At 33.9% G+C, this 72,089-nt stretch overlaps 4 protein-coding genes and 1 long non-coding RNA gene across 5 annotated transcripts; all 5 read left to right on the forward strand.

Annotated features, from left to right (window-relative positions):
• Positions 1–6,142: 6,142 nt before the first annotated feature.
• LOC122578899 (chaperone protein dnaJ 11, chloroplastic-like) lies at positions 6,143–6,942 on the forward strand. Its single transcript, XM_043750948.1, has one exon. The coding sequence runs from the start codon at positions 6,205–6,207 to the stop codon at positions 6,694–6,696; it is 492 nt and encodes a 163-aa protein (XP_043606883.1). The 5' UTR covers positions 6,143–6,204; the 3' UTR covers positions 6,697–6,942.
• A 9,971-nt stretch (positions 6,943–16,913) lies between these two features.
• On the forward strand, positions 16,914–19,319 carry LOC122579007. Its single transcript, XM_043751086.1, has one exon. It carries the CDS (start codon positions 17,096–17,098, stop codon positions 19,115–19,117), a length of 2,022 nt encoding a protein of 673 aa, XP_043607021.1. The 5' UTR covers positions 16,914–17,095; the 3' UTR covers positions 19,118–19,319.
• Positions 19,320–31,575: 12,256 nt separating this feature from the next.
• LOC122580586 (ferredoxin--NADP reductase, leaf-type isozyme, chloroplastic) lies at positions 31,576–34,900 on the forward strand. The gene is made up of 10 exons (XM_043752854.1): positions 31,576–31,727; positions 32,183–32,426; positions 32,813–32,949; positions 33,121–33,199; positions 33,310–33,401; positions 33,563–33,640; positions 33,722–33,784; positions 33,877–34,111; positions 34,211–34,326; positions 34,663–34,900. The coding sequence occupies exons 1-9, from the start codon at positions 31,617–31,619 to the stop codon at positions 34,276–34,278; spliced, it is 1,107 nt and encodes a 368-aa protein (XP_043608789.1). The 5' UTR covers positions 31,576–31,616; the 3' UTR covers positions 34,279–34,326; positions 34,663–34,900.
• Positions 34,901–41,225: 6,325 nt separating this feature from the next.
• On the forward strand, positions 41,226–42,435 carry LOC122578580 (cold shock domain-containing protein 3-like). The gene has a single exon (XM_043750564.1). The coding sequence runs from the start codon at positions 41,367–41,369 to the stop codon at positions 42,102–42,104; it is 738 nt and encodes a 245-aa protein (XP_043606499.1). The 5' UTR covers positions 41,226–41,366; the 3' UTR covers positions 42,105–42,435.
• A 606-nt stretch (positions 42,436–43,041) lies between these two features.
• On the forward strand, positions 43,042–45,049 carry LOC122580580. Its single transcript, XR_006320825.1, has 2 exons — positions 43,042–43,088; positions 44,185–45,049. It is a non-coding gene; the product is annotated as an uncharacterized LOC122580580 (long non-coding RNA).
• Positions 45,050–72,089: the final 27,040 nt, after the last annotated feature.

A 72,089-nucleotide genomic window follows, 5' to 3' on the forward strand; every position in this document is an offset into this window, starting at 1 on the left:
AACTTTTTATAGAATGACAATACCTAAGATTAGGTATGAATCATTTTCCCATAATCATATATGCAATTCATTGATACTACTTTTGTGGCATTTCGCATTTCACTTTACAAAATTGTAGACATGCAACATCTTTTGTGTGGATCCAACATGGTAAAATACATCTCATATAAAGCAATACATAAAAACTAACGTCATTTTTGTATTTTGCATTATGTGTATATAACAAGTCGTCTTCTTCTGATCACATACAAGAGTTATGTATTGACATTGATGTTACATTATCTAGGCTTAATTATATTCTATAACGACGTCATACTCCAATATAGTACAAGGTTATATTATATATATAGTCGCAACTCGTAAATGATCACTAAAGAATTAAATTTAATTAACAGTATTCAGATAACTTCAAAATAATATAATTGGCGCGCTCATTTGGTAGCAGTAAACATGTTATAAATATTTATAGAACTCGAATCATAAAAAAAGTTGGAACTAACATATATCACCTCCCTTATAGATATTCATTCTCTTAAAAATTTGCATCTTCGTCAATAGGGTTCGTGGCAAATTGGTAAGGTCTTTAACCTTAAGAGGATCCATCTGGATTTGAGTCTCATTTCCCATATTGTGGGGGTGGATTAATAGGGGATTTTGCGAGAGTCATGGGTTTAATCCCAAACATACGTATAATTAGGAGTAAATTTAGATTTATAAAAAAAAGTCGTTAAAAAAAATTGTACCCTTAGATTTTTTCATTAATAAACCTTACTTTATAATCATTTTATATTATAGTTAATACTTAATCAATTTACTGCTTCACTTTTTTGTAATAATAAATAAATAGGTTTTGCTAAACAAAGCCCTAAGGGCTTTTGTTAAGGTGCATTAATTAGTTGTACATTTACCATAAAAATCAGGAGGTGAACTTGTAATATAGAATTGTACAATATTTTTATGCACGTTAAGTGAAGCCCCAAAAGCTTTGTTTAACATTTTTCTAAATATATTACAATGAAAAATAGTTTTAAATCATAATCAGTGATCCTGCTGTTAAAGCATAAAGTTTATTTCCTATTAAAGGAAAAAAATTTCTATATATAAAAGACCTATAAGCAATGATGTCCTTTGTATGTAGTTGTCAGTTTGTGTTTGCAAATTGGTTTGTCATTATCTAGTTTATTGTTTTTATCACTGCAAGTTGTCTATTATAACTCTCAAGAATTTGTAGCTATTTTCCTAATAAAAAAAAACTTTTTATCAGCTTTTGAATATGAAAGATGTCGACCGGCCACTGTAAAATATCAAACATTTTCCTTTACTTTTGTCTTTTTCATTTACTTTTTTTTTAAAAAAAATTATTCTTTTTGAATGGCAAATTTCATCATTTCATTTTCTTTTTAATTATGTGTTAACTATTTGATCATTCATCACGGAATACGAACGCTTTTAAATAGCTTTACTGATAGTTGTTTAAAATTTTTTGCTTTTGAGTTAGCATGTCCGTGTTTAAACACAAATATCTTAAAACCATATTTTATACAAAAAGTTTTATAATAAAGTAAAAATTATAAGTTGTAATCTAATATACAAAAAAATTAAAATAAAATGTTTTATTTATGATTATTTGATATCTAAGAGAAATATTTTGTTAGTAATGGAATATAATTTTTCATTGATTTAATTGTTTTATCTTGTATATATTAAATATAAAACGGTTGACAGATAGGTATAACGGGTCAGTTCAAAACGTTTTTTTAAATATCCTTAATTTGTCTATATATATTTTTTAGTTAATAATAACGGATGAAATAAATATTACTCGTATTATGTTGAGTAATATTTAATATCATATTTTATTTTACATCTGATGATTTTCAATTTTTCCTAAATTTTTTCCATATTTGAAGAAAAGATTGTAACAATATTTTCATGGGATCTTTTAAATCCGCATTTTATGCAGGGTTTATTGAGAACATAAATAAAAAACAGAATATAATCTATGGACAATATAAAAAATTGTGAAATTACGATTAATGTAAGCAATAAAATAATAGTTTATAAATATATGATATACGTTAAATATGTTAAAGTATGACTAGTGAAACATAAATATTTATAAGTAAAATCTTTTCTTACGATATATATTTATTAAATATAATAATAAATATTTTTTAAAAAATAAACATAGAATAATGAACAATCTTATTTGAAAAAAAAAATCATCATTAAATTGATAAAAAAAAATAAAAATAAAAATAATAGTATAATGTATATAAACATCTTTGTACTCATATACAAAATAGAAAAATAAATATTAATCATTAGAATTATGATTGATGATTAAGATTAGAACTGATGATTATGATTATACATGGCAACATAAATATAGCAATTTAATGGAAAAAATGACAACTCATTAAAAACCTAATGTCGCAAAAAACTAAAAATGTCACGTAGGAAAAAACAGATACTCTCTTAGTTATATAGAGATAAGTTACAACTATTTAAAAACCAACATTTCCATATTTTTTTTTTGAACAACAAATGTTATATGTTAATGATTCAAACCCGAACAGTGACATTCAAAGTGAGCAGTATGATGTAAAATTGAAACCTATGCATTCTTCCTGCAAAACAGGAGTGGTGCCCACACGCTCAAATAGTAAATGCTCAAAACAATGAAGAATCAAGATTTAATCTCAAATTTCCAAACCAACTTTCCTTCCATCAAGCCCTTAAATAGGCCGCATCTAGCCACTTGATCTAAGAAGTGGTTGCCAACATTTCCATATTAATCTATGGTTTCCATTATAATGGTGGATATTCAGTATTGCATGTAATTATGGTAACTATGATGTTCATTATATAATTATAATTATATTTCTTATATAATTAGTTAGTCATGATGTTCATTATATAATTATACTTATATTTCATATATAATTAACTTAGTCATTGGGAATTCTTAAGAAAATTTCTAATAAGCCTTAAACAATGACTAAGCTAATTATATATATATATAAAAAAAATATCATTTAATGAACACTTTAGTTACCATTTTTACATAAAAATCATATATTATTAAATGGAAACCATTGATTCATGTGGAAACCTAGTAGTTTTCTTATGGATGGGCAAGATATAAATACCGTACTTGTTTGATCGACAAAAGATAAAAAATCACGGTATCGATCTCTGTCTGGTACTAGTATATGAAAGGTATGATACCGCCATTTTCTGGTGTTTTTTTCCTAGTACAGACAATTAAAAACAACAAAAAAGTGCGACCTTTACCTGAAATTCAACAACTTTATACTATGCATACCGAGATAGGGTCATGAAAATTATACTCATCCCTAGCCTCAATAAACTAAGAATAACAATCACAGTTTCTAATTTACCAAGAGGTTTGTACGTAGGGGTGAGCAAACACCGAAGACCGAATAAACCTAAAAAAAAAACAAAAATTGAACGGATTGGTTCGAAATTATGTTTTGTATGCAAAAACGAACCGAAAATACCAAACCAAATTGAAACCATATATAACTTAAATTAATATATATATATATATATATATATATATATATTGGGGATGGGAATATAAGGCTGTCGAGTAATTAAGCTTAGGTGTGGAACACTCACATATTGTTTTTTTTAATCCATAAAAATCATGAGGCTCATGCATTTATTCATTAAACAAAAAATAATAAAATATTAGTATGAGTGGGGTTCCACACCTAAGCTTAGGTGTCGGACAACCTTATATTCCCTTTTCCCATATCATATTATATTTATAATTATAATATTATATTTTCTATATATATATATATATATATTACTAGTTGTTGACCCCGCGCGTTGCCGCGAGGTATGTTTTTGGCGAGCGTCTGAGTGAGTTGAGTGAGAAAGTGCGGGCCCTGAGAAAACGGAGGGTATACAATAAAGTTTTAGCAAATTTATGTCAAATATTCGAACCCAAACTTTAAAAGTTACAAGTAACCATCTAGCAATAACATTAAAAATATTGTAAAGGAATAATAAGTCGTATAAGAACACAAATAATAACTATATTAATGATTTAAATGTTTCATAACAGTAAGACGTAAGCATGATGGAAATTATTATATATTAAAAACGTTATATATATGTATAAAAACGGAAGAAAATAATCAAAAACTAAATTTTTACAAGTAAAACCATAACAGTGTACAAATTGTATGATGAAAACCTGAGAACCCAAAAGTTTAGTGTCAATAAAATTAAAAACGAAAATTTTGATGTGGGATACAAGTTAAAAGATGAAAACTTTCATTAAAACAACAATTAAACATGTATCAATACAATAAAAATAGTGTAAAGAATATTAAGATGTATAAAAACATGAACAATAACTATATTAATGTTTTAAATGTCACATGAACGTAAGACGTAAATGCTGATAAAAGTTATTATATAATGAAAACGCTATATGTATAAAAAGACAAGTGAAAATTATCAAAAACCAAATGTTTAAAAGTAAAATCGTAACTCTGTGAGAGTTGTTTGATGAAAACATGAAAATTTAAAAGTTTAGTGTCAGGAAAATGAAAGCGAAACTTTAATATGGGGTAAAAGTTAAAAAATAAAAATTTTAGGGGGTTAAAACGAAATTTGGTTTAAATTTAAGGGGTTAGAACGAAATTTGGTTAAAATTAGTATGTGCTTTAAATGCTTGTACATTCTACGCATAAAGTACTTGTACATGTACATAGGTTTTTAGTATATATATAATATATAGAGGGATGTGAAGGTGGTGCTGTTAGGTACCTAAATTGGGTGAAATCCTCTCACATGCTAATTTTTTAATCCATAAAAAACATGGGGACCCATTATTTATTCATTATATATTTATGGATTAAAAAATTAACATGTGAGAGAGATTTCACCCAACTTAGGTGCCTAACAAGACCACCTTAACTTTTCCCATATATGTGTGTGTTTTTTTTTATAAAAGTTGGTTTGTTGTACGTAATGTGACAATGTAATCAATTTGATTGTAAATTTAACATGTATATCTTCCCCCCCCCCTCTCTCTCTCTCTCTCTATATATATATATATATATATATATATATATATATCAGAATATAAGGTTGTTAGGTATGTAAATTTAGGTGTGAAATACTCACATATTATTTTTTTAGTCCATAAAATTCATGGTGGCCATGTGATTTAATTAAAATTCAACAGTATGTGAGGGGTTCCACACTTAAGCTTAGGTGTCAGACAACCTTATATATATATATATGGTATAGATCCAGATACAAGGTTATTAAAGGAAAAAAGGCGCATAGGTTCGTTTTTGATTTTTTTAGTTTGTTTTTTTTATTTACTTTTGTTTTTTTTTTATACTTTTTTTTCATTCTAATTTTTTTTTAATTCAATCCATAAAAAAGTTTTAAAAAAAGAAATTCTTAATCCGAGTTAGTGAGTTATACATATAAGAGTACGGTACGGGCATCACCCTTAAAGATATTAACAAGGGGTAGCTGGTGGGAGTGATAGGTCATAGAGGGTGATAAGTTATAAGAGGTAATTGGTAATGACATCGTGGCTCCGCCATAGACTGAGAGGTCTTGTCTAGTTTACGGGCTATGTTCTTTGAAAAAATAATATTTATGAAAATACTTTGAATTTTTTTTATTGAATTAGTTAGTAAAAAAAAAAATCTAAAAAATAAGCTAAAAAAAATCAAAAACAAATCTTTTCTTCCATCTTTACTTAAGTTACATTCTCATTTGATGGTTTTATACAAGTTTTAAAATTTATTTTTGAAATTACTATAATGAAAATTTAAAACGAAACCAAACCCACAACCCCCCTTCCCCCAAAAAAAAAAAAAAACTAAATTAATCGGATTTCTGGTTTTTAAAAAATCAAAAAGTAGAGTTTGTTTGTTGGTTTTAGCCAAACTCAAACCGAACGGTGTTTACCCATTTGTTCGTATTTCGACATAACAAAATCCAAATAAAATAAAACAAACCAAAAATATCTCCACTGTATAAAACCCATAAAGTAATTTAAAATATCGAAGTACAGTATTCTTAATTCTAAAATATAATAATCAAAACACCATGGGCTTATATATATATCCATCTATGTTACATTTCATCTACAAACACACAACAAGCAAACCACTAATACAAAACACAAAAATTTCCAACATGTTTTCCTCCACCGTATCTCCTCCCAATTCCCTCCGTCTCCGCCCACCCCCACCGCCGCCGTTCCACTCTTCCCCCACCACTCTATCTCCGACATCACCAAATCTCCGATCACCACCAATCTCCGCCACCGTTTACGCCACTGCCGACACAATTTCACCACCATCGTTCATGTCCATCATTAATTCGCCACCTTCTTTATATGAAATTCTTGGCATATCTAACAGAGCAACAGAAACCGAAATAAAAAGTGCTTATCGCCGGATGGCAAGAATTTCACACCCAGATGTCAAAAATTGTTCTGGGGAAGAATTCATTAAGATCCATTCGGCTTATTCCACGTTATCCGATCCGGATAAACGTGTGGCTTATGATCGTAGGTTGACACTAATGAATAGATCGAAATCGTTTTCGAGTAATAGACCCTCAAATTCGAACAATGGATTCAAGGGTTACACTGGTCGGAATTGGGAAACCGACCAGTGTTGGTAGTAAATGGGAGATGATTCCTACACCCAGCTAAAAAAAAAGTTAGATTCATATAGATATAAGGTTATTCTAATTTTTAAAGATATTATATTTTGGCTTATGAATCAAATTTTGAAGTGTGTACTTTGTATATGGGAAGTGTATTCTTACCAAAAAAATTGATGTATTTCCTATATTATTGACTTGTACAGTATGCTATAAACGTTGCACAGTGTGGTATATTAATCACTATTTGTGGTATTAATATCACTTCCCTTGTATATTAACTATATCATTAGAGTGTATTAGTGCTATCAAATTTATATCATTAGAGTGTATTAGTGCTATCAAATTTTGATGTATGATATAAGGCTATTGAGGGAATCCCTTTTCATCTTGTTATTGTATAAAATCTTGACATATTGAACTTTCTAATTTTACTATTATATTTATGTCTCAGCTATTTTAATTTTTAAAGTTTTTTTTTCCACAATTTTGATTATAAATTTTTTTTTCCTTTGTATTTATACAATACACGATTAAATTATATAGATAGATTGAGTTATAAAAATATTTTTTATCGATATAACTTTTTATAAATATTATATTATATAAATAAAAATACTAACGGTCAAAATTAGAAATGAAAAATACCACAAGTCAAATTTAGACAAATTGGTATGAGAGAGGATACTCTTATGATTATTAAATTGCTTAGGTGACGCGATTTCGACAATTTGAAGTTCGCATACCAACAAAACACAGTTGAAAAGGTAAATGGATAAAAGTTTAAGTATTGAAATTGATAGGTTGATAAAATAAATCTTTTACATTTTTTTCGGTTTAATTATATTTATTTATTTTGAATAATAATTAATTATCAGATTTTAGTTTTTCTCAATTAATAATTAAATGTTAATGTTTATTTTAATCTGGAAACTCTATAGAGAACCTCTCATCTCACTTTTGAATCACTATACATCTATACCGATAACACATTGGTTTATCATTATTTTTTATCTATTTGTCCAAAATATATTTTAGAAGCATTATATTTATGCATTAAAAATTTATATTTTAGATAAATATGTAATTATGTCTCTTAAATAAGATATATAAATAAATTTTCTTAAATTGGATACCGATACAAATCTAAGAATACAAAAAAAAGAAAGAAGTCAATTGGTTCATGTACTTTGACTCGTGTAATCTTTAGCGAGTCAGGGAAAATAAGGTGGTGGCTTGATTCTCGGTCTCACAATCTCACATGTTCAAGTGGTTTTAGTCCATGGCTATAGTATGTTTTTGGAGAGGTTGGCATAGCTTATTCTCTAAGTTAATAACCAAAAGATGGTCAAATCAATAACTGAAAGAGGGTATTTCGATAGGTTTTATCTCGAGGGGTATGTATAAAAAAATAGTAACAAAATATTACTTGCCATCGGTTTCATCAAATATAATTTATAATTTAGACACCATCGATGTGACTTTGCCACAAAGCTTTTTTATTTTATTTTTGTTCTTTACTGTTTACATTATCTCTCATATGAGAAAATGTAAGTAAATACATTTAAAAAAACCCCCTTAAAATAAGATTATAATAAGAACATTTAGAACTTCATTTGAATACCCTAAAAGTTCATACAACTAACATAAATATAACTAGTGAAAAGTTTTATTAGTAACCTCATAAATTGTAAAAACCTTTACAAACTTTTTAAATTAAGCTTAATCATTGATTATTTTTTACATGGTGATTCTTTACAATTATTTAGAGACATGAATTATCATCTACTATAATTTTTGAAGACATAAATTTTATGATCACAAGTGCACGAATAGTGCTATGAGCAAATGTATGCATGTCGATCATATGTATGCAAGTATTTTGTAAATTAATGTTTTCATGGAATTGGTGATAATCAAATGTATATAGATAGTTATATGAACATTTATAAATAATTATATAGTCATATGAACATGTGTAAGCAATCATATAGTAATAATTTTAATTTAGAGAAGGTTCCTCTAATTTTTGGGTTTCCTAAAATAACATTCTCTATATAACAAATTATAATTATTTAACTGTTTAACAATACATTAATCCGTCAAAATCAAGAAAAATCATGCTTTTTGTTTTGTACATTTATCTTGGATGCATATTTATCAAAATGGATACACAAAACAAAAATAATGATTTTTTTAAATTTTGACAGATATATATGTTGTTAAACATTTAAATAATGATAATTAGTTATACACTATCTAAGTTTTATGGACTTTTTAAGGCATCAAAATGATGATTTCAAGTGTTCTCACCGTGTTCTCATTTTAAGGGTGTTCTCACTGAAAAACCACCCTATAATCCTATATATATATATATATTAAATATATATCTATCTATACTATATTATAAAACAAAACTCATTTTGAGTTTCAACCTTGAACTTAAATTTCAATATTGATTACATTACATCAATAACCTTGACTACTCGTTACTGCTGTCACCACAACCCGTTCTCACGACCGCCGCCGCCATTACATCGCCGCCACCTCCGCGCGTCACCAAAACTCTTCATCGTCATTAGCGCATCCATTACACCGTTGCATCGCGCATGCATAACTCTAGTGTATATATATTTATATGTGTGAGTGTTTAAAATGCATATAAAATCGTAAAGAACTATTCTTAAACGTATCCTAATGATTTTATATATATAAAAAAAATGAATATTATTTGAGAAGAACATATATAGTGAGACATAATAAAGGCTGAACATAATGCATGTGCTAAAAAAAACATCAAGAGCAGGACAAATGGTTGATCCATAATTGTCTTAATTAGTTACAGTACTTAGTACTGTACTGCATTTTGAAGTATATCTGTATGTGGATTGTGGGCCGGACGATTTTATTCAAATAGCAATTATGGTCCACTAGATCAAATTAAAATATTGGTCAAGATGAGTCGAACGGTATTGCAGACAACATCTATAGTCAAATTAAGCCTAATGGTTTGATTATGATATTTCCGGTATAGAATTGTCTGAATTCTGCCTTTGGATGCATGTGGTGATGCAAACAAGTCGAGGCAAATTAGAGGCTCAATTACATGAGATAATGACTCGACTTAATAGCACTAAAGTAATAATCATTGTAATGAATGTTTGAGGAAGGGTCGTGGGTGGATCCAAGACTTTCAATTGCTAGAAAGCATCTTTTATGAATTCTTTAAAGGTAAAATAGCTAGTAATGTAATATATACGAGACGAGTATATCAGTTCTGATCGAGTTTTGGGTATACAGACCGGAAATTCCAGTTTTACAACCCTGTTTTCATAAAAATTGTCTCCCAACCCGAACTTGAAAAAAAAGTTTAAAACAAAATACTTGGCCATAAACCCGCATATTCGGACACGAACCCCGCCTAAGAATACCGGGTTTCAATTTCCCATTCGGATGCAAGTTTTTTTTTTTTTCCCCATCTCTGTATAGAACAACTATGAGTATTTAATTTCCTCCACATTGATTCCCCAGCTTCCAAACTAGACTATAATGAATGTGTAAAGAATTCATTGATATATAACTAATATGTAAGATAAGAAGAAAATGACATACTCACCACTCACTATCTAGCATCCATATATAGCATAATTTTCTGACCATTTCAGATAGAAACAAGAAATTTATGACACAATTTTTTCTGTCACAAATAGAAGCGAGAAGTTAATGCTCGTTTAGTTGTAAACTTGTAATAGAGAAGGGTCGTAGAAGAAAAAGACCCAACTTCGAGCCTTTTGCTGTTAAGTTAAACATGGATGTAAAAAAAGTAACGGAAATATGAAAAAAATATATATATAAATAAATTCACATATAAAAGATTAATCCATTATGTATCAAAATAATAGCGACATGATTGGTCTGTTCATTTGAAACTTAATGGAAAATATTTAATCCATTAAGTTAATAACTACAAAGTGTTTGTTTTGTAACTTAATAAACAAAGAAACTTTATTGACTTAATTAATATAGACTTTTAAAAAGTAATTCAGTCATTTAATCGATGCATCCATCCATACTCAAAAACCTACGACCATCCAACCTTTTAATTAGACCATTTACAACTCAACCAAAATTTTATTTTTAATAAAACAAATAAAAATAAAAACCTATTAGGTTAGTGGTTCATTGGTTAAGAATGTGTTCCCAAATTGGTGAAACTCTATGGAGGTCACATGTTTTATTCTTGATTCTTTAAAAAAAGGCAATGTAGTGGCTACATAGGCTCACCTGCTTTGACTCTGGACTTGCAAAATAAGTGAGTTCTTGAAATTAATGTGCTTGCAAAGCGAGTAGGACTTTCTGCGAGCATCTAACGCATCGTATGTTCTTCCCTTCCAAACTTTATATACACCGTCAAATTTGAAACACTTTTTGAAAGGTTTTTTATAAGTTTCTTTGTTAGAATATCCACATTACACAAAATGAATTTTTTTTTTTTATTGAACATTACACATAGTAAACTAGTTGTGTAATAGTACAGTATTATATGTCCGAAAAAGAAAAAAAAACTCTGTATATGATACAAAATGAATCTTTTTGAAAAGTATATTACACAAACTGAACTAATATGTACTTACAATGATGTGTTTGTTATTATAAAACTAAATTGATGGACATATTAAACGTTTTCAATAAGTACGGAAACGTTCACTCTTTCTTTCTAATTTTTCTTAATTATGAAAAGAATATAAAGAGTTGATGATTTCCTACAGCATTCTTAACAATTGCTTAAACAAATCATTCAAAACCATATATACATATAATCGAAAATAAAAAAAAAAACCTTAAAATAACTATTTAATTTCGATGCATTATTGCGGGGAGGGTTTGCGCATTATCATATGATGGCTTTTGAAAAGTCTTACTTAACCAGTTAATGGTCAACAAAACCTATTATCTTTATTTTTACTTTCTTATAAAAAAAATGATCTCTTTTTATTTTAGGTAATTCTACCTTTGATTTATCGAAATTACCCTTGACTTTTTATGTTTTGCCCTTAATGAATTATAATGTACGCTTTAAACCTTTATTTTAATAATTAACACTTTAAACTCTTATCTTTTAAAAATTTTCACTATCACAATTACATCAACCTACACCACTACTAATAGTACAATCACCGACACCACTAAAACTGCCTTCTCCACCACTGTCGCCGCATTGCGCGGGTACCATGCTCTTATATAATGTCTTTAAACGACTAGTTTAAGGTCTAGTATGTATGGACCACTTGACGTAGGCTATAACATCTGAACCACATATAGAAATAATATACATACTTCCAAATATATATATATATTTGAGTTAGAACAATCAAAAATGAAATTTGATAACAACATTAGCAATGGATAAAAGATGGCACGATAGTGGAACATTTATTTTTGTATTATCACTATATACCTATTATATTACGATTGACAGCAATGACGATTTCAATTTTTTGACCCTAAATTCTGAGCTCAGTTAATTTAACAGAAAAAAAGGCGTTGGAATGAAATTAGTAAGAATACCTTTGTTTTTGGTATGCTTTTAGTTTGGTTTCGGCAACCTATGTGCCTGACATGTTATTGGTCGAGTCCTAACCAATTCATTACCAATTGGTAAAGAACACCCTTCGCCCTTGTAAACATAAAAGATTTATATACTTGGAACGGTTAAGACCTCTTGTCTTCATTCACTCAGATTTGTCAAGGCTGTCAAACGCACAAAAATAGTGATAGATAAACGAAAAAATATATAACTATATAACCCATATGCTATAGAAATAATAACTTTTGTTAAGACAACCAAAAATTAAATCAATATGTGATATACAAACTAATGACACATCAAAATATATAGGTATTCATTTACTTTAATGTTTCGATATAACTGTTTCGAAACGAGAAGTTTAATGTCATTCGTTTATCACTGTGACTGACTTCATTTGATTAAAAAAAAAGGATTTATTGTGCCGAACCAGCCGGTTGCATAAAACATTTGGTATAAAATCTAATAGACTTTGGGCTACAGTTGGCCCGATAATTCAATCTCTTTTGACGGCTATCATAGGCCCAAGTGCCCAACAAATCAATATCCAATGGTTATGGTTATTGGACCGATTTACCAAGTAGTTTGGCAAACGTTAAAGTGGCCTGTTCAACCAATAGTACGTCTGGGAAAAAAATTTAGAATATGCCCGAGCAAATTTTAATCTTGGAAACTTTTTTTTTTTTTAACAGCAATATATATATTAAATTAACAAAAAGGAGTCCAGCAAATTACTAGACCACCCGAATACAAAGATTATTTACGAGTACATTATCTAGAATCAATCGATACACAATCGATACACGACCCTAGATACTTCTTGAGATTTGAACTGCGAGGATTACAAAAAGGGTCAAAAAAACTCGCACCACTTATAGATAGCCCAAGTTACGAGAAAAACCCTCACAAAACAGGGGTCGAGCCACCGGTTTTCACCCTGTTGTGTTTTTGATGTAATCCCAAATAAGTCCCAAGGAACGCTAACGACTAAATTAAACAAAGAAGACCAGTAAGCCACTCCAGCTAAGTAAAACGCCTCTTTTTACTCCTGTTAGCAATCCACATGAAAGATTGCGAGATAATTAAATCCATAAGCAGCTCCTTACGATGATTTCCATATTTGAAGACCTCGTCATTTCGGAATTTCCATATCGACCACCAAGCACAATACATAATAGCTTCGATGAGATGTTTTTTCTCTCAAGAAAGTTGCATATTATCAACAAACTCAATGATATCAGATTATCAGTAGGTCCAAAACTTGAAAAGGAAGAAATTTGAAGCCACTTAGATATCGAATGCCAAATATTAGAAGCAATCTCACACGCACCAAAAAGATGGTCGCGAGTTTCAGCCGAACCACTACACAATGGGCAGAGAACCGAAGGGATATCGACATCCTTCTTAGCAAGATTACAACGGGTAGGAAGTCTATCAAGAAGAATCCACCATGCAAGAATGTTAACTTTACGAAGAATAAGTTTGTTCCATCTAGTCGCGATCAGACTATTTGGAACCCTTTTTATAACTAAAACTTTATTGTCTTGGGTTAGTCAAAAGAAAAAAATATTATTCAAAAATATACAGTAAATGATATGGAACATAGAGTAAAAGTATAATTCAAAAAAAACTAAACTATCATCAATATGGTACGGTGGTCTTTGGTTATTGTAAAAAAAAAATATGGTACGGTGGTTAGACAGCCGGTTTTCTTACATGAGCTCTCTTTTGAAACCTCCCAAACAGTGACGGAACTTGAACGTACTCATTAGGGGCGGAAAAAAAAAACACACTATATGAATGCGAAAGACACAAATGGGCATAAAAATAAATTAAAAGTTCCTATACAACTTAACGACCCTAAAGTTTTTAATATTCGTTGATAGAGTTTAAACCATACAAATAAACTATCTTTTTAAGAAATTACTAATGATAATAATTTTTGTTTATAAAATATAGTTGATCTAGATACATTACTTTAAAATCTTTATATGGTTTTAAAATATGATGTGTATATATATAAGTTAATTACTAATATTTCATGTAAAAAAATACTTTATGAATTACAATCAAGGTAAACACTGAAAAGATAATATAAAATTATAAATGAATATATAGAAAACATGATATACTCATAAAATGCATGAAGCTTTTGCTTATTGTAGTAACTCAGACTCATTATATACTAAAAACATTTAAACTAAATATAAATAGATAAATGTAAAACAGATAGATCATTTCCCACGTATGGAGCAAGTCAAACAATATTTATCCTTGGTAAGCAATGTAAAACTTTAATACGGCTAAACTATAATATTTATATAACTTTTAAAATGAATTAGATAAACTCCTTAGTAAAACTAGACAATTTTGGAGGGGCTAACACCCCCTTCGCCCCTTAATAGTTCCGTCCATGCTCCCTAGGTTAACTTCTTGGAGATGATTAGAGAAATGGCCGAACACAGTCACAAAATATCTCAATTAGGTCATGTATATCTAAGTAAAAAAGAACTCACTATCAACAAGAATTTGAACAAAAAAAATCTCGTTAATTTATACTCTTAGGGACAAAGGTGTAGTCGGCAAGTTTTATCAAAATGGATCGGCTAGCATCGGCTCTTTGCCAAGGTTATAGCATATGCATCGACTAGTTTTGGCAAGTTACATCAGTAAGTTGGATCGACTAGTTTTGACCGATGCTAGTAAACGTTGGATGCTATATATATTAATTGTTTATGGGTTTTGCGTGCATCAAGGCAAACATGCCATGTTCTTATTGGATACTATATATATTAGTATTAGTATTATTATTATTATTTTATTGATTATAGATAGATAGATATAGCCACATGCCAATGGCACCAAACTAGCCACTGCACCCTCATATTTGGCTCTTTTTGGTAGATTTTGGCAAAAAAATTTACAACCACATGACATCTTTTTATTGACCCATTTACTTAATTTTTGTTAAAATGCTATCTTTGGCTCTACACCCATGCATGCCTCTTTACTCTCTCCTAAAAGTTATTTTCTCTCTGTTAAAAGATACTCATTTGGGACAAGGGATTTGTTTAAATTACACTCATTATCTATTTACATTAATTATGCCTTAATACTTAGAACATATGCACACACATAATTACCTACATAGCTACGCTATTCGACACCGCCATCACCAACAGTCGCCGCCATCACCAAATGGCCGTTTGCCGTCGTCGTCATATTGCGCGGTATCATTGTAGCGTTCTAGTCGATATATGATATTTAATTCAAAATATACTGAATGTTAAATAGGTTTTAGATAGCGCACGAAGAAGCCCACTTAATCTAGTATAGTAGGTCGACTCCATTGCCTATTGGGTGGCCTATATATGAAATGATGAAATTTACCTTTGTCACTTAATAATAGTTAATAAATAATGTATCTAATTTCTAATTGATGGTTTTGTACATTGTATCTAATTAAACCAACAGTTTTAAACTTAATTGCAATAATTTGATTTAAACACTTATATTGTTTTCTTGGTTCATATACACATTCAACTTGTGAATTGAGTATCAAATTAAATGGGTGATATATAAGTCTAAAAATATGAAAGTTGGATACTGTTCGAAATTTTCACATCAAATCATGAACATAACAAAATATATAGATCCATTAAGAAAGGGGAGTGACAAATCTACAATAAGTTTTTATCATCTAGAACAATGGACGCTTTATATAATTGTATGTATAATATGCACACTTGTTGTTTCATTGTCCGTTAAGAAAACTTTGGGTTACACAAGTATACTAATAAATTTTAAGAAATTTTAAAATGATAATTAATATATAATATAATACTCCCTCCGTCCCATATTAAGTGTCCACGTTTGAATTTTTGAGTCTTTTGCTTTCAACTTTGACCGTAAATATTTTTGTTTGTGTTATATAAAATTTGATGTAACATATATGAATTGATTGAGTTTTAAATGTATTTTTCATTGATATAACTTTCATCAACTAATATATAATACAAACAAAGATATTTACGGTCAAGTCGGAAGAAAAAAAGTTGACCAGTCAAAATAGGACAATTAAAATGGGACGGATGGAGTATTGTCTATTTATAACCTTTTCAATTCCATATATGTGTAGGGATTTTGTATGTTGCATCAATATTTGTTTTTAATAATGTAATCTATACGTATTTTTGAGTTTGTTTTGATAAGAAAACGAAAGAAAAAATGAGATATGATATAAAGATATTGTTTTTCAATCTTTAAATAGTAAAAACAAGTTGGAAAGCTCAATTCGAAACCTGTTAACCTATCAACCTGAGCAAATAAGTTGGATGGGTTGGCGGATTGATTATAGGTTAAACAAGTCATATGAGTTATGATTTGATGGGTTATTTCAGATCAAATAAGTTAAGTTATATTAGTGAGTCGAATAGCTTAATTGGTCTACCTAGTTAATAATAACTAATATAAAATGTAAAATATATTCAAGTTGGTTTTTTATCACAATCCTATCTTGGCTTTTTTTGGGTTCAATTTAGTGTGTATTTAACACCACTACTAAACAAAACTGAAAAAGACATCATTTGACAAGGCTTAAATTTTAACCTAATACTAATAACTTTTTACTTCTTCGAGTCGTCTTGGAAGCCTCTGACATCAACTACTCCATTTTTAATTCCTTCTCCACCTCTTCCTCATATATATACACACATATACATAGATTCCCACAAAAAATAACCAAATCCACCCATCCAAATTTCCCGATCTCCGTCACCGGAATCTCAACCTCACCATTGACTCACTCAACTCAACTGGGTACCATCTGTTATGGCAGATATAGTCAAACAGATCTTAGCCCGACCCATTCAGTTAGCAGATCAAGTCATCAAAACATCAGATGAAGCCGTAATCAACAAACAAGATTGCGCCGAACTCAAATCAAAAACCGAAAAGTTAGCTGGCCTTTTACGCCAAGCGGCTCGAGCCAGTAGCGATCTTTATGAACGACCCACAAAACGTATAATTGATGACACCGAACAAGTTCTCGACAAAGCACTTTCTTTAGTACTTAAATGTCGTAACAATGGTGTTATAAAACGTGTTTTTACTATAATCCCAGCTGCCGGTTTTCGAAAAATGTCTGCCCAGCTTGAAAATTCAATTGGTGATGTTTCTTGGTTGTTACGTGTGTCTGCACCGAATAATTCGACAGATGAGTATTTGGGTCTTCCCCCGATTGCTGCGAATGAGCCGATTTTGTGTTTAATTTGGGAACAGATTGCGATTTTGTATACAGGGTCATTAGATGATAGAAGTGACGCTGCTGCATCACTTGTTTCTTTAGCAAGAGATAATGATAGATATGGAAAGTTGATTATTGAAGAAGGCGGGGTTAATCCGCTTTTAAAGTTAGCAAAAGAAGGCAAAATGGAAGGTCAAGAAAATGCTGCATTGGCTATTGGGCTGTTGGGGCGAGATCCTGAAAGTGTGGAACATATGATACATTCTGGGGTGTGTTCTGTTTTTGTTAAGATTTTAAAAGAAGGGCCTATGAAAGTACAAGGTGTTGTGGCTTGGGCTGTTTCTGAGTTAGTTGCACATTATCCGAAATGTCAGGATTTATTTGCTCAACATAATATTGTGAGGTTGTTAGTTGGGCATCTCGCGTTTGAGACGGTTGAAGAACATAGTAAGTATGCTATTACTAGTAATAAACCGACTTCTATTCATGCTGTTGTTTTAGCTAGTAATAATAATACTAATGGTAATAATAGTAGTACTGGTAATAATGTGAATCAAAGTAATAAGGGTGTGGTTAATCAGAATTATGATGATGATAAGAATAGAGTTGCGCATCCTGGCGGGACTAGTACGGATAGTCAGCAACCGTTTAGGATGCATAGTGTTGTTGCTAGTACTATGGCTATGAAAAACCAAACTAAGGTTCCTGTTAGTCAAGGTAGTAATGGAATGGCAGCGAATACGAACCTAAGTCAAAAAAGTGAGAATGTTGTGAAGAAGCAGAATCATCATCATTATACGAATGTATCATTAACTGCTCATAGTTTACATAAAGGGAGGGAATTAGAAGATCCTGCAACAAAAGCTTATATGAAGGCTATGGCTGCTAGAGCACTATGGCATTTGGCTAGTGGGAATTCAGCCATTTGTAAGAGTATTACTGAATCAAGAGCTTTGTTATGTTTTGCTGTCTTGTTGGAGAAAGGTCCTGAAGATGTGCAGTATAATTCAGCTATGGCGCTTATGGAAATTACTAGTGTGGCAGAACAAGATTCTGAGCTGAGACGTTCTGCTTTCAAACCAAATGCACCTGCTTGCAAAGCTGTTATTGAACAATTACTTAAAATTATAGAAAAAGCAGACTCGAAGCTCCTGCTTCCATGTGTTAACGCGATTGGAAACTTGGCAAGAACTTTCCGTGCCACTGAGTCTCAGATGATTCAACCATTGGTTCAACTTCTTGATGAACGAGAACCAGAGATTACAAAAGCAGCAGCCGTTGCATTGACCAAGTTCGCCTGCTCAGAAAACTATCTCCACCTTGACCATTCCAAAGCGATTATCAGTGCTGGAGGTGCCAAACATTTGATTCAGTTGGTCTACTTTGGTGAACAAATGGTTCAGCCCGCTACTTTGGTGCTGCTATGCTACATTGCTCTGCACGTGCCAGATAGTGAAGATCTTGCGCAAGCTGAGGTGCTTACCGTTGTTGAATGGGCATCGAAACAATCTCTGTTTATCCAAGATGAAGCCGTGGAGTCTCTTTTACAGAACTCCAAAGGTAGGTTGGAACTCTATCAATCTCGAGGATCACGGGGTTTTCATTAGAATTATATCATAAGCTTATCATTTATATGTTAAATAGTTTAGGTTTGTTCCTTTCAATTTTGGTTTTTTTTTTTTTAATTTGCTTGTTACACATATATGTTTATTGTTGTTGTGGAGTGTACATGAGATATATTGTAACCTATAGTTATTCTGTAAAACAAATATTACAATTGCCAATTGTATTCATCTTCTCATTCTTGTATGCCATTCATTCTTTTGGTATATCCAAAGTTTCATTCTTATATCAATAAAATTATCTCTAAATTGGGAATTTGTTGATTTGTTATTACAATACATTATGAACCCGGGCATTACATGACTCACAAAACTCTTTTTTAGTTGTTATAGTTTGCATTTTTGGAAAACAGACCTTTGGTGATTTGATTGGAGGGACCATACACGGTCCATACGTCGAGAGTACTGTACAAAATTTGCTGCATCATGATGCTATTGTTTTCACTATAAAGTGATTGCACAAAAGAAGTATTGGTTATATATAAAACAGGTTTATGTTTCACATACTTGTGCACTGTGTAGTGAAGTAAGGTGAACTACTTATATTTATTTTGTACAATTGTACGTCTATCACAACAACAATTTCCAACCCCTCCAAATGCGGGTATGAGAGGGATGTGAAGTAGACGGTCATACATCTCATCTACCTGAGGATAGAAAGACTTCCATCGATAAAATGTGTCTATCTATAACTAAATGTTTTTTTTTTTAATTTTGACTTTAAGAAAATCTTAGAGACATCATGTACCAATTACCATGTTCAGTTGTTTACATGGCTTTTTGAGTACATGTCATCAAGATGTGCCCTCTTTTTAGCACCAACACTTTAATTACTTGTCCTACACAAGTAGGATCTGCCGTAAACCATTAAAGTTAATCTCTTGAAAAAGTCAAGTGAAACAAGTGAAATCTTGTGGGTGATCACCCAAAAGATTCTGGATTACCTGGAAAAAGCCATTTTTAAAGACACCAAAAATTATGTCTAGCAATATTTGGTTAATAGATTCCCTTGATCTACGTTTATTGTTTTCCTTGCACATGGCATCAATCATTCAAATGTTTAGTTTTCTTTTCATGCGTTATGATTCTTTCAACTTATTTTGATTGGTTCTATTTCAATACACATATCATATAATACACATATAGCCTTATATATATATATATATATTTGTAATATTAGAATCCATGAATTTTAGACACCAATCATTTTGACAACTTGGGTATTCTTAGGAATGTTAGTATAATAATATCATGGATGTGATGTAATGAGACACAAAGAACAAATCAAATCATATCAACACATCAAGCTCATCAACTTATAAAGAAGTTAAGTAGTACACGTATGCTACACAACAGATATATACACCTGTGTAATTTGATGTAATTATAACAGAATTTTGTTAGAGAGTTAATTAGAAGATAAATAGATATAGATTTTATATGTATAGGTTAGGAGGTATATAAATACTGATACTCTCACTTTGTAATTAAATTAGTTTCATTCAACACAAAATAAATCCCCAAAATGCTCTCTATAATTTTCAATATGGTATCAGAGAAATTTCTGATCATAACCGCCATCACTCCGCCATAGATCATCATAACCGCCATCACTTCGCCATCATTCTACCACAAATCCGCCACTAAAGCTGCCCAAGAACACAAAGTTCAGCAGAATCCACCATTAAAATCACTAAATTTCAGAAATTCATCAACAAAATTCACAAATGCTAACCTAATTCAGAAAATTTACAAACAAATCATTCAATTTCAAAAGATTTTACCAACAAATTGTAGAAATTTTAACCTAAATTGAGAAAGAGAATCAAAGATGCCATAAGCTGAAGCAACTACCATTACAACAATGGAAGTCAACACTACTGATGTGAATTCAACAAGTCATCCTCTCTACTTTCATCCTACTGATCATCCAGGTCTAATTCTAATCACTAAAAAGCTATTAGGATCTGAAAATTTTAGTTCTTGGAAGAGATCTCTATCAATTTCTTTAAGTGCTAAGAACAAATTGAAAATTATGAATGGGGAATAAGAAATACCTGCTGTTGATTCTGTTATAAGGCCACATTTGGAAAGAGCAAATGATATGCTCATTTCTTGGATTCTAAATACTGATCTGAAGAAATTGGAAATAGTTTGAGTTTTATGGATAATGTTGCTGCATTGTGGAAAGAATTGAAAGAACACTACGAACAACTAAATGGACATAGGATTTATCAATCGAGTAATGAAATTGTTGAGCTGAAACAAGGAAACTCCATAATAGAAGTTTAGTATCACAAACTAAAGAGCTTATGGGATAAATTGGATGCCTTGGAGGCTCCACATGCTTGCACCTGCAAATGCACTTGTGATAATGACAAATGGAGATAGGGACCAGAGGAAGAGGCTTATTTAGTTTCTAATGGGATTGGATTAAAACTATACTAATGTCAGATGGCCGATCCTACTAATGCAATCACTACCACAAACTAACAAAGCTTATTCAATGCTAAGACAAGAAGAGAAGAAAGACTTGCTCACAAACCACCACACCTCACAACGCAAACTACATTCAACTCAATGGTTACAAACATGCCATAATACAACCAGTAAAGGATAAAGAATCCACAACTAAGGGTAAACACTCAAGGAGGAGAAAGAAGGAGTAATTTCAAGCCATGGTTTATTTGCTCAATCTGCAATAGAGAAGGTCACTAGAAGACTGAGTGTTATAGGATTGTTGGCTATCCCATAGGTCATCCTCTGCACAACAAACTTCCACTGAAATCTGCTCCCCCCAAACGACAACCTGCATATTACAACAAAGGGAAAACAATCAACTTGGTAGCAGCAATGACAAAAGAAGACACCTATTTTCAGACTTCTGATGCAGTGACAAATGCAAGGATAGATCAGCTTCAAAATCAACTCAATCAAGTGTTATTGATGCTGAAAAACAAGAATGGAGCAATGACCACAAATGACCTTCTCTTGGCATAAATGGAAGGTATAAGACTTGTTCTTGCAGTTTTCATTTCTGTTCTTTTAGGGACTTGGATAGTTGATAGTGGGGCAACTGACAATATATGCACTTTACTTTCACTAATGCACAATGTGAGGAAATTACCCAAACCCATTTATGTCACAATACCAAATGATACTAGTGTTCTTGTAAATTTTGTTGGATCTGTCTATATTAATGATAATCTTACACTCCAAGAAGTCTTATACAACCCAACCTTCACCTACAATCTCATTTCCGTAAGTAAGGTCCTAAATTCGACACATTCTGCAGTCATTTTCACTGCTAACAACTGCATATTTGAGGACCTTAAAGGCTTCACAACTCATGGAAAACTCTGTGGTGGACTCTACATTATACCCGCTCAATCTCAAGTCACTACTCCTCACAAACCAACCATTCTGGCATCAACTAGTGGATCAAGCTTATGGCATGCAAGACTGGGTCACTCCTCCTTTCCAGTCATTAAACATATCAAATCCATACCATCTTTCAGTTCGTGTGATTCTGTAAATAAATGTTCTGAGTGTCCTTTAACAAAATGTAAAATCTCATGCAAAATGTATGTTTGATCTTGTTCATATGGATGTATGGGGTCTTTATAGGCACCCAACAATCAATAAATGTACTTACTTTCTTACAATTGTGGATGCTCATTCAAGGGCCACATGGACCTATCTTTTAGCCTTCAAATCACATGTTACCTCCACTGTCAATTTTTTTTAATCATTTATACAGAATCATTTCTAAAAATCAATCAAAACAGTGAGAAGTGACAATGGTCTAGAATTCATAAACAATTCTTTATCCACATTCTTTCAAGATGCTGGCATTTTACATCAAACCACTAGCCCCTACACTCCATAGCAGAATGCTAGAGTGGAAAGGAAACATAGACAACTATTAGACATGGCCAGATCCATTCAATTCTAAGCTAACTTTCCAAAACATCTATGGGGGTACTGTATTTTAACAACTACATATCTCATTAACAGACTTCCTTCATCCATTTCACCAAACAAAAGTCCTTTTGAAATCCCGTTAACAAAATACCTTCCTTAACTCATCTCAAGATCATTGGATGTCAAGCATATGCCTAAGTACATTCAGATGACACATCTGCACCAAGATCTAAACCGTGTGTCCTACTTGGACATCCACACAATCAAAAGGGCTACCTTTCATATGATCTTGACACACACAAACCCTTCATCAGCATAAATGTTCTTTTTTGATGAATCTTCATTTCCCTTCAAAACCAAAACTCCAAAAACAACACCTATCAATACACAAACACCCACAACTGGTTATATTCCATCTGTCTCTTTTCCAACACCCCTCACATTTCCTAATCCTGTCAATTCCAATACTCTCAACTCTGCAACACCATCTTCTTCACCTTCCCCATCAACCACTCAACAACAATCATCCAATACCTCCTCACTCTCTACAAATCATATTGATTCACCTACCACATCCTCACACAATGCACCTCCACCTCCTCCGATCATTACCCAAGCCCATCAACCATCAACTAAAACCTCCAACTAGGGATGAGATTTTTAATCAAAAACCCGTATGGGGACTTGAACTGCCTGTGCCCGCCCATACCCGACCAGCCCGAAGCCCAAACGGGCCGGTTCTCGGTTCCCGATTGCAATGGTTTTCCGGGTTCGGTTGTCGGGCCAAAACCTGTAATTTCACGGGTTGACCCGACAAACCCGAGCAATATATATATACATAGATATAGATATATGTAATTATGTACATAAGTTATGTATGCTTGAAAAAGAATAAGAAGAAGAAAGAAAGAAAAAAAGAAAAAAGATAAGCTATTGAAATAATAAAGACAGAGGAAACCCAAAGGAAGAAATCTAAAGTTTGTTGTGGGGCTTAAAATGGTAGTTGAATGATGGTTTTCTTGTGTTTTGTTGGTTCCGTCGAACAAGAGGAGATCAGAGAGTGCAATGTTTGATGTGTGTATTGATGTTAGTTGTACAAATGGAGAGAGATGGATTGTTTTCATTTTGTTATAGCCGTTTGGAAAAAGTAAGCAATGTAAAGAGTTTCTTGTCTCTTCGAGTTTAATGTTGGGAAGACATTTTTTGGAAGGTGAAACAATTGTTAACCTTTGGAAATCTATTATGTGTCAAGTGATAAACATAGATGGGGTCGAGTGTTGACAACTTGACATATATAAAAGTGTAGTCTATGACACACTGACTTGTTTGTCTTCTTTTTGCATATATATAGTTAAATCTAAAGGCATTAATGTATATGTGATTATTAGATGGAAAACGTGGAAGCATAGTAGGCCACATAATGTAAATTTGAAAACATTTGTTTGACCCATTTCATCAATTCATTCCTTATACATTTTTTTTGACTTTTTGTCTTGCCCATTCCATCCACTATATAAGCAAATCTTTAAGTATACCAAAATCAAATTTCCAGATACTCATCCACCTTATGCTCTCTTTGTATTGAGCAACAGCACCTCTTTAATCTCTCTTCTCACCTCTTTAATCTCTCTTCTCACATGACAATATATACAACCATTGCCTTACACATTTTCATTCCTTTCAATCGATTGTTTCTATACATTTTTATTATCTTGTATATCACTATTTACCTTAATATAACTACATACACAAGGAGATACAAAGCTGCTACCGAAGATTAATGGGGACGCTCACACAAAACTCCAACAAAATGAAACTTTTTTTAAGTCACAAGCCCTGCCTTACCATTCATTTTCATGCTTTTCACCAACTTCTTCTCAAAACAAAAGCTCAAGCTAGCCATTTCTGGGTCAAACCTTAAAACCCAAGCCTTACCCGCCCAAGAGGTTAACGGGCTTGGTCAGGATTCCATTTTTCATGCAATTGCGGGCCACGGGTCATGCCGGTTCGGTCCGGATTAGGCCGGGTTTTGACCCGTGCACATCCCTACCTGCAACAGAATCAAAACACCATTTGTCAAGCTTCAGGACTATGTTTGTTCTCTTCCAAAACACCACCAAGCTAATTGTCTTACTTACTTAAATCTCTCACCAAGCACTCTTCACTTTGTAAATGCAATAGACAAGTCAGTCTAACCACATTCATATCTCCAAGCCTTTAAGGATCCTAAATGGATTGATGCATTGGAAAAAGAAATTGAGGCACTTAAACAAAATCAAACCTGGAATCTTGTCCCTCTTCCCACTGGAAAGACTCCCATAGGGAGGCAATGGGTTTTTAGAGTCAAATATAATGCAGATGGATCCGTAGAAAGATACAAAGCAAGGCTTGTAACAAAGGGGTATCATCAACAAGCAGGCATTGATTATACTGAAACTTTTGCCCCCGTGGCAAAGATGATCACTATCAGATAGTTAGTGTCCACAAAAACCAGATAATAGAGCAGTTAGACATTAATAATGCTTTTCTTCATGGGGATCTTCACGAAGAGGGTTACATGAGTGATCCAAGGGTTATACAAAGAATGTACCAGCTAACACTGTTTGCAATCTCATCAAGTCACTCTATGGGCCAAAAAAAGCAAATAGGCAATGGTTTGAAAAGCTGACCTCTTTTCTCAAACCTCTGGGTTTCCACCAAAGTTATGTTGACACTTCTTTATTCATCTACAAACAAGGTCAAAAATTCACTTCCCTACATTATCCTCTTTGGTAATACTAAATCTCACATTAAAGAAGTGAAAGCTCATCTTCATCATCAATTCAACATCAAAGACCTTGGTTCACTCCATTACTACTTGGGTATTGAGTTTTTTAGAAACTCTTCTGGTCTGGCTATGTCACAGAGGAAGTATGCACTAGAACTCTTAGACACATCAAAGTTACTTCATTCCAAACCTACTTTTGTCCCTCTGAACCCAAATGATAAACTTAATCATACAGATGAGGAACCAATCTCATATGCTACTCTCTATAGAATACTAGTAGGGAAACTCATTTACTTAACCATCACCAGACCTGACATTGCTTTTGCAGCCCTATTATTAAGTCAATTCCTTCAACAACCCAGAACACCCATCTCAAAGCTTTAATCAAGACCCTCAGATACATAAAACTATGTCCAAGCCAAGGTTTATTCTTCCTTTCTACTGGCTCACTTGACCTAGCAGCCTATTTTGACAGTGACTGGGCAAGCTGCCCTTTTTCAAGAAGGTCAGTTTTAGGATCAGGAGTATTTTTTGGTCCTTGCTTAATATCATGGAAATCAAAGAAACAAAGTGTTTTTTCTAGATCCTCCACTGAAGCAGAATATAGGGCACTTGCAGGTCTTAAATTTGAGGTTACATGGATTAAATGTCTCCTTCTTAACTTACAAGTCCCTACTACATTTTCTATCCCCATTATCTGTGACAACTCCTTTGCATATCTTGCTTCTTAATGGTGTTTTTTGTTGAGTGTTTAAATTTATAAAAATGTTGTACAAGTAATTATCTGAAAATAGACACCTTAACGGACAGGGGACCCGATCGGATGTATTATAGTTAAGTGATAAGTACAGGATCATTTGCAGGGACGCGTTGCTTTACCTAATCTAGTAATACGTGTAATTCCGATTTCCTATTAAACTAATTAAAAATACTGAAAAGTAAATAGAAGCCGCAACCGCTTGTTCAGTGAGAGGCTTAGTTTGAAAAAGAAAATAACAGTAATTAAATTAAAATACTTGTTTGGCATCTCAGATCTCATGACACGACCAGATATCATCCTACCTACTTGGTAGACTATTAGAAACTTAATCAAGGCTCAGATTCTCGTTAGATTCACTTTGCCTAAGTAACTAGTGTTGTCCCTAAACTCACACTACTCTATAAACAAATTCTCGTTAGATTCATTGTTTCAGCATTAATGACCTAAAGTTTGTGTTATTAATTCATCTTTAAGTTAACGTCTCTTAAGCCATGACCAGATAATAATTCAATCCGGTGACCACAATGCTCGTTTCCAAGTCACTGGATCGCGTCTAACATTGTTAAGCATCATGTTTTATTCATCATAAATACTATGGTTCTGGATCCCTCGGTTACAAGTGAATCGCCTTTTAGATCTAGTTATAGACCGACTAGTGTTTTCCATTCTAGCATATTAGTCCTAGTGTATGATCATAGACAACCATCAGAGTTAAACTTATATATTCAGATATAGAATCGATAATAATATGAAGAACTAGTAAAACAAGGATCTACGATAAACAGTAAAACACACTCCAACAGATCTAACAAATAAAGTAAAATAGATAAACGTCTACATGATCACACCGATCCAAACAAGTATTCAACCTACTAACCTGACATTAGTAAAACAAGGATCTACGATAAACAGTAAAACACACTCCAACAGATCTAACAAATAAAGTAAAATGGATAAACGTCTACATGATCACACCGATCCAAACAAGTATTCAGCCTACTAACCTGACATTCTTAAAGTAATAACAAAGTCTGAAAAGATGAAATACATTGTTTACCAACTGAAAGTAATATAAAAGAGTAGATCTAGGTTGAGGATGAAAATTGGAAAGTGTTAGAAGCTCCAAAACCTCCTTGGAATTTGCAAAGTCGACCTAGGGTTGAATATGGGTGGCTAGGGTTGTTGAATCGGCTCCCTCTTAGGGTTTTGAGGGCTGCTTCGGCTTAAATAGGTGTTTAAGTCGGTTGCTGATCTGGGCCGCCCAGCGGCACTGGGTTTGGGCCAACGGCGCTGGCAGCTCCTGCTGCTTCTTGTATTGCTTCGTTCGGCTCCCGAATCACCTCCTTGTGTCTTGTAACTTCACAGGCCTTCATCTTGATTCACTTGATGCCATTTACCCTCACTCGCATCTTCCGTGAACTTGCGTAAACATAGAATCCATTAAGTACCGATAGTTCCGGAATATTAACTCATTTAAGACATAGAAATGAGGCCTTTTGATAGGGGTTTTTCTCACAAAATGGACGCTCATCACTTTTATCCCTGTCCAGCATGCAAGAACTAAACATTTGTCATTTTGTTAGAGACAAAATCAAAGCAGGCCTCATTCATCCAGTCTTCATTCCCTTTGCATCTCAACCAGCAGACATCTTCACCAAAGCTCTGCCTAGGCCTCTCCATTACAATTGTTTGTCCAAGTTGGGCACTTGTGATGCTTACACAATGCCCACTTTTTTTTTTTTTTTTGGTGGGGGGGGGGGGGGGGGGGAGGGGATAATGAGATACAAAGAACAAATCAAATTATATCAACACAATAAATACAAGCTCATCAACTTATAAGGAAGTTAAGTATTACACGTATGCTGCACAGTAGATCTATGCACGTGTGTAATTTGATGTAATTATAACAGAATTCTGTTAGAGAGTTAGTTAGAAGATAGATAGATATAGATTGTTTATGTATAGGTTAGGAGGTATATAAATATTGATACTTTCACTTTGTAACCAGTTTAGTTTCATTCAATACAAAATAAATCCCCAAAGTGCTCTCTATAATTTTCAATATGATGTGATTGATTATTCCTTCGAACACTTTTATGTGGCGTAAATAAAAACGTGAAAACCTAGGGCTTTTCTCATTCAAGCTACGGTAGATGATTTGACTCAGATTTGTACGACATAACCAGGGTATTTCAATCGTTTCTAATTAGCCATGACCAAACCAACATGTTTATCGATTTCAGTTTTCTTGTATATAGTCTATCTGCTATGAAACAAAACTTAGCATAATCTATAATGTGCTTTTGTCTATCGTGTTACCCGTGGATTAAAGTAGTTTTACGTATTGAACAGTTAAACATATTATCATTAAACTATCCAAGTTAAATCAAAGCTTGTTTTTCCGCTTTTCTTTTCCAACCAGTGAGGATTCTATGCAAATCAAGCATTTTAATGGGTGACAACCTCTATACCATAACTTTTTAGCCGTACACAATGAAACATGCTTTAAGGTATTGTAATTTATAATAATGTGAAGCGTTTTAGGTGATGAAACATGCTTTAAGGTATTGTAATTTATAATAATGTGAAGCATTTTAGGTGATGACGGTTAAAAATAGTCGGTATATAGATCACTTCCCTAAAAATTGTATAAGTTTAAGTTTATAATGTAATTGTTGGTCTTTCCTCTCACTTGTCATAGCCAACAGAGCTTTTTGCCCGTTCGACTTCTCTTACCCATAAACCTCCAAATGAGATATCTTGTGAAAATGCACCCGTGACATGACCATTTTGAGTAAAGATTACATTTGAGTTGACGTGAAAAAGAATGAATCTTTGTTTGCTTTCGAGATGCCAAGTCGTATATGCGATAAGATATGAGCTATTGTAGTCAGTGCTGTACTAATTAAATCTTAACTTGAATTTACCACTATATACTTTTTTTAACAACAAATCTTACTCTATTCTATAAACTCAAAAGAACACTATCGTTAAAATCAAAATCCTGGTCTTCTTTCTAATGGCCAACCCCCTCCTCCCCCCAATCAAGTGGGTCAACACATTTACCACTAAATAAATTATATGCTTTGATTTTTCTTCTCAAATAATAAACTATTGTTGTTATCGAAGTTTAAATTGTATTATAAGCATTTTTCTACTTTTTATTAATAGGACCGATACTTATTTTTAAACACACAAAATGAAGAAAACATCATCCAATGTAAAATTTCAAATACTTGATAATGGTGTTCTATATATACGTACTTAACCTCTTATACAAGACCAACACTTTTAGTGATATTAATTTGTCAACGCACTGTAATCAAGAATATATTACTTTTTAATATTTAGACAAACTTAAATAACTAATTGTAATTTTTATTTTTATTTATGTCTCAAAATGCAAGATTTTTCCTCTTAATATGTGAGACCAAGACTCGTATCAGTTTGTCAATGATGTTGGGCCTGTTGGCCACAGTCTAGCCGTCTAGAAACTAGTGGCACAAGTATAATCTTTTTAATGGGCTTTTTGTGAGTTAACCAAAAGATATAGTCACCTAGCCCAGTTCACTTAGATGAGCCTAGAAGCCCTAGATCACTTGCATTCACAGAATCACACCCCAAAGATAGGTAGCTAAATGCCTAAATAAGTAAATATCTAAAACTAACGGTTAGCTCACAAAGGCAGCTGGATTTGTAAGATCTTCTAACAATTTGCATTGTTAACATGTGTTTTAAGTTTTCATATGATGCACATTTTAGAAAACTAGCTAGGGCCTAGGTGCGTGCTCATTAAACTTGGAAATAAGTTTGGCCGTTTGGGTATGTAGTGAACACATATTAACTCAATGAATTCCAAGCCCAAAAAACAGGGGTCAACCCACGTAGGCTATCTCAGACCAAATCTTGCTTTTATCAATCTTGACCTTAAGCTTATTCTTTTGTTCTTGTTAACCTTAAACTTTTTACCAATGTTTGTTATTCAATGGATTACATGAGCATTATTATACAGTATACACTTCGATAAAATATCAAATCTACCATATAAATTGTGACACGATAATCCAATGTAAAACAATAAAAAAAAAAGTTTATTACTATGGTTCAATTAAAATTATGAAAATCTGTGTGCATCATTGTATATTTTGTTCTTTACAAATTTCCGTTCAAAAATTTTCTCATGATTTAATGGTTAATATCACGGATAAGGATCCACTAAAGGTAAAATTGAACAATTTTTAACCTTTAAATTAAAATCAAATGTCAAGATTCAAACTTGATTTTTTAATTTAGACTCTTGATTTTAATACAAGGGTTTAAGGTTGCCCCAACTTTACTAGTAAAAATTGGACAACTTTAAAGATTTTTTTAACAACCATTCAGTATTCGATATTAGGGAATACTTCACCATACAAAGCTATACACGTACTTAAACTACGAGACTTTAAAGAATCTCTATTACAAGATTACGTTATATTTGTTTTATTTTAATATTTGTTTAATAATAACCATTCCTTTTAAATATCTATTTAGATGTTATATTATCTTATTATTTGCTTAAACCAGTAGGAAATATACATATGCTCCATATGTTTAGATTTTTCTTATTATTTTATAAACGTCATATGAATAGTACCAATCATATTACTTTAAAAATAAATAGATTAAACATTTTTTTTACATAAAAGCTTCATTTTAATCCAAAATCACCCAAAGACAAAAAGCATGTAACATTTAGAGATATTAAAAAAGATATTTGTTATGTATAGAATCTGTTTTGATTTTCTATAAATAAAAAGATCAAAGTTATTTAAAGAAAATGAGCATAGAAATTATGGTTGTAGCCACAGAAATGCACAAGTGTAAAATGACAACACAAATTTCTTATCCTGAAATCTTCTGTTGCCATTGGCTTTTTAATTTCCTCCATCCAAAATTATACAAATATCCATATCATATATTTTCATCACCCATACTATATCTTCCATTTCTCTAACCTCATTTCAACCTTCATTTATATTATCATTCAAAATATGGCTGCTTCAGTTAGTGCTGTTGTCTCCCTTCCATCTTCAAAATCATCTGCTGCTATTTCATCTTCAAGATCATCTCTCATTTCTCAAGAAAGAGTCTCTTTCACTAAGGTATGTGTCACCAACTTATATATATGTATATTTATATTATACATTTGATGTTGGTTTTGAATTTAGTGATATCGGTTTTTGCATGTTTTGTGTTTCTTGATATGGGTTACACTTAAAATACAATTTTGGTTTGATTCATAGGTTATTAGTGATAGGTGATCTACCTTAATTATAATAGATAAACTCATAGACGATTAGACTAGTTACATACTTACATTGTTAAGGTTCTTGTTTTCCTAAAAAAAAAAAACATATGTTACTTAATTATTGAAACATCAGAGTATGTAATTTTTTTGGAGTTAATTCATGACATTTCTAAAATAAAGTTATCAGGACAAACTGAGTTTATGATATAATTATATAATGTGAAAGTGTGTCTTTTTATTTTACACACTCTTAATTCTGTATTGTTTGCATACTTTGTTGAAGTTGGATTATTGTCACTTGGTGTTTAGGTGCCATATTACAAAAATGTGTCAACAAGTGTTAAATCATTATCAATTAGAGCCCAAGTCACAACAGATGCTGAGGCTCCTCCAGTTGCTAAAGTAGAGAAAGTTTCAAAGAAACAAGAAGAGGGTGTGATTATAAACACATACAGACCAAAGGAACCATATATCGGTCGGTGCCTTCTCAACACCAAGATCACCGGTGATGATGCCCCTGGTGAAACTTGGCACATGGTCTTCACCACAGAGGGTATGTTATGAGTTTATGATGTCAAATTTATCAATTTCTCATTCATATTGTAATCGGTATAATTGTTATTTTCTCATGTTAGATCACATCAAAGGCTAACACTAATAGTGTGTAAGATTTTTATACTTGAAATAGAGTAATATCAGGCCATTTGTGGATCCGGAAAGTGTTTTCCTTTGTCTGCAATAATCAAAATGAATGTTTAACTTTGAATTGGGGTAGAACTAGAGTAGATTATAATATCATGGGCTATGTTTATAAGTTTTATTAAACTTCACTTTGAAATACTTGTTTTTTGAAGTTAAAGGTTCAAACTTTATACAATGTTCTAATATCATTTTGCAAGCTACACGTAACGAAAATGGTTTATTTTCCGGATTGATTAGGTAAGATCCAATACAGAGAAGGACAATCCATTGGTGTCATCCCAGACGGAATTGATCCCAAGAACGGAAAGCCACACAAACTGAGATTGTATTCCATTGCTAGCAGTGCTATTGGTGACTTTGGAGACTCCAAAACTGTAAGTATTTAGCTATTGAGTATCTTGTAGCATTAAAAAAGTAAATAATGAAAAGATTGTTAATATTATGGTGAAAAAGTTCCTTATAGATTTATGATAGTGTACATTCACGTCAGATATCCTGTATGTGGCATTGTACGTTTGAGTTTTTAAATTTGACAATTTGTTTAGGTCTCTCTATGTGTGAAAAGACTTGTCTACACGAATGACAAAGGCGAAGAAGTTAAAGGAGTTTGCTCAAACTTCTTATGTAAGAAGAAACATTTTTCAACTTTTTGGTTACTTATCCTTTAGTTTTGTTTTTGGCTTTTGTCCGATTTTGTTTCTGAACTCGGATAAAATATTTTGATTGTAATTCAGGTGACTTGCCGCCTGGAGCCGAGGTGCAAATAACGGGTCCAGTTGGAAAAGAAATGCTTATGCCAAAGGATCCTAATGCAACTGTTATTATGGTAGTGTTTCCGCTCTTGATAAGACTTTCATACTCATAGTGTCCATGAAAACTTGCACATTTGACTAATCAACCATCTTGAACTTATCATTAAAGAAGACGATGCAGTTGAAAGCCTGTGATCCCAAGATGTAATTTGCTAATGGATTTCTATGATTGCAGCTTGCAACTGGAACCGGTATTGCTCCTTTCCGCTCATTTATGTGGAAAATGTTCTTTGAGAAGCATGAAGACTATAAGGTATACCTGAGTTGAACAAACCTTGTTGAATAGCAATCAGTTGGTTAAAAATGTCTCAGTTTACCTGATTCTAAAATGCAGTTTAATGGTTTGGCATGGCTCTTTTTGGGAGTTCCTACAAGCAGCTCCTTGTTATATAAAGAGGTAAAGACAATTGCCAGTTTCTATTTGCAAGATCTAACAACAAAAAAGGAAAGCTACTCTAAATCTAAGTTTGGTTTTGTGAAATCATGTAGGAATTTGAGAAAATGAAGGAGATGAAACCAGATAACCTGCGTGTTGACTTTGCTGTGAGTAGAGAGCAAACTAATGAGAAGGGGGAGAAGATGTACATTCAAACCAGAATGGCTCAATACGACAGAGAGCTCTGGGAGTTACTCAAGAAAGACAACACCTTTGTATATATGTGTGGGCTTAAGGGCATGGAGAAGGGTATTGATGACATTATGACTTCATTGGCTGCCGAAGATGGTAAGAACATCCGAAAATCTTTGAAACTTCTGAAATACCGTCATTCACTTTCTCTTTTTGTTTCATAATTTTCATGTTCGTCTTTGTGTCTTTATGAAGGTATCGACTGGGTAACATATAAGAAGCAATTGAAGAAAGAAGGGCAATGGAATGTGGAGGTTTACTAAGTGGTTTTGTATCTTCTTGTACAAATACAGCCCTCTCTTTGTAGATAGGTAACTTCTATTTTTGTAATTTGGATATTTGACTTTTTTTTCTTTTCCTTCAAATTTCCTTCTTTTTGATTTCATTATAAATCAAGTCTATTGTTATGGGTGGTTTTCCCATTTATTAGTTTTTTATTATGGAGGGCATGGATCATAAAATAAAAGTATACTACAATTATGGAAATAATAAGATTCTCTATAAATTGTGTTGTTTTCTTGTTTGGCATGCTATGATTCATGATACATTTTTACAAATTCTTGACTCCATGTGTTCTATCTGATATGACAAACGGGTGAAAAATACAGATTTATACAATAACTTCTGATTTAATCTCCTTTATCTAGCTCTGGATGATTGTTTCGACTGCATATTCAAAAGGATACAGAATCGATAACGCCATTATGTGAGAGGGCTTCACCAGCATTACATGAATGTAATAATGGTAGCATATTGTTCTTGTTCATTGCTTCTCACTATTTATAGGCTATGATGTATGTGTCTTTGATTTCATCTGATTCCAATATGATTTTGCCATGTTACATTGAGGACACAAGTCAATGACAGAGCTACTTCTTTCGTGTATTGAGCATTTAAGTTGCATAGTTCTTCTACTAGACATTTTATTACATCAGTATATATGCTTTTTGGTACTTCAGAAGGTGTGATACATCTCTTCGTTCTTAAAACATAACATACTTGTCAATTTTGGCAAGCAAATCAATGGTAGAAATATGAAAATTTTGAATGATTTTATTTTAAAATGGTATATAACGTTGGTAGTGTTGCTCGTCGTCTTCTACATGTCGTGAATGTTGGAATAAACATGGTTTGATTTAAGGGAAAATACTTACCAGATGATCTTGTGGAACCTGTAAAGGCATTAAACATGTTTGCCATTGATTTCGGGTTCCCAAAACAAGGTGATTGATTGATAATGGGATGATTGAATTCGGCTGGAAGTTATGCACGAATTTGAGAGGAGAAAATACACGAAATTAAGGAGGAATTATGTGTAGGGATCAACCTAAGCTTAGGGTAATGCCTCTCTATTTATAAGGAGAGTATTTACACATTTAACCCCTTTGGTGTTTAACGTGTGCACCATTAGTCCTCTTAGTTACAATCACCTAATGGAAAACCCTATACTATGTCTCTAAGAGTAAATACGCCCATCATATATTTACTAGACATAGGGATTTCAGTTGATGAAATTTGCAAGATCAACGTATTTCCCCCTGAAGATTTTGCTACTAAAGCACTTGATATCGCTCGGTCTACCTCACGTCCAGGTCCAATGTCGCTCAACAAACATACTGTGTTGTATGGGTTCAGTCAGCTTTCGGGTGTTTGGCATCCTTTCCTCATCGACTTGGAAGTTTACACTTTCTTTTACTTGTAAGTTTTAAATATAACAATTGGAAGAAAGAAAATGTAATGCATTTTCGGCAATGTGTAATTTCACAACTCTAATATGAGTACCCCTACTAATAATACATTAACTATTGACCAGAGTTTAGTTTTAATCGGGTAGATGACGACACAACTTGCTGGTAATTTCTGATGAATGATCGGGTATAATACTCGTTCTATTATAATACTATTCTCTATCTAATGCAATAATAATAAAATTATAAAGAATCCGGCCTTCTTTTTATCTAGTTATGATAGCCAATTAATAACTCCACTATCTTTCGTTTGCCACTTGGAGAAGAAAATATAAACAGCCAAAACATATTAATCATTATACTTATACAATTCAGAAAATGTATTGATGGATTTTACATGGAAATACAAGGTAAACGAGAAACAAGTTGAGTCGTTAATCTTTTTTGGAAAAGAACCAAAATGTTTAAAAAGTAAATTTATAGATGTTGGCGTCATAACTTTAATGTGCATGACATGTTGAACTCTTCTCATTAGTTCAAGGGCTTCAGTTTCAAGAAACCCAAATGCATCAAATGTAAATAATATAAACACGTGTTCATTGTCAAGACACACATACCTTCTTGTGTTTGGTCACTTTGCATGAAACAGCTTTTAAAACGACATGACCTGCCGTGAGGCTGCATCCTAAGCCCACAAGAGGTGAGACCCCTGTTAGATCCACATACGCGTGTTTCCCCCATCCAGCCGAACACCAAAATGCCAGCTGATCTGAGAGTCGATTTTCCTTCTAACATTCAGTCAAGAAATTCATGGATGCTTCTTTCTTAGCAGAAATATCAGCACACTTGAAAAGGTCTAAGAAAACATTCCTAACCAAATCATGTTGGTACTTGAACACTTCTCAAAGAATCCAAACAAATCTTGCTACAAAACAGGACATATCTCATCAATTGGATATAAGGCGATTATGCGGCGGTATATAAATTAAAGATTTTCCTAGTGACGTAAATGTAAGAGAATAATAATTACAACTGATTATTAGAATTAATCTTTTTACATATAAAAAATGAATTTTTTAATGATAGCCAATTAGCCATTTAATAAAAAATTTGTACTTTTCATATGAAATTCTTATCTATGTACAATTATTCTATGCACGTTACTTACTGTCATTAGTAATACACTAGGGCCTGTTTGTTTTTCTAACCATTAAGTGACTGAATTGATAAGTATTGTCTGTATGAATTAAGTCAATATAGTTGTTTTTTGTTTATTAAGTCAAAAAAAAAACACTATTGATGACTTAATGGATTAAGTATTTTTGATTAATTCATGACTTAATTTATTAAGTTCCAAACAAACGCAACCTAACTCACCATATTAAAAAAAAAACTTATACCACTAATATCACACTGGACTTTCAGTTTATTTGTGTCACATCAGAATACTAAACACACTCGTGTAAATCAAATAAATAAATAAATAAAATAACGATATTAAACACCAATACGCTGAGGGTTATTTTAGTTAAAACCAATGTTCCGACACAATATGTCGATATATGCCGGATTTCATGATGCAATATGCTGAAAGCTTGACGTAAATGTGTCAATACGCAAGCCGTTAAAGTTGGTCGAAGTAATAACCGAGAGAGAGGGTAGTCTATTGGAGGTTTTTTTTTATTATTTAGGTTATCTAAAAATGACTGATCATTTTTCTAGATATAAAGTCTTAAATTCTAACTGAGATTTGCTATTATACTTTTTGACAACGAAACATGATTCTCTTTTTTTTTTTGTCCTTTTTCTTCCCTAAATGACCAATAAATGTTAAAGCTGAAAACTTCGTTAAGGGTGAATTAATGACAAAACATAACTGTGGCTTAACCAACTATGCAGAGCCCAAACTCAGAATATAAAATTAAAAAAAAATTTCACAGAACAAGTTCGGATTCCAATTTTTTCTACATGGTCTATTTTGGGTGTTTCACCATATGATACATTATTGTTAAGGGAAAATGATTCGTACTGCAGACTTTACCTAAGCTTGGATACTGCCACATTAAAAAAAAGTTATAGATTAAATGTGACATCCCAAAACTTTTGACGTTGACCGCTAACTTGTCGTTAGTGACCGTTAGTTGATATGTGTTTTATATGTAATTGTGTGATATAAATGATTTGCGTGAGATATGTGCTAAAGTAATTAAAGATGACAATTAATAAAGTAAATTATGTGTTTGATGAAGTTAAAGTGTAGACGAGGGGTCACGTAGCTGTTAAATGACTCGTAAAGCGATAATTAGAGCTAACGGAAAGTAGAAGGGCTTAGATGTCGAACTAGCAAACTTGTGGCTGGAGATTTAGGTTATAAAAGGCTCTAATAACCTCATTATTTGACCCAATCACGATATTTAGTAGCCACAAAACCCTAAGTGCCTCTCTAGAGAATTTGATCGGTTTCGGGTCGATTCGTGAGTGATTTTTGATAGATCTTGATTCTACAATCCTTCCTACAGGTATATTAGCATTCTTGGATTATTTATGTTGTTCTTTCAATAGGTTTTGTTGATTATATTTGGCCTTGAGGGTGGGGATTGAATAATTATGATGTTTTAGTCGATTAATAACGTGTTCGGGTAATTAAGCGATCATAGATTTAATGTTTATGAATTCCAGATCAATTGGTGGCATCAAGTCATCAATTGAACCTTAAACAAGGCCAACTTTAAGTGTATAAGTCGTGGGGTTAACCTTGGGTGTGTTTGGATTCGTTTTGAAGTGAAAAACACGCAAAATTGAGCAAACCCGCAGGTGGTCATGTCGTAACCAAAATGGTCATGTCGCATCCAAATTACAGATTGAAAGAATTGGATTTTTTGTTAGAGGTCATGTTGTGACCATGGTGGTCATGTCGCATCACGAGTCCAGAATGCAAACTACTCAGTTTTCAAAAAGTCGTAACTTTCAATCAATAACTCCGTTTTTGACGAATAAGCTATCCACGAAATCATGGAAGAGTATATTTTCCAATGGTAATGTCCTTTAAAGATGAATCAAATTAAAAGTGTTCAAATGATTGAAATAATGATTGAAGTTCATGTTTCGTTGAGTTTTGTGAACTCTAACTTAATGATTGGATCTTCGTTATACCAAGCATTGACATTGGCCTTAGCCTTGTCATGATCATAATAAAGTAGGTGTCTAGTTTGTTAACAATCTTTTAATGGTTATAGGTAGTCGGGTATACATGCAAAGCTCGGTAACTTACGTTATCACTTGTGTGCTCCTCTCTGAGGTAAGATACATGACTTTTCTCACGCTGGAGGCACAACAAAAGTAATTTTCTATAATTAACCTCTTAATTGGATTATCTTATATGTGTTGGGTTTTCCGGGTTATGCGGGAGGTTATATGGGAATGTATGTATGTTGAAATGACCAATGTTGTTATGTTGACGTTTAAAGTAAAAGTGGTTATGTGCATAAGTAGTGTGATGACTTTAACGATGTCGCTATAAAATGATTATGATGTGTGTTGATGATAATGTCGTTGATATGCTTTGATGTTGATATGTGAGACTTAAGTATGAAATGTCTAGTTCACTAGATACACGTAAGAAATGTTATGAGGTGTGCACGTTAGTGGGATTAAACGTTAAAGTAGATGTGGGATTAGTTAGGTAATGAATATACCTGATGTTAAAGTAAAGTGTGAAATGTGGAAAATCGTTCTAGCCTTAGTGTTAGTGCGTAAAAGTAAGAAAGATATAAATACGTGGGAAATGCTATAGCTAAATATGTAAGATTGACGTGAGAAGTGTTAAGCTTAACCCGTGTTAGTTTATTCCAAGCTAGTGCGTACGTGGTCGCTTGAGTGGCTCCTAGCGGCATAGTTACGTGGGACTAGTATTTTCGGGTGGAGTGACTAACCACCAATGTTAAAAGCATGACGAGATACTATGGAAATGGCTTTGCCTTTTCTAAAGTTAAGACGTAGGAAATCGTGCTAGTTGTAAAGCTAGTGCGTAATATGTAAGATGTAAGAATAAGTTGATTATAAGAATATGTGAGAAAGATGTACATATAGTTTAAGACGTGGGATTACAATATGACGTGCGATTTAATAAGATATGTTGAGACGTGTGAGAAGTATGATGTATCATTGATAGGCAAAATTAGGAGTATGTACTCTACATGTGCTAATATGAATACGTGTGACACGTTTATGTGTGATATGTCAAGATATGATATGAAGTTACGTTTAAGTGGTAAGCCTATATTGATATGATATATGATATTGATTAAGATGTGAGTATATGATGATATGATGTATATGTTGATATGAAATGAAACGTGATGCAATGTAGGAAAAGGGAAGTGTGGGTTGATCTATGATTGTTGTGGATGATGTGTAATGTGATTAAGTTTTGATAAGTAAAATATGACGAAGTTTTATGAAAGTAAAATGAAGAATGTTTTATCAAAATGTGTGTATCTTACTTAGCTAATTTTATTAGCTAACACTTGCTTTTATGAAAATGTTGTGTCTTTCAGGATAAGTAGGTATAAGCTAGTGAAGTGCGTGGATCGTGAGATGGGTAGAGGAATAAAGAAAGTTTAGCATTAGTTTCCCAATGCTTAGACTTCCCCGTTCGCCATTGTTTGGCTACTTATTAATGACTTATGTTTTATGTATTGATGTATGACATTTATATTGGTGCCATAACTTGGATTTATCATTTATTGTTATGATGATACGATTTAGTAACACCATTTTTATGAAAGGTACCATCCGATTACGGATGAGGCAGTTTTATATGTACGTTTTTCCGCAAAGTTTGAACGCCGTTAGGCAAAGTTTTTTGAAATCCAGGTTTTAAAATGACAGGTGTTACATTAAACCTTTGAATTTGATAAACATACATAACCCCCCTTTGAATTTTACATAATCTCCCCCTGCTTTACCTAAGACATGCTTTACGTAACCTTTCCCCTATTGCTAATTTAATGCAATATGTTGAAAACATACAAGAGGATGAAAATCAAGCGATTAATCTCAATGTTTAGACCAACTAAAATTAATAATCAAGATCATCATAACCACCGTTATCGTTCTTCACTGCCACCACCACTGTGGTGTTCGCCATCTTCTATCACCGTTTTCGTCATGAATTTGGGCTTCGTTTTTATGAGTCCTCATAACTGAGAGATATAGTGAAGGTGATCATTTATGATTGTGATCTAGAGTACACGATTCGTCTTAGCTATGTAGTCCTGTCGTGTCGATAAACGGTCATAATTGGGAGATAGAGTGTGTTACAAGTAGAAAAAAAATAAATAATATCAATCTTAGCTATTGATTGAAATAATCTAATCGAGAACATATGTTTCTTAATTTTCATCTTAAAAATATTTTCAAATCAATATATTCTATTTATCAGAATAAAAATAAATATACGGAAGATAATAAGATGGAAATACAAACCGATACACCAATGCCCCAAAAAAAAAAAAAAATCAAAATGCGCCGATATTAAAACTAGGGTTTCCCATTCACACCTTCACTCCTTTCTCTCTCTATATCACACACACAAAATAAATCTCTCTACAAATATATAGATACAAAAAATATCTCTATAACAACACACACACACTTTCTGAATGGCGGAAGCAGTATCAACTGGGGTAGTGATAAGATTTCACGACACCAAAGGCTTTGGATTCATCAAGCCAGATGAAGGCGACGGCGAAGATCTCTTCGTTCATCATTCCGAGATCCAATCTGACGGCTATCGCAGCCTCCACGAAGGTCAGAAAGTCAAGTTTCTCGTCGTTGATAAAAACGACCGTCAGAAAGCTGTCAATGTCACGCCGTTGGATTCATCTGACAACCGAACCAATAACAATCGGAACCGTGATGGGTATGGAAGCCGACGCGGTGGCGGTGGTGACGGGTATGGGTTTAGAAACGGCGGAGGTGGGTTTAGGAACGGCGGCGGTGTTGGCGGTGGAAGGGAGTGTTATAACTGTGGTGGGGTTGGTCATTTTGCTAGGGATTGTAGCAGCGCCGTTGTTTCCGGTGGAGGCGGCGGCGGTGGTGGCGCGTGTTATAACTGCGGTGGGTTTGGTCATTTGGCTAGGGAGTGTAACCGCCGTGTCGGCGGTGGTGGTGGCGGTGGAGGCGGTGGTGGATGCTACAATTGTGGTGAGGTTGGGCATTTGGCTAGAGACTGTACTGCTGGTGGCGGCGGTGGTGGTGGTGGACGTGGGTATAGGAGTGGCGGCGGACGTGATGGCGGTGGGTATAGATCTGGCGGCGGCGGCGGCGGCGGCGGTGGGAACTGTTACCATTGTGGAGAGCCAGGGCATTTTGCAAGAGAATGTCCAACAAATTCTTGAATAAAATAATATAATATTAGTAGTAATAAAAAAAACTACTAACATAAGTGTGTCCTCAAGAAAAAAAAAACTTTTACTAGTATTATTGGGGTACATTTTGGTTTTAATTACTTTTGTTTGTTAATTGGCCGCCTTTAATTACATTAGAAGTGACTATTTCTAGTGGGGTTTGTGTTATTTTCGGGTTGTTTTGTGATGTCGGAATTGTCGTTGAATATATTAGGAAGGGGCTGGCTGGTTGGTTGGGGTTATTAGTCTCAGTTTTGGTTTCATGAATGTTGAAGGATTTTATCCAATGTTAAGTACATTTTATTTTGGTTTCCTGTGTTTATTACTTTCCTTGGATATCATGTTGTGTATTGTTTTTTTTTTGTGTTGCTTATGGCTCTGCATTTTGATGTACGATGTTTATTGTTTAGCATTCGCTTACTGCATCAAGTAGTTGCATATACTATGGGTCAAATTTGGGATTGATTAGTAAAATTAGTAATGTGTGTTGTCAGAACTACTTTGGTGATGATGATCTTTTGGGATACATTTGGTTCATTAGTTTATAGTGCTTTTTAGGTATTTGGACTTTAGATTAGAAGGAATATGGCGTGTTTGTCGTGTGTAGAAGTCTTATGAACTATAGAGCTGGTTATAGTCTTTGTAATTCTTATGTAGTTTGAGGGTGTCCATGTTTTGTTTCGATAATCATCCTGCCTTTCACTTAGAGGGAACGTTCTCGTTGTTTGTTAGTTGTCTCTTGCAGTCTTATAACTACTATTTGGAACTTGTTATCAGTCTTTTGTTTTAGTTATGCTGTTCAAGGACAATCCAATTTTTAGGACTACGTGCACTTTTTGGTTCCTCTGTTGTTCATGCAAAGTTTTCTGTCGAATGTTCAGTGCTTGCATCTCTATATTTTAGTTGATTTGTTTATTTTGCAGTGCAAATTCTGGTGTTGGTTTGTGCTACTCTGATTTTTCGTCTGCATTTGAGGTAAAATCTGGATCATTTTCATTATCTTAGGTGTTAGTTTCTGTTGTATTAACTATTTTTATTATGGGATGGAGTATAAGTATTACTTTGTTCAACGTTTTGGTCCTGATATGTTTTTTTCTTAATAACCATTTGCATTTCTGACTGAATGTTGTTTAAATTGATGATGAAGTTTAAACTGTTTCATAATTGTCTATCATGACTGCAAATTTTGGTGTTGGTTTGTGAAATCAGATTTTTCGTCTGCATTTGAGGTAAAATCTGGATCATGTTCATCATCGTAGGTGTTAGTTTCTGTTGTATCAACTATGTTTAATTTGTGACCGGGTATAATTATGATCTTGTTAAACCTTCTCGGTTCTTATTTGTTTTTGTTAATAACCATTTCTGACTGAGTGTGTTGTATAAATTAAGTGATGAACTAAAAACTGTTCAATGATGGTTTATCATGGCTGCGAAGGAAACTTGATTTATGTTCAATCCTTGGTGCTTTTATCTTTCACAAGTTTTCATCTGTGATAAAGGTATGATAATTTGAACATTCGCTACTGATTTTTTATTACCTCTTGTCGTGCTGGTTCTGCGTTCTCTTGTTACTTGATCCCGTAGGTTGAAGGTTAACTTGAGATAGTAAAGATATGTTTTAGACTTCACATTAGTTGATCCTTGAATAGTTAGGATATAGGTGGATATGCCTGTGACACCTTTTTGATTTATATTACCACTTCCATATGTGCTGGCTGTGTTGTTTGGTTGATTGTTCTCCTGGGTCCGAGCTAATATTTGGATACTGCAGTAATTGATTCTTGAGTAGTTATGCCTGCTAGACGGATATGATAGTTATCAAGTATTCGAGTTTGCACTGATGGTGAGACAGTGGAGCCTTCGTAGATTTGTTAATCTTAACTGCACTTTTTGTCGATGATCTAGTAATGCCTGGCTTTAGCATATTTCTTGTTTCATGTTATATCTATATTGCTCAAGTGATCATGTTTCAATTTCAATCACTATAGCTCTGGCTGTTTTTATGTGCATCTTTTACCTTTAATGTGGTCGGTGTTCTAAATGCATTGATCACATCCTTTTAATTCAACAGACTGTTGCTTAAGTAGCATTCAACGAAAGTGTTTTTCTGGCTTACTTCATAGGATTACAGACTCCTTATCCTGAATTTGGCAGTTGTGGGGTTGTTTTATGTCTATCTATGAAAAGAAGTGTCGTGGATCACTTGCCGGGTTGGGCTAGGCTCTGCAAATTCTCACAGAACAGCTTTTTAGAGTCTTGTTTTGTTGGTAAGGTGAAACAAATTTGAAGATAAACAATTAGCATATTTTACCTTTATCGGTAGAAGAGTCAGAATTGGCAAACATAGCACAGATGTTATAGACCTGTAAGCAAGTTTATAGTAACATATCATATCATTTGGTTTTCATACATGATACAGAAAGGGCTTGTTTTGCATGACATATTCTACTGGCCCGTTATTAGACAATTTTTTCTGTAATACGAATTTAGTAAAATTGATTGAAGCCAGATCTATTGTTAGATTTACCTATAGTTCACCATGGGTTTGAACAGTAGGCCTTATATCTTTCTAGAGCCTCTTTGCGGTAGTGCTGGCTCGATTAAGATTGTGTAGCCTACCTCTAGTTCACTTTTGGTAGATTAAGATTATGTAGTCTACCTCTAGTTCACTTTTGGTAGATTAAGATTTTATGTAGTCTACCTCTAGTTTACTTTTGGTATGGTAAGCTGGAGATGAGTTGAAACATGCCGTTTCAAAAAAGGTACAGTTCTTCCAAATTTCAAACGAATGTTTGAATTTTAGTTTTGACGTCAAGATCCAAAATGAAACTGTATCAAGACCCACAAATATTCTACTATGCTTTTTTAGTGCCATTCACCTGATGAACAGTTTTGTATAATTTATTTATGGGTTAACAAAAACAATGACTTTATTATTAGTGGTGTAGAAAGTGCGATGGAGCACTGAACTCTTTTATGCACTTTTCTTTTGTACGGAAATTCCCACTGTCTTAAATTATACTCGTAATCTTTTTTTATTTTATATCAAACTAGCCTTGTACCCGCACCTTGTAGCGGGGCTTGACAAAAAATGGTCATTAACTGTGAACGTATATCTTAAAAAGTGGTGGTTAAGTGTCGCGCTACCGTGTTGTTGCGTTACGGTATGAACAAACACTGATGATATCCTGGTTCGTATTACATACATTCGTATTACATCAATGTATGATGTTATTATGAGTCAAAAAGCATGAGAAAAATGTTAAGGCAAGCGTGAGTCAAACAAATAAAACCTATTGAGTATTAACATGATTTGGTCATGAGAGAGTAAGTTAAATGACTTGTGAGTTTAAAAGTCAAAGGAAAACCATTTACTTAACTTGCATATAGGCACATAAGTTGCATAGCAGTAAACATTACTTTGCTTGTATTTATGATTGAACTATGTTTTAAAGTGATCGACACAACTACCAATCTACCTAGTCAACACGAATGAAAAGGTTCCCAAAGAACGTTCAACGTTCATAAAACTCTGTATTTAGAGTAATGGACACATCCTGTCTTTTGTGATGGTTGTGACAAGTATACTCGCAATGACATGAGTATTTCAAGTTTTCAACCTAAGTACCATAGTCATCAAGGTTACGGAACATAATCCGCAATAATGTGGTTGGACCTTCAATTTCCAGTCGAAGCTTATGAGGCGACAAAGCACCAACAACTAGTGAGTTTAAGAACCCGATGAGATAGATGTTGTAATGATCGTTTTTGTATTCATCAAAATGGTAGTAAACTTTTCCCTCTTTATAAAAAATGTCATCACTTGATTATTATTCTTGTCAACATTGTGGATAATATTGGTCTAGAAATTAAATTATCAAAAGAATAATGTATCATAAAAAATAAGAGTTACTAAACAATCCACGTTAAAGAAATATTGTATCATAATAATTTCCGATATATGATTAATATAATAGGGCCTTGAAATCTTAAATATTAATTCTTGTGGTGAAAAACCAAGTCAACTATCGAATTAACAACATAATGTCTCCTTAGTTAATAAATTACAATACCTCCTCATTCTTGAAAACTTTGATCAGGAGTAAAACTGTAGTCACGCTCACGCACCCATGCCACAATGAGATCTAAGTCTAACGCATGATCAGATCAACAGGTACAAATTAGAAAGTTTCAAAGTATTCTTTTTGATATTCGTCATTTTGTCATTTTTCGAGAAAACGCGCTTCTTGACAATTCAACAACTCTTCACAACATCTCTCTGAAGTGATATGAGCATTAGTTGCAGCAGCGGAATCATGCGGCTGAGGAGTAGATGTCTGACCATCAAGACTGTCACCGGGGGAAGCAAACCGAGGTTGAGAAGCTCCGCGAATTGTAAGGTCTACACAGGGAGATCCAACTCTTGACAAATGACTTCTTAAACCTTTTAGTCCTTGACTCCTTGTCATCAAACTTTCAAAAAAATAAAAAATCCTTGTCATCAACAATAGTTTGTCATCTTCCATAATAATGCCTTTTTTGAAAGGGGAGTGTTAGGAAACAAATAAAAAGCATATCCTATAACACATAGCTATATTTTTGAAAAGATTGTATAGAAGCTTACTTCAATATAGCTTACTTTAATATAGCAGAAGTAGGGGTGGATCATGCATTCATGCCCCTTCCAGAATTTTAAACCTCTAAATACAGGATACCATATATGATCTCATCCGTAACCACGTATGACATTACTCACCTGGGCCATCATCAGTGTAGCATAGACTCCAACATAAAATGATATAACATAGGTAGAATGAACTCGCTCACCAACTTTTTACATTGACTGATCCATATTCCCCATAGGAAAGGCTCCGACCCTCCGAATAGAAAGGTAATACATGTCTATAAAAAGCATACTGAAGCTGCAAGACAAAAGGTGAAAAACAATTAGTATGATCACTATATTAACTATCCTACACATATTATTTTTTTTGTTTAAGGTGCCTCCAGTGACTAAATGACTATCAGTTTTGTATGGCATATTTTAACCTACCGTTAACTAATAACGTTCAAAATTTCAACAAAATCATTATGTTTCAACTCCAATTAATCAATTATATTGTTTTACAAAAATTTTTTGTCATTTCCATTGGGAAATCACAAACATTACAAATTTGAAAAGACTACCATACAAATGTGTTGCAAGACATAGCAAAGAGGCTAGCCACCAAGTTAATTACTTTAAGATTGAATAAGATCTGAATATGTATAAGAGGTTGTAATATTTACTACTTGAACTTTTTAGCCACAATCCACACTATAAAAAGCTATAATTAACTAAACAGGAAACATGCTATACTTATTTACGATGCAACATGGTTGTTCATATTTGAGTGAAACCGGTACCTATAATCCACGTCTAAGACATCTAGACTATATATGCGATAACTTGGCACCGAGCAACTTATTTCACATAAAGATAAGAGCAATTACGTTAGTTATAGTGTTGTGACTACTAATGGCTCCGACACAAAGTTTGAAATTTTTTTTGAAACGGGCATATTTTAAGGGTGTTTTGTCAAACAAGTTTTCGAAAAAAAAAAATACGAAACCAGTTATTCTGGTTTTTCAAAAACCGGATTCAAAAATCCGACTCGAATCCGATATTTGAAATACTGGTTTCAAAAAAGTTACTTTGAATCCGGTATTTCAAATACCGGTTTGCAGGTGATGTGACACTTCGCAGGTTGACTGGTACAGTGTTTGACTGCACGTACTTCGAAACCGGTATTTGAAAAACCGGTTACGAGGTAACCCTAACACGTGTCGAAGCCAGGTGAAACCCTAATTTGAAATGTAAACCTAATTAAATTTTTGTTGTATATATATAGTATGTGATGGCTTCTTCTTCATCATTAAACATTATCAGTACTCAACAAACATTTTTAGATAACATTTCAAACACTTTCATAAAAAAATGGTTTCTTCTTCATCATTCAAACCCATTGTAGTTCAGTTAATATGGGATGATCATGTATCATTCATAAATGGGATCCTTCAAAATACAGATCCATCGAAAAGAAGAAGTTTTCCCATTTTCCACATGATGACTTATTCACAAATCTGTGATATGACTTACAGTTGTTTTGGTGTTTCAAAACAACAGTTCAAACTGCAATTATATTTGTGGTATGAATTTAAGGGTGTTCTTTTTAGGAACTTAATTACGGATGATAATACTTTGGCAATGATTTATCATCTCGGTGAATCGCAATTTGAAGTGAAGTTCGATGCTACTTTTACAAACCAGTTGTTAAGCTTGACTCAAAGCCAATGTTATTTCCAAGGAAGTAACGAACCAGAAGATGAAGAGAATGAAGGTGATGAAGACAATGACGATGATGAAGACAACAACAATGAAGACGATGAAGATGTTCAACATGATGATGAAATTGATCCAATGGGTGTTGGCTCAAGTGACGAGGCACCTTATACAAGTGATGATACCATCGACGACTATAGTGTTGATGGGGATGTATCTGGAGACGAAGAAGAAGAAGGGGCCCATGCACAAGGTCCTTTAGAGCATCAACAACTTCTTAATCTCGTCGATGATAATGAAGATGCTCTAATGCCATTCAATGAAGTTCAAGAAGATGTGGTCTTTTGGTCGAGAGAAAGAAATGTGATAGAAAAAGGAATGTTTTTTCAAAGCAAGGCGGAACTTGTACACGCTGTTAGGCTTTGGAACATAAGAGAAAACAGAGAACTTATTATAATGGATACAAGGCCAACGTTTTGGAAAGCACAGTGCATGACAAGGGGCAAGAATTATCGTGGTGTTCCGGACCGGGTCCCGTGTAGGTGGGTTATAGTTGGAACAAGCAGAAACAAGTTAGGCATGTTTCAGATCACAAAGTGGGTGGAGAGTCACAATTGCTATGGAGAAGTGATATCTAACAACAACCGATGTATGACAGCAAGTATGACAACAAACAAGTGACTTATCTGCGGATTTGCTTCTTGTTGTAGACGAGCTCGCTCGTCAACCTGTACCAAACTGTCTTGCTGCGCACATTTAAATATTAGTAACAAATTAATATTTATTAGTAGTAAGGTTTATTTAACAAAAATAAACTTACATAAACTTGTTGGTTAACGCCTCATTGAGCCTAGAGGCTGTTGCTGACCGGGCTTACCGACTGTTAAGACGGTACGCTCCAAATACCACTGCATATAGCCTGGTGCACAGGTGGTCCCTCGGTCTCCGTGGTGGATCTGCTGCGCCCGGTTGTTCCACTGGTCGATATAGTCGGCGTGTACTTCACAGTAATCGGCCCTCGCTTTTTCGCATTTTGATAAGGGTCTTATGCTGTACTGTGGCCACCAGAGCATCATTATCAGGAATGGCTTGTATCAAGCCGAACTATCTAGCAACTCTATCTGCTAGATGAACCTCCACTTCCTCCCAACAAATCAAGGGACCCATGTATCTCCATATGCTTCGACGAGTCTTACAACTCGCGGGGAGTATGTTAATGAAGTTGGTATACGGAGTCCATTCGAACTGCATTAATTAAAAAGTATTAAAAGATATGAAAACGTATTAATTTTTATAACTTAAAAGATATTAACATATTATAACTTAAAAATTAATAAGTACATATAACTTAAAACGTATTAAAACATATTAATTATTACCTGGTCAGGCGTGAGCGCATTGAAAAAAGAACGAAACGAAATTATACAGTGTACCGGTGTATCACGATTTGAGTGTCTCCACACCACTTGTTTGCTAAACAACTTCCGTAATCATACACTTCTTCTTCTTCCCCGTCATCCGGTTTGTATGGCGTGACTCGTGGGACAATGCGTGGGAATCTTTCCCACGCCCAATACTGCAACAACAACAACGGTCCATCAATGCCCTATCTAGTAGGCCAAGTCCCCTTAGACAAATTCCTATACAAACAACAAAGAGTTGCTGAACCCCAGCTCCTTCAACCCGCTATGCTCAGGTCTCCCAGAAACGACAAATAATTAAGACTAACATCATAGCTGTTAGAATCAGGAAAAAGCTGCGAACCAATAAGAGCTAGAATAACCCGTCTAGCCACTTGTTTTCAACGCTCCTCATCATTCGGGTCCCAATGTTCAAAAGTAATTGTACCTGCCAACCGATTAAATTTCATCCGACCTTTGCGCAAGTCGTCATTTTCCGGGTAAATACCCATATACTCCTGACACAAATTCTTCCAATATTCAACATTTCGGGTCTCTGTAACCCACTGACCACACACCGGTGGTCCCTGTATGGGTAAACCCCATATCACCTGCACATCTTGCAAGGTGACAGTCGCTTCACCGACAGGAAGGTGAAACGTGTTGGTTTCCGGATGCCATCGCTCAGTCAACGCGATGATCAAAGAATGATCAAGTTGGCATGTATATGCCTGGAAGAGTTCGTAAAACCCAGCACTCTTGATATAGTATACAACCTCGTTGGGCACACCATCTTGCAGTTGTCTGTTAAGCCCTCTATCACCTCTTCTGCAACGTGGCTCTTCTGTCAGGGCACGGTCATGGGAGATGTTGTATGACAGATGTTCATCTGCAGCTTGTAGCCACAACAATTCTGGGTTTTTAGGAACACAACTAACATTAATAGATGCCATTTTTTATCGTGAAAATGCTGCTTTGATAAATTGTTGGTTGCTTATATATGAGAAATATATGTTTTTGCGTGACCATCTATGAGTAAATATGCATGTATATATACAGTAGAAAGTCTGTTACGTTGCATGGGGTTTTTTGTCTCGACTTGAATCCGGTTTTTGAAATACCGGATTCAGAGTCTTGTCACTGTCACTTTCCTGCCCAGAGACTGCCACCTTTCCTGCCCCTCTGAACTCTGCCGTCACATCACATCAATTAGGGTTTCACCTGGCTTCGACACGTATTAGGGTTAGGTCGAAACCAGTTTTTCAAATACCGGTTTCGAAGTACGTGTAGACAACCACTGTTAAGGTCAAGATGTACTGTCGGATCTCATCACATCAATGTCGAATCCGGTATTTGAAATACCGGATTCAAAGATTCTTTTTGAATCCGGTATTTCAAATACCGGATTCGACTAGAATTTTTGAATCCGGTTTTTGAAATACCGGATTCACTGGTTTCGCAAAATTTTTTTTTCGAAAACTTGTTTGACAAAACACCCTTGAAATACGTCCGTTTCAAAAAAAAATTCAACAAAGATTGGCAAATGCAATTCTTGTAAAGCGACTATTTTACTGGGGATGGAAAATGTTTACAAGTTGTAAACACGCTATAAAAGGACATAGCTCTCATGATATTAAGACAAACCTGCAATTTCGAAGTACCACTTCTTTCATTCTTTTGAGACGTTTGTCAACCACGTCAAGCTGAAAAGAAAGAAAATCATTATCATTGACATAGAAAAAATAGAAAAGTAAGAGAATTTTTATGCTGATAGATCCCTCGATACTAATTCAAAAAATTACAAATAAATAGACATTCAGTTAATAGCTCTGAAATTTTAACCTGCTTTAGTATTTATTATTTAAGTCTCTGGCCATTTTTGCATGAGCAACTTCCTGAGCAAGTTGCCTATCAAAATGTGCCTCTGCTTCCTCCCTTTTTTGTCTCGCATCCTAAAGATACATAATTTTATAAGTTACCAATCAACTGTCAAGCAATCATAAATTTTACTCTAAGAAAACACATTATTAGATTCATATAAAATTTACCTCTTCATCGACTTCCGACAAAAGCTGCAGCCACTACTCCTCAAATTTTGCTAGTAATGTCTTGGCCATCACATGAAAATCATTTCTCTCATCATTATACTTAATAGCATTCTTAAATACTAATCTCACATCCACGCATACTTCTCGAACATAGTTATACCTAGTGTCACCTTTTGCCTGCAATTTGTTTGTAATTGTACTAAAGTCCACTGGCTTTTCAATTATCTAGATTAGGTACATCAACTAAAAGTCAGCAGTGTAGAATGCTAAAAGGAAGTGCAGATTTTTGAACCCAAACACTTCAAACATATGAAAGTAAACTAACAGAAAAATGATTGAAAAAAAAGTTGTACAAAAAAACACGTCTGATAATATAGTAGAAGCCTAAAAATGAGAGAAAAATAGTAGTTGCGGATCAAACTAACCCTATGTGACCCCTTTTTACCTGATAACAAACACGTTCGACCCACCCTTGTGCTACTTCAAATAAATAAGTATTCTTAAACATACTAATATATTATGTTTCCGATGTGATTAAACCTTAAATCCGAAAAAATTAAAAGATTAAAAACAAATATTAATTCTTCAACATACCGAATTATCTATTAGTATATGAAGGTTCCCAATTGATGAAACCCCAAATCTAAACAAAAAAAATGTTATTAAGAAATTGATTTATGGGAACAAACCGGAATAAAGTTGCAATGGTATTGTTTTTTGGCGGTCTTCAATTTTTAAGACTGTTTTATATAATTTCAAGGCGCTTAACCATGGAGACTTTCAGGTTGCTTACCACTTATTAACCACCTTGAAGATGGTTTCTAGAGTAGTGTATATATATAGGCAAAATGCTATTAATTTTCGGTACTGATCAACTTCCCCGTCTAAAAGAAGTGTTATGATATACTTGATTCTCATGGATCAAAAAGTATAAGTGCGTGAATGAAAGAAAAATGAGCTAAAGCTAGTGCTACAAATATTGCCACATTTTGTATAAGGTGACAATGAGGTATTTTTTATAAACCTCATGTTCCCAAAAACCTAAAGGCTTAGGCATAAATGAGGAAGCAGAATCATAGGGCTAGATGAAAGCAGAGCGAAGGAGATTGAATGAGCGATGAATCTTACACATTGCTTGACTCGAACACATCCATCAAGCCCAACAAATGAAACACGTCGCGTGACTGTCTACTGAACCTCCTCACGTAATATCGAAATCTTGATACACTCGTGGAAAAGCTGATTTAGACACGAAAAAACAAATCTAATATGAATAATGACAATACTTTTTCGTAAGCCCTTTTCTCCTTTCTCCACAACCACCAATGTTTGATTCTTCAAAAGTTCGTTCATTGAACAAGCTTAATCATGACTAAATGCCAAACAATTATATAAAATACAAATAAACATGTAAATCTCTACATGATCTGTTTGTTCTTTATAAAACCCATATATATTCTACCAGACATTAACTAGTTAAGAAACATTTCTTCGCAAAAGTTAGTTGAATATGAAGACGAGTAGTCTTTCTATCCAAGAAACGTGGGCTGTAATCTTAGATAAGGCAATTTACTAGGTTGTGGAAGTTCCGACACATGTTCTGTATCTACCAATATATTACAAGTTTAAAACAGGATGAATAAGTATTTAAGCAATATTTGGCATAACACTTAACATGTGTTCTTTTTAACCTCTTGATTAGAAAACATTTTAATCTATTTTAAATAGATATATTTATTTAATATTTATGTTCCCTATTAAAACCTCATTCCTTTTAGATTTGGCGATTTCTCAAATCACATAGTTCCAAATCACATAGCTGATGTGTTTAATTTACCACTCATCATTATTCATTATATTATAACCATCCCTGCTTGATATGCTTATTGTTACTCCTATTTATATATTAAGGGGAAATGATAAAACACAGCCCGGAGGTATGTTTAATGGGTTATTACATGCATAAATGACTTGTACATTGAACATAACCATCTCTTATATTTATATATTGATATCTATTATACAACCTTTGATGCATGTAATAACGTATTGAACATAGTCCTGGGATCATTTCCCACATATTAATTATACTTATTCTTATTCGTTTAGTCAAACATTCTTCTACATATCTCACTTTTGTTACTCCTATTTATGGTATTTATTTATGGTATTTATGGAAAACAGAGAAGTTCGAAAGTATGAATTCAATTTTGCTCATCGAAAGCATGAATTCAAAAACATTGAAATATTCGTATAACATATACTCAATACATACATATCCGCACAGAAAAGATAATGGTACAATACCAAACATCGTAGAAGTATATAAACTAGATATTTGTTTTAAGATTAAGATTTATTAGAAATTTATTAGTTTTCTGCTTGCTCCGTACGTATATTGCAACTGTATTTGGATTGTAACCTTCTCCAAATTTTTTCATACGACCGCATATTCATTACAATTAAAATTACAATTACAATTACAATTACATATTTAGTGAGGAATTGAAAAAGTATACATATTTAGTTGAGTGTTTTTGTGTCATTTAACGTATAAATATGACTCATTTGAATATAAATTAAAGTATTTTAGCTACTTATTACTTGCATAAGTGTTTTTGTAGGTTGTATTGAAAATTGATGGGAAAATGCACTAAAAAAAGACAATAAAAATGTTGCTGAACTGTTTTGGCCATAAAATATTCATTCGGACTCCCATCGAGATGATTCAACTTTCTACGGATTCAGAAAATTATTATCTACAAGTTTCATGTTGATCACTTTCGATGAATTAAACACCATGATCACGTTTTGGAAGTTTGAAGTATAAAGATAAAACATAAAAGCGATATTAATCACCTCGACCCCATTTAATTAATATATGCAACAAGGCTTTGAAGAAGTCACTTAATAGTCACGTTTTTTTATTACTATTTGTTTCAGAAATGTGTTATTCACCTGCTGTTGCTACACCTTATGTCCGCACATTTATGACAAAACTTTGACACGTTTGGCTATAAAAGGAACTTGCGGGAGACCAATTCAAGGTGTGCCGGAGAGGTGCCTAGGAAGAATCCCAAGGTCTCCACACCATTTCAGTTACAAAGTAGTCTAATTCATCATCCAAAAGTCTTTAATATAAGTTTGTAATAGAATAATTTAGTTTTCAAGTTACTTCACTCTCGTGTAAAACATTCACTACTTTCTGAATAAACTTCAATCACCAATTCTTAGAATTAAATTTGTAGTTGTTACATTGTTCAAAAATACTAATTTTAATGCACTAGTCCGTTGAATCTTTCATTTCAAGTTTAAGTTCGAAAGTTTGTTCGAGAAATCCTTTGGTACAACTTTTACTTTGGTACTCTTAAGTTTAATAATAATCGGGCTTTGATTCTTTCATCGCGAAAAGTCTCATCAAGTTTAGTTAAAATTCACAAAGTTTTAGTTTTAATTATTGGTATTATTCTCAAATTAAATTTGGGTAGATCACAAGGGTTAAGTGGAGAAGCCGTTGGAATCTAACATTTGAGTAGAAGTAAATTGTCCCTTAATTTATTACTTGTATCGATTATTGTTCCCAGTCTGCAGTTACCAATCTTATTTGGTACACTTCCATTTCAAGGTTAGTATCTCATTTTAACTTATTAGTTTATCAATCGGATAGTGATAGTCTGATTATAAACTGGGGGTTGAAAGCATTTTCTGGTTACAAAATTCAAACAAACTCTTTTCGATAAAAACTATTTTTAGGTTGTAATGACCTTAAGATTTATCTTTCTCTCCTATTACACCAAAATTTACTTTTTAGTCAATTTAAAAGCTTTTAAAAGATCACGATTAGTTTGTTAAGCAACGTGACAACTCGGTCACAAACCCCCTAATTTTACACTTTCTTTTTAGACTAGAGTTAATATTGTTAAACTACTAAACTAATTCCTTTAGACGATCCTGGACTTACTACTAGTTATACTATACGTGACGGGGTACACTGCCCGTGTGTAATATAATTATTAGTATATCTTTGTTTTGTAAATTTAAAACTTGGGTGATATTTATGAACAAAACAATTTAATAAAATATACACTAAAATATACGCATCACGAATGTACTAAGGAAGAAATACACGGAATGATCGGAATGATCCTTGCGTTTTCAATATGTGCTGGCTTCTTTTTTTGTTTATATTGGTTTGTTTGTCGTGTGGATTGTAATCCATATAGTCTTGATTATGGTGATAGCTGTCTGGTAAAGATGAAGACTAAGGAATATGAAATTGAGTTTTATGTTGAATCCCTTGACAAGTTTAATCAAAGGTATCCCGAGGGAACTCCGGCACGAGTTGAAATCGAGAAAACCATCGTCGCGGATTACATACATAAAGAACGAGAAGCCTGCAGTTCGGAACTCAAAAGAGAGCGGCCAATTCATCCAACACTCCGGATTGTGACGATCTTCAACGCAAGGGAATACCAATATATGATGAAAAACATGACCAACACTGGTCTTTTTTTTTTTTTTTTTTTTCTAATTTTACTCGAGAGGAAAAATAAAGTAGTTGTTACGATAGCTTAATATATATTATCTACTTTGTTATTTTAAGTAAGTTGGATTTAAACTATGTAATAGACATAGACTACATGTCTACATGTACTTTCATTATCATTATCATTATTATTATTATTATTATTATTATTATTACCCAATAAATTAGATATTATTATAATATTTAACATAATCTTGAAACAAGAGGAACCTATGTAGCACCGAAACGGATACGGCAAAAGGGAACAGGAACGATACGGGAACGAGGAACGGTAAAACTAAAAAATTTAGGATACGGGTACGACAAAGATACGGCAATAAAAAAATTAAAATATATAGATTTTATATAGAGAGTCGAGACTTGAGAGATTATTTATAATTATATATATAATTTTATAACATATGTTTGATGGTGACCAATGATCACGGATTAATTTTGGAATTGAAAAAGTCTTATTGTGATCTCAATTGTATAATGTAGTTGGTTTGTGTTTGGGGTATGCATAGTCGCAAGATGACAGTCATTTTTAGAATAGAAAAAGCTCATTGAAACTTTATTATTAATTAGATACGGTATGGAAGCTTCACGGAAACGTTTCGGTATAGACGGAAACTTCAAGGAAACGTTTCGCACGAGTTTCCATTCCCATGGAGTTTCCGAAACGGGTACGCCTACCTGTTAGGAGTTTCGGTGCATCATAGAGAGGAACTGTTCCGCCTTTCCATAGGTGGACTACATATATAATATGGGTAGTTCGAATTACAGGTTCGTCAGTTCCATGTAGTCTGAGTTGTGATGGAAGAAGTTCCAAAACTCTCCCTTATAGTATCAGGTCAATATTAGATATTTATATCTATATTTAGGTCTTGTGTTAATACTGTTGAATTAAATATGATCTGATTCAAGTAATAACATTTACCGGGGGAGAATTAGTGAAAAGATTAACCTAGATTTAGGGTTTATGATTCTCTATTTTTAAATGAGAGTATTTACACATTCAACCCTTTTGGTGTTTAATGTATGCACCATTAGTCTTCATAGTTCCAATCACCTAATGAGAAGCCTTATAATTTATCTTTAAGAGTAAATATGCTGATCATGTATTTACTAGACATCAGGATTTCAATTATTGTCAATTATCATATAAGGAATGATAAACGATCAGTGACGGTCATACTAACATGCTTCCAACAAATACAAGGTAAAATTATGTTATTATTTTATAAAAAAAAAAAAGAGTTATCGACATAAATCGTCCCTGTGGTTTACTTAAGAAATCATGTTTCATCCCTGTGGTTCAATAACCTCACCGGCGGTCCTTTATAGGAGGATAAGGTTCGTGTTTCGTCCTTTTAGATAACGATCGTTATCTTTTTTTTTTGAAAGTTAACTTTTATTCACATGGTCATCACCACCAAATTAGTGGATCGTCAAACTATACAACCTTGTTAGTACAAAACGAAGTTACACCAATTTTCCCAACTAATCGTACAATGTTTCTTTCTAATTCTATACCAAAGGAAGCCTATCGACCGTATGTCTTGAAACAATTTTTCCATGTTGACCCCGCCATTGTTAAATCTCTTCTCGTTCCGTACCTTCCAAATACACCAACAAGCAACAAACACGATACATTTAATGGTATCCTTTTCCACCTTTCCCATGTCCCCCATCTGATGGAAATCGAACAAATCTTTCACCGAAAACAAAAAAATAGGTGGGGTTTTACCCCAAATGCTTATCCTTTGCCATACCTCAGTCGCCACCATACATGAGCAAAACAGATGCTCATTGGTTTCCTCGTAAGGGTCACAAAAGCTACACATGCCTGAGCCAACATAGCAATTCCTTTGTTTAATAGCCATCAGTGTAGGCAAATGATCCATTTCCAACCTCCACATGAAAATGTTACATTTAATCGGCACCCATTTAGACCATTTAAAAATATATATGTCCCTGTAATCTTCATCTCTTCTTAGAAACTCCTTAACAGCCTTCACGTTGAAACCATTTTTAGAGCCACCATTCCATTCTCATCGGTCCCTGCTATCGTTAAGCCCTCGACCTTCTAGTAAAGTAGCCAGCCTAGATCGTTCCTCATCTTCACCATTTAATATCCCACCCCTATCCTCTTTCTCAAATAAAACAAACTCGCCAACATCAAAACAAAATATATCCTTAACTAAGCATTTTTTCTCTCTCTTTTTTTTGAACAAAACAGGGAACTCCTCTTTGAGAGGAGCATCGCAAAGCCAAGGATCGAGCCAAAACCTGATTTGTGAACCGTCACCACAGATTCCTTTAAAAAGATTACCGAAACTCACATCTGCCACTTTCACCCTTGAGATAGTTCTAACAATATTGTACCATACCCCCGTAACATTTTTATTAAAAGGTATGGCGGCCCAACATCTTTTGGATTCATGAATTGCCTTAATAACCCGCCTCCACAAGCCATCAGGATCATTACCATATCACCAAAACCACTTTGTCAATAAGGAGACATTCGCATCATATAGTTTACACAGCCCTAAACCTCCTTTTTCAATCGGTGATGTAACCCTATCCCAATTCACCCAACTAATTTTCTTTGAATCCCCACTCCTCCCCAAAGGAACCGCCTTATAATTCCTTCCAAACCTTCAGTAACTTTCACTGGAGCTTTAAAAAGCGAGAAATAATAGGTAGGGAGGCTTTTAAGCACCGCTTTAATAAGAGTAACCCGACCCCCTAAAGAAAGATAAGAATCCTTCCCACTCAACAATCTCTTCTTGAAAATATCAAATAAAAAGTCCCAGTTTGCAATTCTGTTCATATTGCTACCAATTCGAATACCGAGGTGAATGAAAGGAATGTTGCCTGGTTTACAACGAACAAAATCAGCCGCCATTCTGACCTCTTCTTCACTAGTTCCAATCCCAAACATTAGCGATTTCGGCAAGTTTATCTTCAAGCCAGAACATAGATGAAATACCCGAAGCATCCTGGCCACTAGCCTCAAATTGTCAACTGACCATTCCCCCAAAAAGGCGCAGTCATCGGCATAGAGAAGATATGAAATAACGGGGCCATGGTTTGGTAAAGAGATCCCTTTAAACGACCTTATGCAAGTCACCCTTCTCATCATCACAGACAATGCCTCCATCACAATAATAAACAGGAAGGGTGAAATGGGGTCTACCTGCCTCAATCCTTTGGAACACTGGAATTCGAAGGTAGGGGAACCATTCACCAAAACAGCCGATCTAGCAGAGGCTAGCATACCTTGGATCCAATCACACCATTTGCTAGGGAAACCCATCTGAGCCATGATCTCAAGTAAAAAACACCAATTAACATTATCATATGCTTTATTGAAATCTACCTTAAAAATGAACACCTTCCTGTTGCTTTTTCTGATCCAAGATATGACCTCGTTAAGGACTAGAGGTCCATTAGTGATGAGCCTATTCTCCAAAAAAGTAGTCTGGTTACTGCATATGAGAGAGCCCAACACGCTTCTAATTCTGTTAGCCAAAACTTTTGAGATAACTTTGCTTATAACCCCAATGAAAGTAATGGGCCTGTAATCATTTAACTCGCCCGGATCCCTGACCTTTGGAATCAAAGTAATAAAAGTCGACCCACAACCTCTACCTATGGTGCCTCAGTCATGAAAATTCCGAAAAATAAGAATAAAATCATCTTCAAATCTGGTCCAGAACTTCTTTATAAATTTGGAAGTAATTCCGTCTAGGCCCGGGGCTCGGTCTTCACCACATGAAAAAACCGCTTTCTTTATCTTTTCTTCAGAAAGTCAAATCAGCAAGGTTATCTCTTCTTCGCCACATGAAAAAACCGCTTTCCGTCTGGTCCTCATGAAGTCAAATCAGCAGCCTGTTGTTCATAAAGTTTGTTATCGAGCTGGCAATCAAGAATTGGCCTTACTTTCCAATCTTCTCGAAATCTATCTCTATAAAATTCGAAAATCTGTTTCTTTATAAGCTTTGGCTTTGTTACCCATTCATCTCGGTACATCAATCCTGGTATAGAGTTACTTTTTTTTCTGTTATTAATAAGACCATGGAAAAAACGAGAGTTTTCATCCCCTTCCAAGGCCCACTTGCATCTCGATCTTTGCCTTAAGTCTTTATTCTTTTTATCCTCCAACTCGACAAGCTTTTTCTTGCATTCAGTTCTGACCCATGCGTCCTCTTCATTCAATTCTGAGATTTCCATTTGGAGATCGAGTTCCTCTAGCTCTTTTTTGCACATCTCGTATTCTTCTCCTTCTCTGCTAGTCAGTTCATTTCCCCATTTTTTCAGAGCCTGTCTGATCCATTTAAACTTTCTCCACAATCTAATATCCGGGGGCCCATCGAAAGCAAAAGAATCAAGGGCCTCGTTAACAATATTCTCATTTAAGTCCCAACTATTACTAGATGGGTGCTGAAGACACCTCTATGTCAATGGTGAGTGTACTTTGCAACACTATCACTTAATCTGGACGTGACCAGTTTAGAGTGAGTAGTGTACCAGGTTAACTGGAATGTTACTTATTAAGGTGACAAGTTTGAATAAGTAAATACAATGCCATAATGTAAATGAAAAGTAAGTAAATATGGTGAGACAATATGTATTTTTTCAAGTGTATTTTATTTATTGATGGTTAAATAAAATACAAGGTTGTTGCGGAACCAAGATAATACAAAGATGTAAATATCCTAACAACCTATGAAATACAATTGATCTATACTTGGAAATTCTCCTAACAATCGAAACACTTAAAGTTGTGAAATGTTCCTTTTTACGATTGAGAGAATATTGCACAAGTTCACCAATATTGCAGAATGTATGTGTTTGCAAAATTGTTGAAATGCTTGGGCAAGGACCTCTATTTATAGTCGAAGGTTGAGCATTGGGATCTCAACTTCGACGTATAAATATGTTTGACAACACAGAAAAGTATTAGTAGATAATTCTTTGTGTGTGTGTTAAATAAAGTAAGACAAAAGGTTACTTTATTCAACCACTCTACATCTTTGCACTTTTATCCACAGACAAGATTATTGTCCGGGTAAAAGGATGTAGTGAAAAGGTCCTCCTCGTAATTACTGTAAAGCTTTGTAAAGGCATTTACACTGGAGGATCTCAAGTTGATTAATCTGGTAGAAAGTCAACTGGGCTTCGCTGCCATTGCCTTTCCCTTTCTTCCACTTGTTGTCTTTGACTTCAACTGGAATGTCTTCAAATTGTTGTTCTTCAGATCTCAACTGGAGGAAGTCGTCGGTTGCATAAACTGTACATTGCAACTGGACTTCAAATATTTCGGACAATTCTTCATGCTCTCCAGATGCAACTGGAGAGATCAAGTTTTTAGAAAAGCTGGACCTAACATCTCACAATCGGGTCTGTCCAACCATGAGTTAAAAAGCCTGAATGGTTTCGGCCCAAAGTTAAGTTCCTTAATAGTCAACATAATAGGGTTGTGATCGGAGAATCTTCTGGGCATAGCTCTAAAAATTGCATCAGGCCATGCGTCTACCACACCCCTGTTCACCATACATCTATCAATTTTGCTAAGCTTCACACCATTTTCATCTTCTTTCAAATAAGTGAACCTGTTGCCTTTCATATTGAATTCATGAAGTCCAGCAGTCTCAATGAAAGAATTGAAATCCCTTGCAGCCTGTTGTTTGAATCTCGACCCCTTCCTTTCATCCGATGACCTTACCATATTAAAATCCCCCATTAACAACCAAAAACCTTCTGAACTAGTGACCATATCCTTTAACGAATTCCATAAAACTCTTTTCTCATTGTTGCTTTGAGGGGCATATACGTTAGTGATATATACCAACCCATCACAACCTTTTATCTCCCCTTTGATCAATATATATTTATTACTTTTAACACAATCGACTTTTTTGAAAACCCCCGGGTCCCACACACTAATAAGACTCCCTTACCTGCCGACCGGTTCAACCACCTCAAACTCCATGTCCGACTTTCCCCAATATCTTTTGATTACACTTTCACTAACACCCCCACTTTGAGATTCTTGAATTAATAAGCATGAAATCTTTTCTTTAACAATAATCCCTTTAATCTAGTTGGCTTTGTTGTCCTCCCCCCCCCCCCCTAACCCCTCTAATATTAATTGAAAGACAATTCATTGGGGAAGAGCATTAATACCTTCATTCACGATTGTCTTCCTGACCTGCTTCTTTTCTTTCGACAAATCGGCCCCGAAATGCTTTCCCACATCGATAGTGGCATCGACCTCCATTTCAATCTCTATGTCTTGTGGTCCTAGTTCTCCATCTTCGTCAGTTTTGTTATTAGTGGGAAGCCCTAATATCTCACCCTCTTCGAGTTCCTTTCTAGATTGGGGGAAAATAATGTCATTTTCTTGACTATTCTCCCGTTCCTTTTAAGCTTCCAAATCTAAAACTCTCGTTGGTTCATTAAGTACCTCAATAGGAATAATAGTGTTATTATTACGCCCAGTAGTAATTGATTCAGAGTTGGGTTGAACATTTTGGTCGGTTGGGCCTAATACAACCTCAAAATCGGATGGGCTTGAGTTTCTGGGTCGTTTTTTTGGGCCTCAAAGTTGATACATTAAAATTGTTATACTATTCTGATTCTTTTTTGTCTTTTAATTTCCTTTTTTTTCTTTCACGTGACTTGGAAAAAACCACAAAATCTCTTTTTTGTCTCCTCCCGTAATTAATATTTTGAGTGCCTCCATGTTCCGCTTCCCCATGCATCTTCCAGTCCATCTTCCCATGCGCAAACGTTTCGTTTGCCACATTTGTACCTTTTCCACCTTTGTACCGTCCCCCTCCTCGACTCTTGGGATTCTGCTTACCTGTTCCGATAACCCACCGGAATGTCTAATTTCTGATCCCACTGGCTGTGAGCGGTCACCACGGATAACGACACAATTGGGACACCAATTCGTCGTCTTCTCAATGACCCATACTCTGAATTTCTTATCCCTCCATTTCTATCAAACAACGTCCTTAATTTCTTTCCCATCCCCCACCAGAATGGCAACTCCTTCCCCTGCTTTGTTGTGGTCATCTTCACAGGCCGACGATGGTAAAACAACCTTGCCAAACATTCCCCCTATCTTGCTGAACAATTTTGTCGATGCCAACTGGAGAGGTACCCCTAGGATATAAACCCATGCAATCCTTTCATAGTGAATGGACTGACCAGACCACTCCTCTGCCATTGAGAACCACGGCCTCCATGACTTTTGCATATACATGAATTTTGTGGCAGCCTCCTTATCCGGGAAGGTAATAAGCATGGACATACCTCCAAGATACTGCAGCTTCACCTCATCCTCAACAATCCCACCCAGTAATAAGCTAAGCGTTGACAGAATCTCAAAGTTACCACACTTAACCACCAATGCTTTCCCCCGAACCGCCGCCATCTCATACACTTCATCGTCAACAACCATCTCTTTCTCGTTGGCAATCATCCCACTGCTCCCCTTAACAATGTCACTGAATGACCATCCACCAAAAAACGTGCCCCCGGATTTAGTAACCGGCTAATGATGATGAGACACCTTGGGACGTTCACGGTTAAAAGTGGGAATCTTCACACTAATCCCAGCCTCTTCGTTTTCTATAGAGTGTCTAGCTAAGTTGATAATCAAACTGTGTCCCCCCAACTTGACGTTTTTCAGTTGACGCTCCAGTTCTCTCCAATTTTTAACTCCTTTGAAGCTAACAAGGCCAAACTTTTGGTCCATCTTGTTTCTCTTCCTAGCGATATAAACCCCTGCTATCACGCCGTAACCCTTCAACGCCGATGCCAAGTCCCATGGTCTACAACCATCTGGTATATTAGACACAAAAAACTTAATAATTTGAAACCCCGATCCAAATCTTGAGTGTGTGTGAATTCTTTCTCTTTGTTTTTTTTTCTTTCGTGTAACCTCCTCCCATCCTGTTTCGATCTCTATAGTTTCTCTCTCACACATAATGTTAATCAAAGATTGTTAAATATAATTGTTTTTGTAATATTGTCGTAAGTAAAGATCGTTATCTCATCTTCTTTAATACCCCCATGTGCCTTTCACGTGAGGGTAAAAAAGTCTTTTTCCAACTAAAGGACCACTATTGATAATATACTAATACATAGCTAACTACCATTTCCCTTCCCATAACATTTGTTATCTCATCCTCTCCGATCCAAATATGCAACTAACGAAGCCCACATATACATATACTACACACACACACACACACACACACACACACATATATATATATATAAATATTTAATCCCAAACGTAGATTCACCACATATTCACCACCACCTAACGCCGTCATACCAGCGACAGCGGTTGTGTTAAAGGAGTAAGCGATACTCTGTCGTCGCACCACCACATCCCCATTGTCGATACTCAGCTGTGAGCGATGGCGGTGGCAGTAGCATTGAGACTAAAATACAGTAGAGGTACATATACATGTATGTATGTATCCAAATGTATAGTTGAGAACCAGTGGTTTCAAATGTCCTCCCATTTTTCCGGCCAACAATGACGACGACACTCCAGCAGCAATAACGACGGCACACCGTCAATCTTTCCTCACATATAGAGCATCATCGTCTTCATCTAAATCTTCTTCTAATCGCAATCTTAGTGGTCAGGAATCAGGATTAACCGGAAGTACGGTCGATGGCGCGTGAGTGATGGCGAGGGTCGTTTGTAGATGGTGGTGGTGAGTTCATTTTTACATCTTCGTTTTACAATAAAACAAGTTCATTAATATTGTTGATGTATCATATTAGGGGTTATTAATGAAAGGATGAAAAAAGATAGATATAGTGCTATATATATGTATGTGTAAATATGTATTTGTGTTCATATCCTAGTCAAAGCTACCAAGAACAAACCCTAAAGAAAATAACCCAAAAAGAAAAAGTGAAAATTCCAATTAAAAATCAATTTTTTTTCTTTTTTTGATGTAAGATTAAGAAAAAAAGGTTGATTTTTCTTAAGTGGTAAATATCTAACTCTTATTTCCATATAGCTATATATAGATTAATGGATATGTACAAAATTACAGGTTTAAAAATATAATTGTAAAGTTACGAAGAAAAAAAAGAAGTAGAAGAAGAAGAAGAAGGGGGAGGATGAAGGAGAAAGGAGCTAGAAAGAAAATATCAACTTTGGTCCTTTACGGATGGGAAAGACATTTATACCCTCACGTGAAAGGCACGTGAGGGTGTTAACGGAGATGAGATAACCATCATTATTGAAAAGGACGAAACACGAACCTTATCCTCCTATAAAGGACAGCCAGTGAGGTTATTGAACCACAGGGAGGAAACGTGATTTTTTGAGTAAACCACATGGACGATTTATGTAGTTAGGAGTATCCAATAGTTACCACTTACCATTGTCTTAGTTTTAGTCATATATGCAGTTAGGAGTAACCAACTACATGCTCTTTTCGGTTCCCCAGTTAGTTGTTCATGCAAGTTTTTTTGTTGAATTTTCGGTGCTTGCATCTCTATATATTGGGTGATTTCTTCATTTTGCATTGCAATTTTTGGTGTTGGTTTGTACTATTATGATTTTTCGTTTGCATCTAAGGTAATGATGTAGCGAGAAATTAAAGATAGATAATTGGACATGTTGATTCAAAAGAATGTCAGGAACAACTCTTCCAACTATCGTTGATTCAAGAAAGAATACCGATAATCTGAGGAAATTCACACACATTAACACGCACACTCGTGTATAGGGAGGAAGATATGAAATTTCATATATCAAAAAACTCAAAACTGATTTTACAAAACACCTAGCACCCTATTTATATTAATCCTAACACAACTAAAATAGGAAATAAATCAATACATAATTATTCTAATATATTAAAAAGATAACTTAATAAAACTATAAAAATAAAAGATCATGCTACGCATCATTCTCTCCCTCTTCGAATAACTCGTCCTCGAGTTTGATTTGAAACCACCGGGATCAAACGGAAGCATATCATTAACTCTATCAATCTTGCACTTTTCACCTCGAGAAATCATTTTTTGAACACCAGGAACAAAATTAAATAACTGCAGAAACTTCAGAAAATCATAACTCCTTGTAGGAAACTCCAATCAAAAATCCCGACGGTCAGGCTGTGCTTCAATGAGTCTTGAAAAACATATCCGAAAATCAGAGCGATCCAACGGTGAATGAATCTGTGCCGCCTGTTTTCCTGCAACTGCGCAGATCTGGACGAACAGAAGCAGATTTTTGGGTATTTTTCGAGTTGGCATGTAATCTTCTTCATCGATCTTCTCACTATACAAACCATCATCAGATCTGAACCAAAGATACCATTCATCATCCTTGTATTCATCATACACGGACGGATAATCATAGATTATATCGTCACTATGAGACATCTTGAACAGGATTTTCGGCTCTGATACCAACTGATGTAGCAAGAAATTAAAGATAGATAATTGGACATGTTGATTCAAAAGAATGCCAGGAACAACTCTTCCAACTATCATTGATTCAAGAAAGAATACCGATAATCTGGGGAATTTCACAGACACTAACACGCACACTCGTGTATAGGGAGGAAAATATGAAATTTCATATATCAAAAAACTCAAAACTGATTTTACAAAACACCTAGCATCCTATTTATATTAATCCTAACACAACTAAAATAGGAAATAAATCGATACATAATTATTCTAATATATTAAAAAGATAACTTAATAAAACTATAAAATTAAAAGATCACGCTATGCATCAGGTAAAATCTGGATCATGTTCATTATCATAGTTTCATAGGTGTTAATTTATGTTGTGTTGACGATTTTTCATCTGACATAGAATTTCCGTCGCTTTTAATATTAATTTAACCACACGTACCTCCTCAGCCAGAAATGTTTATTAACAACACCAAATCAGCATTAATTGAAAGGTTGAACAAAGTCGTGATTGTTTTTATGTTCCGCTGTAAGGAAACTTGATTTATGTTCAATCGTCAATTGGTGCTTATATGTGTCACAATCTTTCATCTATGATGATAAAGGTATGATAATTCCAACATTTGCTACCAATTTGTATTACCACTTGAAATGCTAGTTCTTTTGTTTGATGCTTGCCCTCTAGGTTATCTTTAATCCCTTATTAAGAGTATTGGATTAAGACTTTAAGCATATTTTTATTCCCAAAATGCCCTAATCAGCATCTCTATGATTCTTAAAATGTCCTTCCACACATTACAACACTATTTAATGTATGTATAAATATTATATTGGTTTATTTTTTCTTTATTATATTAGTTCACTATTTTTGTTATCAATTTGTAATTGATTCTAATTTAATTAACATTGATCTTTTTATATGATTTTAAAACAATCGATAAAATCTCATAATCTATATTTTTGACACACTATGTATCTGATGTATTCATCCAAAAAAATAATTATAAAATTCCGCCGCAATGTGCGGGTATTATGCTAGTTCAAGGTAAAGTTGAGATTATTAAGATATGTTTTAGACTTCGCATTAGTTGATCATAAATATAAAATATTATTAAAAGGAGGATGATGGGCTCCGTTGAAATACAAGAAACGAAGTCCGAAATTAGTCTTGGGCTCGGATAGAATTTATCTCACTTGGGCTAATGATAATAAGTTAAAGACTAATGAAAAAAAAGCATGGGCCCACATTTGGATACCCTTGAATCTTGATAACCCTTCACGTGTGCAGGAAGAAAATTAAACCAAAATAACACCCTTCGAGGAATCGAGGGATATACATTCTGGAGCAGGTTGGACGTAAGAAAAAGACACTGTGGAGAAGCCGGTCACAAAGAAGAGTCTAATAAGAAAAAGACACGCAGCCAGAAGAGTTGGGTCTCTTTGCTCTTGTTCGATCATCACAGCCGCTAATTGTTTGGCTTTCTTTATTCATCGCTTAATACGATCTTTATAAATTTAAAACTAGATTTTTTACACATCAATCGTCGTTTACTTTTTTTCACCTACATTTTTTTGCTGTCTCATTAAAGTTATATTCTCATCATTTCCATTATTTTTTCTATCTTTAATTATTGAGAAGACTTTACCTAAGCTTAGGTACTGCCACGTTAAAAAAAGTTACAAATTAAACCTTTGAATTTGATAAACATACATAGCCCCCTGAATTTTACACAACCTCTCCCTGAATTTTATATAATCCCCCTGCTTTACCTAAGATAAGTAATACATGTTTTACCTAATTTTTTATCTTATTTACCTAACTTACAAATAAAAAAAAAAAAACAATAAGAAAGGAAAATGAAAGAACAAGGTGAATTAAGTCACCGACCCCTCTTCACCAAGACCCTTTTACCAACCTATATTAACAATTCATCTACCATAACTTTTTATTTTATTTTTTTACACATAAACCTTACCAATTGTCTACTAGCTAGTTCCACAATTACCCTCATATTTTCTACATCAGCCCTCTCTTAAAAAATTTCAAAACTTTCTTTTTACAATATTTGGTGTTAAAGTAAACCTGTTAAACTGTCAAAGAGATGTTGAATATCTATTCATTGTTTATTTATTTATTTATTATTATCTTTACTCTCTTATAAAGGAAATGACTTTTTTATTTTAGGTAATTCTACCTTTAAATTATTAGAATTACCTTTGACTTTTTGTGTTTTACCCTTAATGAATTATAATTTACTAAACCTTTATTTTAATAATTAATACTTTAAGTCTTATCTTCTAAAAATTTGCATTATTACAATTATATCAACCTACCCCACTTGACACCGCCACCACCACCACCACTAATAGTACCATCACCGACACCACTAAAACGCCTTCCCTACCACCGCTGTTGCATTGCACGGGTTGCTATTAATTTATTAGGTAATGCTGGAATATAGTATTCCCATTAAGATCCAAAATGAATCAATAACAATTCATACCAATCACCAGATCGATTACATTCCAAATCAAATAATCCATTCTTTATTGCTTAAAACTATCAAAAAAGGAGTAAAAGTACAAATTCATTATTATACTTTTTGTGCCAATCACCTGGTGAAAAGTTTTGTTCATTTTGTTTAGAAAAACAATAACTTTATTCTTAGTGGTGAAGTCGTGTAGAAAATGCGATGGTGCGCTATACTCGTTGATACACTTTTCTTCGACAAGTAAATTCCTTGCTTGCGTTGATAAATAATTTTCTTTTTTTCCAATTTATTTTTCTCAATTTCAAGCATTTAATCTAAACCCGATAAATAGAAAATTCTCTATTAATTAGGATACCCGGATAGAGTTGAAGTGTTATCTTTGTGGCTATTCTCGATTTTCAATTCCTATCATTTGAAGGTGTTTACTCGTGCATGTTTTGAATTTTGATTTTTTTAGAGATTTTCAGGTGACTTACTAGGTACCACTAAAGATGGCTTCGAAAGTATGTATAGTCAAAAACTCAAAATGCTAGTAATTTGTTTCTTTGATATATAACAATTATTAGTTAGTCGGTACTAAACTACTAATCAACGTAATTCCTCGTTAAAAAAAGTATAGCTTTTGAACTATTTGACTTCCATGAATCTCAAAAAGTATAACTGTTAGAACTTCGTGAATGAAAGAATAATGAGCTAAAGTTGATGCTACAAATATTGCAAAACGTACACAACAAAATATATATGCTACATTTTGTTAAGGTAACAATGTGGTTCCAAAACGACATTGTCCATCAAGCCTCATAGTGGAACAGAATCATAATATTAACTGTTTGCGGGACTTTATCTATGGAACTTCCCTACATACTATCGAAATCTCGATACACTTAATGGAAAGCTAACACTTAATCGTTGTAACAAAGTCTAAGTTATTTAGATACGATCGAAATATCAAATCTAATAAGGTGGATAATGACAAAATACTTTTATGTAAGCCTTTATCTCCTTTCTCCACAACCACACCAATGTTAAATTCTTCGAAAGTTCGTTCGTTAAACAGGCTTAATCATGACTAAATGCCAAACTATTATATATAAAGTCACTAAATACACAAATCAACATGTAAATCTCTACATGATCGATCTGTTTGCTCTTTTGATAATAATCCATATCTAAACAAAAAAGTTAAGAGTCCCCCAGACTTTAACTAAATAGAAATATTTCTTTGAAAAAGTTTGTTGAATTTGAAGATGAATGGCCTTTTTATCTAAACCGAATGGTCTTATTATCCAAGAATCCTAGATTCCTGGGCTATTAATAATTTTTAATAAATATTGATAGGGTTTTTTCTTTAAAACCTCTACATACTTTTTTATTTGTCTCTTTCAGGTCATCGAACTTTTTTATTCCTTTTTAAGTCATTAAAAGTTATCAAATTGTCTCATTTAAGTCATTCATTTTCAAACATTGTTGATCATGATGATGTAACTATTATTCTAGGTGACGTGGAGATATCTAATCAAGTTACCATTGCTTATGTGACATTACTCAAAGGGTGATAATTTGTACACCACTGTTTGTTAGTCTTATATCACCTAAAGTGCTTTAATGTGTTATAATGTTCTATGATATAAAATATGTTTGATGATGTACGACTCAAAAAGGTGGTGTACGAATCATCACTCATACTTAAACCCCCATAAGCAATGACACGTCAATTAAAAAAGTTATGAGTCTATATCAGATAAAATGGTAACCACGTCATCATGGTCAACGAAATTTAAAAAATGAATGACCTAAATGGAACAATTTGGCAACTTTTGATGACATATAAAGGAATAAAAAAATATGATGGGTTGGAAGGGACAAACAAAAAAATACATGGGGTTTTAGAGAAAAAAAAGTAACTGCTCAGTGCCGCCTTCCGCGGGTTTTGAGCCCCAATACCTCGACGGTGTATGGGGGAGGTTAAGATGTAGGCAGACCTTACCTCTACCAAAGTAGAGAGACTGCTTCCAGTTTCTACCTAAATGGTAGAAAAGGCCCTCCAACCTTTGCATGGGATGAGGATCGAACCCATGACCTCTGTCTCCAGAGGCAAGGGTGTTTACCACTGATCCAAACCCATGAATTTTATTTCCAGAGGCAAGGGTTTTAGAGAGAAAACCCAATTTTGATATGTATAGCTTGTATAGTTAAAAAAGATATATCGTTTTTTTCTTTTACATATTTCTTACATACGGACCATTTATTTAATTTCATCCAATTAGAGTAATAAAATACGAATATGTTATAAAAAAATTTTCACGCAGATTTCTTGCGGACAGTTTTTTTTAATCATTTCTCACCATATTAACCGCGTCCGTCACATCAGCATAATAACACTTAAACCACTTTTAAAGGTACATAGTCTGCATACTTCTTTATTTTGAATATCACTAGATCAAATTGATATAGTTTTAGCACATTAATTTCAAAAAGAAAAAAGTTGCAAGATTATCTCGAATATCACTAGATCAAATACAGTACCTTTTTGTAATAATCTTTTTTAAATTATATATTAAATACTTTTTTGCAATAATCTCTTTTAAGTGAGAAACTTAAGGGGCCTATAAAAAGTCTGATATCCATTCAATTTAAGTATTTAACAACCTAGGTATAATTGGTATGTTAGTTGCTAACTCAATGAATTAGGTGATTAAAAAAAACGTAC

The sequence above is a fragment of the Erigeron canadensis genome, chromosome 8 (assembly GCF_010389155.1).
Source record: "Erigeron canadensis isolate Cc75 chromosome 8, C_canadensis_v1, whole genome shotgun sequence".
Lineage (NCBI taxonomy): Eukaryota > Viridiplantae > Streptophyta > Magnoliopsida > Asterales > Asteraceae > Erigeron > Erigeron canadensis.

What these genes read in the sequence shown, in the direction of transcription:
- LOC122578899 (XM_043750948.1), top strand. Translation starts at nt 6,205, where the DNA reads ATGTTTTCCTCCACCGTATCTCCTCCCAATTCCCTCCGTCTCCGCCCA.
- LOC122579007 (XM_043751086.1), top strand. Translation starts at nt 17,096, where the DNA reads ATGGCAGATATAGTCAAACAGATCTTAGCCCGACCCATTCAGTTAGCA.
- LOC122580586 (XM_043752854.1), top strand. Translation starts at nt 31,617, where the DNA reads ATGGCTGCTTCAGTTAGTGCTGTTGTCTCCCTTCCATCTTCAAAATCA. An exon ending in ACTTTGGAGACTCCAAAACT is followed by an intron (nt 32,950 to 33,120) that starts GTAAGTATTTAG and finishes CAATTTGTTTAG; the next exon opens with GTCTCTCTATGTGTGAAAAG. An exon ending in AGAAGCATGAAGACTATAAG is followed by an intron (nt 33,641 to 33,721) that starts GTATACCTGAGT and finishes TCTAAAATGCAG; the next exon opens with TTTAATGGTTTGGCATGGCT.
- LOC122578580 (XM_043750564.1), top strand. Translation starts at nt 41,367, where the DNA reads ATGGCGGAAGCAGTATCAACTGGGGTAGTGATAAGATTTCACGACACC.